This window comes from Thalassophryne amazonica, chromosome 1 (genome assembly GCF_902500255.1).
Source record: "Thalassophryne amazonica chromosome 1, fThaAma1.1, whole genome shotgun sequence".
NCBI classification, from domain to species: Eukaryota; Metazoa; Chordata; class Actinopteri; order Batrachoidiformes; family Batrachoididae; genus Thalassophryne; species Thalassophryne amazonica.
In genome coordinates this window covers 14893526-14965614 of record NC_047103.1, presented here as the reverse complement: position 1 = coordinate 14965614, position 72089 = coordinate 14893526, and the positions used below count along the sequence as shown (strand labels likewise).

The window sequence follows — 72089 nt, the reverse complement described above, 5'->3', positions numbered from 1 at the left end:
CAGAAGAGGCCGGCATGAGGACTTTATGCGGACATTCCACTGTTTAAGGACATTTTGTAATGAAAGACATGCGCGCAAATTCCGTGACGACTCGGCGAATCTGTGTGCGCCGCAACAGGAAAAACACCTCCGTGTTGAAAACCATTTGTAAAATTCAGGCGGCTTTTGATGGCTTTCAACAAGTGAGTAACTGAGAAATTGTTTAACAGCTTGGACATGTTCCAACTTGCCCGTTAAGGTTTCCAACACGGAGGTGTTTTTCCTGTCGCGACCCCCGCGGTCGGGTCCGGCCCGACATGCGACTCTGCCCGCACGTTCTTTCATTACAAAATGTCCGTTAACAATGGAATGTCCAAATAAACTCCTCATGCCAACTTCTTCTGAAAGTTCTCTGTTCTCTGACGACTTACTGGGTCAACAGAGCCTGAAATGTGGAAGTTTTCAACTTGAAACGGCGAGACGCTGCCGCCTCGAAGCGCAGATCGCCGTCAGGCACCGTGGGCCGTCCTTAAAGCAACACTACCAGACCAAAATCTCTCATCAGCTGTTAAAATTTTTACCGAAAACCAGCTGAATTTATCGAATGGTGTCCACTCAGTTGTGCCTTACAGTTTTGAAAAAATTTTGATCAAACAAAGCAGCAGTCTCTGAGCCATTCCTAAACAATGAAAAAATTGACGAGAGGGTGGGCCACTCCTCACTGAAAGACTGCCCACAGGCGAATGATGTAACTGACAGGCGTGAGAAAAAACTCTCGCATGCCCACGAGGGTTCAAGCATGTCTGATGTAATCACACGTGATTCAAATCCATATGGTTTTTGAAAGAAATAATAAGGTCGGATACTTTTCTAATAGACCTCGTATATGTCTGTGTGTTTGTATGTCTGTCTGTCTGTCTATCTATCTATCTTCATTGCATGTGAATTTGAATGAGTTGTCTATAATACTAAATACATTTCCCACTTTAGGACAATGCCGAATGGGTTGTCTGAGAAATGTTGGCACTCTTACTACAACCCCTGGCAAAAATTTTGGAATCACCGGCCTCAGAGGATGTTCATTCAGTTGTTTAATTTTATAGAAAAAAAGCAGATCACAGACATGACACTGTTGTGTGGGCTGCTGAAGAGGAGGTACTGCTGGCCCACCACCACCAGTCGGCGCCCTGCTTGGAGTGCGGGCTTCAAGCATGAGAGGGCGCCGAGACAGAGAGTGACAGCTGTCACTCATTTACACCAGCTGTCACCAATCACCAGCGTCCCTACAAAAGCCAGATTATTACTCCACCTCCTCGCCGAGAAATCAGCTACCGTCTAAGGTAAACTTCTCTGCTGAATTATCGTTGTATCTAACATTGTTCTGTGTGCAGCCGTGTTCCTGCGGGCTCTGTCAGAAGCTGGATTGGCGGATAGTGGGAGGGCGACGTTCTTCGCCTCTCACTCCATCCAGGGACGAGACTAACAGGAGCTGCACGGGTGAAATTGTTTCTGGAGGTGGAGGTTTTCCCTCCTTGAAGATCTGTAGGTGAAGGAGTACTGGGTGTGTGGATACACACTCACCATTGACTGTTTTTCATCTTCTGCCAGCAGTACCAGGGTCTGCAACAGAAGACGGTGACCACCTGGGGACTCAGGACTTGGCGGCTCCGGTGTTCTTCAGGCCGTTGGTGGTGGAAGCTGTGTGGGTCCCGGCTCTTTGATCGCCAGAGGTCTCCTATCTTCGAGCCTGCCCGCACGTCACCTTGTGTTTAATTGGCATTGTATCTTTGTCTGTATCCAGTTGTGCGTTTCACAACATTAAATTGTTACTCTTTGTCTTATCCATTGTCCGTTCATTTGCGCCCCGTTGTGGGTCCGTGTTACGACACCTTCCCAACAGACACAAAACTAAAGTCATTTCAAATGGCACCTTTCTGGCTTTAAGAAACACTATAAGAAATCAGGAAAAAAAAATTGTGGCAGTCAGTAACGGTTACTTTTTTAGACCAAGCAGAGGGAAAAAAATATGGAATCACTCAATTCTGAAGAAAAAATTATGGAATCATGAAAAACAAAAAAACGCTCCAGCACATCACTAGTATTTTGTTGCACCACCTCTGGCTTTTATAACAGCTTGCAGTCTCTGAGGCATGGACTTAATGAGTGACAAACAGTACTCTTCTTCAATCTGGCTCCAACTTTCTCTGATTGTTGTTGCCAGATCAGCTTTGCAGGTTGGAGCCTTGTCATGGACCATTTTCTTCAACTTCCACCAAAGATTTTCAATTGGATTAAGATCCGGACTATTTGCAGGCCATGACATTGACCCTATGTGTCTTTTTGCAAGGAATGTTTTCCCATTTTTTGCTCTATGGCAAGATGCATTATCATCTTGAAAAATGATTTCATCATCCCCAAACATCCTTTCAATTGATGGGATAAGAAAAGTGTCCAAAATATCAACGTAAACTTGTGCATTTAATGTAATGACAGCCATCTCCCCAGTGCCTTTACCTGACATGCAGCCCCATATCATCAATGACTGTGGAAATGTACATGTTCTCTTCAGGCAGTCATCTTTATAAATCTCATTGGAACGGCACCAAACAAAAGTACCAGCATCATCACCTTGCCCACTGCAGATTCGAGATTCATCACTGAATATGACTTTCATCCAGTCATCCACAGTCCACGATTGCTTTTCCTTAGCCCATTGTAACCTTGTTTTTTTCTGTTTAGGTGTTAATGATGGCTTTCGTTTAGCTTTTCTGTATGTAAATCCCATTTCCTTTAGGCGGTTTCTTACAGTTCAGTCACAGACGTTGACTCCAGTTTCCTCCCATTCGTTCCTCATTTGTTTTCTTGTGCATTTCCGATTTTTGAGACATATTGCTTTAAGTTTTCTGTCTTGACGCTTTGATGTCTTCCTTGGTCTACCAGTATGTTTGCCTTTAACAACCTTCCCATGTTGTTTGTATTTGGTCCAGAGTTTAGACACAGCTCACTGTGAACAACCAACATCTTTTGCAACATTGCGTGATGATTTACCCTCTTTTAAGAGTTTGATAATCCTCTCCTTTGTTTCAATTGACATCTCTCATGTTGGAACCATGATTCATGTCAGTCCACTTGGTGCAACAGCTCTCCAAGGTGTGATCACTCCTTTTTAGATGCAGACTTAACGAGCAGATCTGATTTGAAGCAGGTGTTAGTTTTGGGGATGAAAATTTACAGGGTGATTCCATAATTTATTCCTCAGAATTGAGTGAGTCCATATTTTTTTCCCTCTGCTTGGTCTAAAAAAGTAACTGTTACTGACTGCCACAATTTTTTTTTCCTGATTTCTTATAGTGTTTCTTAAAGCCAGAAAGTTGCCATTTGAAATGACTTTAGTTTTGTGTCATGTCTGTGATCTGCTTTTTTTCTACAAAATTAAACAACTGAATGAACATCCTCCGAGGACGGTGATTCCATAATTTTTGCCAGGGGTTGTATAAATGGTCTAAGTATTTCATTCTGGAGTGTGAGGTCTACATTTTCTTTTTTTATTTGAGTAGAAAACAAAGTAAGGATTACAAAAATGTTATTGAGTGTATATATAGTCAATTGAATTCATATCACAATTTACTTCAATATTCTGAAATTCAAAAAATTAAGTCAATGCACCCTATAGGTATATCAGAATATATTACTTTTAAGCCCACTATAAATATTAAAATTACATTCATTGAACCATGTACCCTGCCTCATGGCTACATGGATAACGTTTGAAACAAACAAACAAAAAAAAAATCGTGAAAATCCGTTTCTATACAGTGAGTTATGATTAATTAAACGCACTGACACTTCATTGTGCCTGTCAAATAGATGACACTGAGCGGAGCGGGTGCCCCTCCCAAGATGGCGGCCCTACGGCTCGCCAGCAGCAGTAGGAAGCAGCGGTCAATGCAGGGTCTACTCTTATATATGCTTATGGTTTCTGCCACTAGTCTTCCGTGTTTTGGCCCGATGCGTCATTCCTATTGGACAACGCAAAGGTACGTCACGGCTCAGAAAGTTGGATTGGCTTGAACTTTGTCTACGTCAGCCTGCCGACAAGCGGCAATGCCCGCTCCCGTCAGCATCTAAAAAGCAACGCGTCTCAAACCGTCTAAAACCGAGGCCTGTTTTCTTTTCATTTTTTCGGGTAATAATCACCATCGATACTTCCAGCATTCTTCTTGTTTGTGTGCGGCTTTTGCGCCGATTAGCTGGTAGCCCCGCCCCATCTCTCTATGAGCCAATTAAAACTCTTATCTAGCAGAGCGAGCAGGGGTGGGACATACAGTGCAGTGATGGACGCCTGATGGCTGTCTTTTTAAAGGGAGAAAATAAAATTACAGTCAATAAGCGCTTATTTTATTTACACCGTCACGTTCCCCGGGGCAATTTGAAGTGGGTAGACGGTCATTTTAGGTGAGTAGACAGCGTCTACCTGCGTTCCACGTAGACTACACCACTGTCGTGTGAGTCAACATGGATGTTCTGGTGGACTTTGTTATCCGATTAACAGTAGAAAACAGCCATTCGACAGTGCATGTTGTTATTGGCATTGTGATGAGGGCCCGCAGAAGACTATTTATTTGAAGAAAAATGTGGTCCCTCGTTTATGGTGGGAGTTACATTCTAAAAATAACCCGCGATAAGCGAAATGCGTGAAGTAGTCAGCGCTATTTTTTGCAATTATTATAGATGTTTTAAGGCTGTAAAACCCCTCACTACACACTTTATACACTTTTCTCAAACAGGCATTAACATTTTCTCACTTTTCTCTCTTGTGCAAACACTGCGCCATAACTACCCTCTGCTAACAGGTTATGGGCCCAGAATCAGAATCATGACAGTTTTGATGGAAAGCGGACAGGTGAATGTCGCGACGATTACTGCGTGCACCCAAGCTTGAGTAAGTAGGCCTGCTAACATGAGCAGAAGAGAGAAGGAAGCAGCGACAAGCAGCCGCTGGTCACGACTTCTTTTTGATTGAGACGAGAAAAATTATGACTTATGGGAGACAAAGTTTTTGGGCCACCTTTGTTTGCAAGGCTTGAAAAAGACTATTTTATCTGAGCCCTCCGACGATGAGGCGGATGAGGACGAGGCGAAAAATGCCGAGGCCTATGCGGAGCTCATACAGTTCCTGGACGATAAGAGTTTGTCGCTCATTATGCGGGAGGCAGCGGACGACGGACGAGCAGCGCTGAAGATCCTGCGTACATATTACGTCGGCAAAGGAAAGCCCAGAATAATCAGCCTGTATACTGAGCTGACTTCACTGCAAAAGTCATCAAGTGAGTCAGTCACTGAATATGTCATAAGAGCTGAAACTGCAATAACCGCTCTAAGAGGTGCAGGTGAGGTTCGGCGTGATGGACTATTGATAGCAATGGTTCTAAAAGGGCTACCAGAGACATTCAAACCATTTGCTATACATATTACTCAGAGCGATGATGCTGATAAACTGACTTTTGCAGAGTTCAAAACCAAACTTAGAAGTTATGAGGACATTGAAAATATGCACTCGAGTGTATCTGAGGACAATGTAATGAAAGTAAAAGCGCAATTCGGTACAAAATACGCACCTAGAAGTGCAAATGATTCTGGGGCGAGTACTGACATGGTGTGTTACAAGTGTGGGACGAGAGGTCACATAGCAAAAGCATGTCAGAGAAAGCAGTGGGGCAGTTACTGTAAGAGTACCACGCACAGCAGCTGGGCCTGCAGGCGGAGAAAGCAGCGGGACAACATACGGAAAGTGGCCGAGGAGACGGGTGATGACAAAGAATACGCTTTTCGAGTGAGCGACGCTGAGACGCGAGAGGACAACGTCAAACGGAAAGGCCTGATGGTGGACGCTGGTGCAATGTCGCACATCATCATCACAGACATCGGGACGTTCCGGAGGTTTGACGACAGTTTCCAGGCCGGGATGCATTGCATGGAATTGGCAGATGGTTCCAGGTGCACCGTGTCGCTAAACAGCGAGGGGATGCAGAGGTGTGTTTGGTCGACAGCAGAGGGCGACATCTTCAGGCAGTGCTGAAGAACGCATTGTTCATCCCCACATATCCGCAGGACATTTTCTCTGTGAAAGCAGCTACCTCAAGCGGAGCCACTGTGATCTTCAGAGAGGGGAAGAATGTTCTTCTACACAGAGATGGTACGAGATTCCCCATACACGTACATGATAAACTATATTACTTACACACAATAGACAATGAATGTGGTGACAGGTGTAAGAAAAGCTATGACTTGCAGAGTTGGCATGAGATCTTAGGCCATTGCAATTATGGAGATATACTGAAATTGGAAAATGTGGTTTGTGGCATGAAAATTAAGAGAAGAGATGAACCTATGCCACCATGTGAAGTCTGCATACAGGGAAAGTTTGTTCAAACTAGGAACAGAGGGCCAGATGCAAGAGCAAAAGCACCTCTGGTAATGGTCCATACAGACTTAGCAGGACCTATAGACCCAATGTCCAGAGATGGTCATAAATATGCATTATCTTTTACAGACGATTATTCTAGTGCTGTCTTTATGTATTTCTTGAGAAACAAAAGTGACAAAGCACAAGCTACCGAAAAGTTCATTGCTGACATGGCTCCATATGGGAAGATTAAATGTATCCGGTCAATGGTACAGAGTTTACAGGAAGAGAGTACCAAGCATTACTGAGTAAAAATTGCATCAGACATGAAAGCTCTGCTCCATACTCTCCACACCAGAATGGCACTGCCGAACAAAATTGGAGGACTCTATTTGACATGGCTAGGTGTATGTTAATAGAAAGTGGACTACCAAAGATGTTGTGAACCTACGCAGTCCAGACAGCCGCTGTAGTGCGAAATAGGTGTTTCAACAACCGCACTAAGCAGACACCCTACTTCATGTTAACGGGTAGACAGCCAAGCATGTCAAGAATGCAGAAGTTTGGAAGTGTGTGTTACACTTACAAACAGGATAAAGGAAAATTGGACTCAAGGTGTGAGAAAGGTATTTTCGTTGGATATGATAAGAACAGTCCAGCCTACATGGTATATTATCCTAGCAGCAAGAAAATACAGAAACACAGACTAGTGGAATTTGTATCTCAAATGAAAACTGAGACAAATGTGACTCTGGATGATGATGATGATGATTTTGTAGTTGGAACTAAGCCCAGAGCAAACAATGTGCCAGATGTGAATTCAGAAAGCACTCCTGGTAATTCTGACCATGAACTGCCCACAGGAAATGACCCAGTGGTGTGTATTAGCCGCACACAAAAAGATGAACCTGAACAGGGGCAATATCCTGTCAGAGAGAGAAAAAGACCAGCTTATCTAGATGGCTGTTTGTGGGATTGATGAGGACTTAACTAACATTGACTATTGTTATAGACTGATGAGTAATATGCCCCAAACTTATAAAGAAGCTGTAACATCAGCGAACGCAAAAGAATGGATTGCAGCAATGGATCCTCATCCATTGCTGCAATCCATTCTTTACCCTAACCAACCTACCCGCAGGCAAAGTTGTAGTGGGGGGGTAAATGGGTCTATGCAATGAAGAATAATGATGGATCAGACAAATATAAGGTGAGATATGTTGCCAAAGGTTACAGTCAAAAGAAAGGTGTGAACTATGATGAAACCTTTTCACCAACTGCTAACATGACAAGCATCAGAGTGTTACTGCAAAACGTGGCACAAGAAAATTTGATTGTTCACCAGATGGATGTAAAAAACGCATATTTACATGCGCCAATAGAGTGTGAACTCTATATGGAAGAACCAGAAGGTTATGAGGTGAAATCTCAGAAAGATGAAAGACTTGTGTATAGACTGGAAAAAATCTTTATAGGGACTTAAACAGTCTGGCAGAAACTGGAACAAAATGTTACATGAATATCTACGTGAAAACAAGTTTGTTCAAAACCCTGCAGATCATTGTGTATACACAAATGTTACTGACACTAAAAAGGTCTTTATAATCATATGGGTTGATGATCTGTTTATTGCTGCCAGTGATGAGAATACTCTCAAAGATGTGAAAGAGATGCTCACGTTAAAATTTAAGATGAAAGATTTAGGACAACTAACTAACATTTTCTTGGTATTGATTTTGAGCAAGACGTTGACCGTATTAAAATGTCACAATGCAAATATGTTGAAAAAACATTAGACAGGTTTGGTATGCAAAATTGTAAGCCAAGAGCTACTCCTTGTGAGCAAAACCTTAACTACACTGACAATGCTGAGGTTATGAGTGATGTTACAACGTACAGAGAGGCAGTAGGTAGTTTAATCTACTTGGCAACATGTACAAGGCCAGATTTAAGCTTTGTTGTGAGTAAGCTAGCACAGTGTTTTTCCACTCCAACTGTACAACAGTGGAATACAGTAAAGCATGTTTTCAGGTATTTGAAAGGAACACAAAACAAAACATTATGCTTTAAGAAATGTGCTAAAGAGAATATGATACATGCATATAGTGATGCAAATTGGGCTGCTGATTAGGGTTGCCAACTCTCTGAAAAATAAATAAGGGACACCTCACCGCCAGGGCCAACCGACCATTGCCTTCACCCTTCCCAGCGTCTGTGTGAAATGATTTTTAACCATTTGACTGTTGACTTGACCCTGAATTTAAGTAGATGCACACATGCATTTGTTCTGATATGAACACGTGGAAAACAAATGATTATTTAGCAATTTATTTTTAGTGCAAAATAAATTTTCACTCACAATTTCAATATGAGCATTTTGTCCTGCTTCAAAGCATAAAAAAAAAAAAAAAAATGTAAAATAAATCTCTCTGTAGTGCTATTGCTTAACTTAAAATTGTATAAATTAACAAAAAAACAACTGAAAATTTGCATCATCCAAAACAATGTAACAGTGCAAAACAATGTAACAGTGCACATTTACACATTTAGTGTAATAAAAAGTTCAAAAAATAAAGTCTGAAAAGTAAACAATACTTACAATACTTATAGCTGTTGTCGCGCACCTTTTCCACCCAGCCATTTTCCTTTTCTCATTCTCCCCTGTATTTTTGCATTCTTTTTTGTTTGTTTTTTTTTTAGGAGGAGGAGTAACGACGTTACAGACATTGCTGTCCGTAGGCATATCTGCAGTGCCAGTGTCTGCGTCTGCATCGATATCAGCCATGCTGCTTTGTTACTGTCGTCCAGCGACCGTCGTCGGCTCATGACGTCGGTATCTTCTTGCGAGCAGATGTCCCTCGACCAATGAAACAAGAGTGATTCTGTATCGTCAACTCGTGTCTGTCATCTCATTGGTGAAAAGCAGGAGAGAGGCCGGGATCAAATTTACCGTAAGTTTCCATATAAAGCGCCAGTCAATTCCATTGACATTTTACAGACTTTTTGATTCTCACAGAAATATGGGACAAACTGTGTCCCGTTTCAGGTCAATACGGAACGCACACTTTTATTTCCAAATAAGGGACGATTCCGTTTTTCAAGGGACGGTTGGCAACCCTACCGCTGATGTAACAAATCGGCGAAGTACTACAGGATACTGCATTAGCTTGAATGAAAATGGTCCTTTAGTTGCATGGAAGATGAAAAGACAGCCTACTGTAGCATTATCCACATGTGAAGCGGAATACATGGCTTTAGCTGCTGCTATACAGGAATGCTTGTATTTGGAACAGTTGTTATTTAACACTGATGGTGTCAAATATGTATCTAAGGTCTATGAAGACAATCAGAGTGCCATAGCCTTAGCCAAAAATCCTGTGTATAGACAAAGGTGTAAACATGTAGATATTAAATATCATTTTGTGAGATCTGTGGTAAATGAAGGCAGAATTAGCCTGGAATATTGTTTGACTAACAATATGGTTGCAGATATACTGACCAAACCAGCAACGAAGCTGAAGTTGAAAAAATATGAAATGTTTATGTTTGGTGTATGAACTGTTTATGTCAAATCCATGAAAAGAGACTCATTCAAATGTGAGCAAGTGGGGGTGTTGACGTTTGTATTTTGGTGCTCACATTTATCATTGTAATCCAGTTTTCTGTTGGCTTGTTGTGCAGCCAATCACACGGCTTGCTGTTCATGTGACGTGTCTAATTTGACACACGTGAATCTAATAAAGTGTGGACGTGCCACTTCTCATGGGCGCGACACGAAGAGAAGGTGAATGCTGTGTTTCATGTTTTTCCGTTGAACGCTGCGCCATAACTACCCTCTGCTAACACTAATGCAATACCATAATCATAGGAATACAATGAGGCAACAACAGGTGACTGTCGAGTGTCGACTCAGCCTTCTTTGGATGGGGCGGGCCTGGCTGACAAGTGGGCGGGCCCAGGCCCATCCAGGCCCGCCCCTGGCTACGCGTAAGATTGGCCCCAAGCAATATCAGTCCTATTTTCAATATGGCTGCCATAAGAAAACATGGCTGCCAGAATTTTTAATAATTTCAATATTATACCTTATGAATGCACAATTAATATATTTTAGTCAGTATTTAACATTTCAGATTATCATATTATTTCTATTTGTATTTAAATAATAGCATGGAATTTAATATTCCTATGGTTTATCATCATTTACATTTTTAAAATCCAATATGGCCACAGTGACCCTCTAATATTTGTAAAATAGCCATATAACAGCCACTCTGCACTGGCAGGAGTCTGGACTCCTTGCTTCATGGTGTGCGCATAAGAGCTGAAAGACACTCCCACATTCCACATGACTGGCAGTCTTTCCTTAGTCCACTTTTACATTCTGCAATAGAATAAATATACAGTAGAATGCCTTTATTGCCATTGCATGGAGACATACAATGAAATTTGCTTTTACTCTTTAAAAAACAGAGTAGCTATACACCCAACCATTGGTTCAATAAAGTAAATACGCGAGCATATACACCCAACCACAACCGACCAATGAGTGCGCTTGTAAGTTCACTTCCGGTTTCAACGCAGGGAAAATGGATGGATATTTTCTTGCTGGCTGTGGGAGGGTTCACAACCCGCGGCGGGGCTGTGATGTAAAGCAGTTCTGTTTGGCTCATCACACCCAGGGAACCGTGTCAAACTAACACCATCTTACAGGCAACAAGCAGCATTTTGTTCATAAAAACTGTTTCGTCGTCGTTAACAGCCGTTCAAAATGCTTATGACGTTTGTCTGCTTTCATCCATTGCAGTGTTTTTTTCGCAGTAATTAATGTGTTAAACATACACCGCAGTAAAGCCTTAAAAAAGTGGTGTAAAAAATGTAGTTTAGATGCACAAAATGTATCAAATACACGATCACAGTTGGGCGAATAAGGTAAGAGATTATATTTATCTGCCCAACGGTTGGGTAAATAGCCTTTGCCTTAAAAAAAAACAAACAAAAAAAAAAACTGCATGTTTATTCTGCTAATCTGTTCACTTCATAGACACACATTAAAAGAAATGTAAGATGAATCAATAACTGTGAAAGTATGATATAGAATACAACAAGAAATAGATTAAATGTGTATTACCCAATTACTGCATAATACAAGACCAAATGCACCGTAAGTGGGCCGGGTTCTGGGGTGGCACGGCCCACTCGGGGCCCCCCTGTACCTGCGCCCGTGTGTGGAGCCTCCTGCTGGGCGTTTCTTGAAGATTTCAGCTGCTGCTCCTCCACGCAGGCCACCATCATTTTCGTGTGCAGCTTCCGCCTCTGGACCGACATGTAGACCCGCAAAGCTCGTGCACAGCTCGAGCGCCGCATTTCCACGCATCCGCGCGGCTCGTGTTTTCGGCCATGACGCGGCGCAAAGCGCGTGCATGAGCGACGAAAGGTGAGTGTGTGTGTGTGTGATGTTTTTTTTCTCGCCCCAGCGCCATCCGAAGGCCTCACGTGTGTTTTGATGTGTCGGTTCGACAGAACACGCGGTGTTTACCGAACGGAACCGACGGGGTTTTGCATCATGTCCGTGCGCGCGACCCGGTGAAGGCGCAGTTATTTTGGTGTCGGGCTAAAAAAGGTCCGAGCCTCTTTCTTTTACGCAAGCGCCTTTTTAACCCTGAATGCGCCATACAGCAAACAGAAACCTGTTCTTCTGCAGGTGTGAACATGACACACAACCCGGTTTAATGTAAACGTGTGACGGGGAGCAGCAGAAATGCGAGTAACGCTGGTGTGGAGTCTTGTTTTCTTCCTGGTCCGTCTCAGGAATAAGTGCTGAGTCATTTTTTTTCACGCAGCTGTAGTGTTTGGGGGGGGGGGGGGGGGGGAGACTTGTGTCACTACGATTTTTCAAAATATATTGAATATATGTTAAAGGAGCACCGTAAAGTGGGGAATTACCAGTTGCACAGAAAGAAATTTTGTCCTTAAGTACAAGCGTTGCATTGTTGAAATAATACCCGATTATAAGTGAAAGTACTGGTGTTTAAAAAGTACTTAAGTGAAAGTACAATGTACTCTTCTCAAAAAGTACTGAGTATTCATTACTTTTTAGCTGTTGAAATGTAATTAATTTTTGACTCAGTGATAGTTGATTTGATACAGTGACAGAGTTGACACGGCGACAGTTGACTTGACAACGGTCATTGAGGCTGTGAAATAGCTTTTGAAGTTGTTTTTTTGTCTTCCTGTTAGAATCATGCTTTACTAAACGTTTGACAACTTGAAGTCTTTCTAGTGTTGTGACATTCTGTACATCATTGGAACAGCTCATGGTTTCTGTTATTTCAAGCCATTGATTATTGGATAACTTCAGTATTTTCATCTTTCGACCTTTTTATTCAGGGTGTTTCTTCTGTGTTGATCACCGCTAACAGGATGTGCACTCTGATCCCTCCTCTCAGTCAAACAAATGGGTTCAGGTCAGATCTGGGAGTGCACACTGGTGCCACACATTGCTGCATCCAGAAAACTATGGAGCTGTCCTGAACTACAACTACCCAGGCAGCAACCAGTCCATCCCCACCTCTTGAACGTTTAAACTTGTGTCTGCCGAGGACTGGTGAAATGTGCCTTTCTCCTTGGCCTTCTTAATCCACTGGGATCCCCAACACGGTGGCACCTGCGTACTGGATTTCCCTGAGTAAGGCACCACATGGCCTAAATGTCATAGCTGACATTCCATCACAGTGTAGGTGGTACTCCTCATCTTTGTCTCCCTAAGTAACCACTCATTTGTCACAAAGTCATTCCAGCGGTGCCCAGGAAACATCTGAAGAGACCAAGTACCAAAGACACTCAGTCTTTGACTTTGATCAAGTCTAACAAACATGCAGTAAGACAGGAAGCATCAGAACCCTTAAGACCTGAATCTTTGTTCTTCTGCAGAGATATCAACATCACCACACACCTCTGTCCTGTCATGAGCTCTTCCCATTTGTCTCTTGATCTCTAAGGTGGAGGACACGGAGAAATGAATGTTACTGCCAAGATAAGTGAACGTTCAGAACCAGCAGAACTGTAAAGACCTCTTATTTGAGGTTCCTGTTGCCTTTTTCTTGGCTGTAGGTCTTCAGGGAAGTGCGCTTGTTGAACTTAGGCATTTCATTTGCATGGGGGAACCCAACAAGGCTGCAGGGAAAGAGTTGGTCTGCAATGCTGGTGTGTTTGTTCTGTGGGGGATGTCAATAAATATATGGTAGGTGCTTAAAGATTTACCGGTGAAGCCTCTTTGCAAATATTGTTAAATCCGTTTATGTACAACGGAGTTCAGTGGCCTGTGCTTCTCGTGCACCTTTGTCCTGGGCATTACCAGCCTGGAAGCCAGTGAACACATAGAAGAAGTTAAAAATCCCGGCTTTGCTTTCCTGTTCATTTTATTTCAGAGAACAAGGTCACAGTCTGGAGGAATGTGTTTCGTCCCTTTGTGCTGTCCACACCAGAACAGACTGAATGCGGTTCAGAGCTGAAACAAATGACCGGCTAGTCTAGTCAGCAGGGATGTGAATTGTACAACAACTCACGTTTCAATTCGATTCCGATTCTTGGGGTGACGATTTGATTCAGAATCGATTTTCAATTCGAAGAGCTCTGAGAAATAGTTATATTACTTAAAAAATGTTTATGTTTAAGAAAATGCAGCTTTACAAGGTTAATCAAGTGATTCTAGATGTAAATTTACTTTTCTGCTTTGCTCATTCAGAGTTGGCTGGCAGTTTAGTGAAGCGCTGGTCAGTAGTCGGCAGAGACCGCTGCTCCGCTTCTTTTAGCTCCGGGTCATAGCGTATAATGTGGGCTTGCAGATTTGAAGTGTTTCCGAAGTACTTGACTTTCATTTTGCAGATTTTGCACAGTGCATAAGTCATGTCAAGCTCCTTCTTACGCAGCAAATAATAAAATCCAAAATGCGCCCAAACATTTGTCGTCAGCAAAGACGGTGGTGGCTGAATTAGCTCTTCGTCCGACATGCTAAGCTGCACCTCACGAATGTTTGAAGCACGCCGGACCCTCCCCTCGCGGGGACGCTGTAGTACGGAGGCCGTTGCCTGACAAAAAGTATACGCAACGAGTAAGCAAGAAAATGTTTAAAAAATGCTTTTTAAAAATCGATTCTTAGACATTTTGGATCGATTCAGAATCGTAATAAATAAGAATCGCGATTTGCACGTGAATCGATTTTTTTTGGGGGGGGGGGGGGAGAAAATTGCTTGGGTTGTCTTTTTTTTTTTTTTTTTTTTTTTTTTTTTTTTTTTTTTCTAAAGCTATTTTAAAAATTCCCTGCAACAGTAAGTCCCTTTGGCTGCTCCCTTGTTTCACTCAAAGTCGCCACAGTAGATCCAAGGTGGATCTGCATGTTGATTTACACTGGAGAATGGGCGTGGGTGGAGTTTGAAGCAGGAACTTTATGCACTGAAATCAAGCCCATTAACCACTTGGCCAATTTCCTGCAATAATGATGTTTAAAGTTTTATGTGTTTCAATCATTTCAGATGTCTGTTAAATGGTTGTAAATGAGATTTAACTTCACAGAATCAATCAATCAATCAACTTTTTTCTTATATAGCGCCAAATCACAACAAACAGTTGCCCCAAGGCGCTCCATATTGTAAGGCAAGGCCATACAATAATTATGAAAAACCCCAACGGTCAAAACGACCCCCTATGAGCAAGCACTTGGCCACAGTGGGAAGGAAAAACTCCCTTTTAACAGGAAGAAACCTCCAGCAGAACCAGGCTCAGGGAGGGGCAGTCTTCTGCTGAGACTGGTTGGGGCTGAGGGAAAGAACCAGAAAAAAGACATGCCGAGAAGGGGGGCAGAGATCGATCACTAATGATTAAATGCAGAGTGATGCATATGAAGCAAAAAGAGAAAGAAACAGTGCATCATGGGAACCCCCCCACAATCTACGTCTAAAGCAACATAACCAAGGGATGGTCCAGGGTCACCAGATCCAGCCCTAACTATAAGCCTTAGCGAAAAGGAAAGTTTTAAGCCTAATCTTAAAAGTAGAGAGGGTATCTGTCTCCCTGATCTGAATTGGGAGCTGGTTCCACAGGAGAGGAGCCTGAAAGCTGAAGGCTCTGCCTCCCATTCTACTCTTACAAACCCTAGGAACTACAAGTAAGCCCGCAGCCTGAGAGCGACGCGCTCTAATGGGGTAATATGGTACTACGAGGTCCCTAAGATAAGATGGGACCTGATTATTCAAAACCTTATAAGTAAGAAGAAGAATTTTAAATTCTATTCTAGAATTAACAGGAAGCCAATGAAGAGAGGCCAACACGGGTGAGATATGCTCTCTCCTGCTAGTCCCCGTCAGTACTCTAGCTGCAGCATTCTGAACCAACTGAAGGCTTTTTAGGGAACTTTTAGGACAACCTGATAATAATGAATTACAATAGTCCAGCCTAGAGGAAATAAATGCATGAATTAGTTTTTCAGCATCACTCTGAGACAAGACCTTTCTGATTTTAGAGATATTGCGTAAATGCAAAAAGGCAGTCCTACATATTTGTTTAATATGCGCTTTGAATGACATATCCTGATCAAAAATGACTCCAAGATTTCTCACAGTATTACTAGAGATCAGGGAAATGCCATCCAGAGTAACGATCTGGTTAGACACCATGCTTCTAAGATTTGTGGGGCCAAGTACAATAACTTCAGTTTTATCTGAGTTTAAAAGCAGGAAATTAGAGGTCATCCATGTCTTTATGTCTGTAAGACAATCCTGCAGTTTAGCTAATTGGTGTGTATCCTCTGGCTTCATGGATAAATAAAGCTGGGTATCATCTGCGTAACAATGAAAATTTAAGCAATACCGTCTAATAATACTGCCTAAGGGAAGCATGTATAAAGTGAATAAAATTGGTCCTAGCACAGAACCTTGTGGAACTCCATAATTAAATTTAGTCTGTGAAGAAGATTCCCCATTTACATGAACAAACTGTAATCTATTAGACAAATATGATTCAAACCACCGCAGCGCAGTGCCTTTAATACCTATGACATGCTCTAATCTAGTTACCTAGTTAGAATCATAGTTACCTGTGAACTTTTGTATTGGTTTTGATGGCTAATAACTGATGCTCGTCTGCTGGCTTCTGCCAGTTGTTCAGGATCACTATAACATGGATTTGGCACAAGTTTCCTGATGCATCTCCAGTTGTACTCAATAAAACATACATGCTGTCGTCTGACACTGATCTGTATATAACCCTGGATCACTCATTGGCCAGTATTTTTGAAGTAAATCGGCCGCCATGTTACCACTCGCATGTTCCGCTCCTGAACGCTCTTTTCTATCGATCTTTAATGAGGTGCACACAACTTTATTCTTTGTGATTTTGTAAAAAAAAAAAACTGTTTTTCACTAGTTTAAAGTCTGTGGACGAACATTTAGTCTGTGAGTATGATTGAAATGGAAAGTAATGAACAATAATTTGATGAGTTCTCTCCCTTATTCCAGCATATACACATAGATAATAAGTGGTGTTGCTTGTGTGTTGCCACATCTTGAGTTTTGTGTTGGACAAAATATTTTAAGACATTTATTAGGTGTACTTGCATGTAGTCTTGGCACTTTAGGTGTTGTTGCTATGAGCTTTATTACTAATATTAGGCTGAAGCTCACAGAGCTGTGTGTAATAAATACTGTCACTGCAGTGAAAACCAACTCTCCTGTAGCCAGTTAAGGGGTATTTTATACTTTCAGTGCGACTATTTAAAAAAAAAAAAATCCACTATAGCTACAGTTGTATGCAAAAGTTTGGGCACCCTGATAATTTTCATGATTTTCCTTTATAAATAATTGGTTGTCTGGATCAGAAATTTCAGTTAAATATATCATATAGCAGGCCAACACACTGATATTTGAGAATTGAAATGAAGTTTCTAGTATTTACAGAAAATGTGCAATAATTATTTAAACAAAATTAGGCAGGTGCATAAATTTGGGTACCCTTGTCATTTTATTGATTTGAATACATTTAGCACTAATTATTGGAACACAGAATTGGTTTGGTAAGCTCATTGACCCTTGACCTCTTTACACAGGTGAATCCAATCATGAGAGGGTATTGAAGGTGGCCATTTGCAAATGTTTCCCCTCTTTGCATCACTTCTAATGAGGGGCAACATGGAGCCTCTAAACAACTCTCAAATGACCTGAAAACAAAGATTGTTCAACATTATGGTTTAGGGGAAGGATACAAAAAGCTGTCTTGGAGATTTCAGCTGTCAGTTTCCACTGTGAGGAACATAGTGAGGAAATGGAAGACCGCAGGCACAGCACTAGTTAATGCCCGAAGTGGCAGGCCAAGAAAAATCTCAGATAAGCTGAAGCGACGGATGGTGACAAGTCATAGTCAACCCACAGACCTGCTCCAAAGGCCTACAACATGATCTCACTGCAGATAGTGTCTCTGTGCATCGTTCAACAATACAGCGCATGTTGCACAAGGAGATGCTGTATAGGAGAGTAATGCAGAGGAAGCCTTTACTGCATACACGGCACAAACAGGTATGCTAAAGCACATTTGGACAAGCCAGCTTCATTTTGTAATAAGGTGCTGTGGACTGATGAAAATAAAATTGAGTTATTTGGACATAACAAGGGGTGGTATGCATGGCTGAAAAAGAACACAGCATTCCAAGAAAAACACATGCTGCCTACAGTAGCAAGTAGCAGTTGCATCGGGGCTGGATCTTTCAACAAGACAATGACCCTAAACACTGCTCAAAATCTACTAAGGCATTCATGCAAAGGAACAAGTACAACGTTCTGGAATGGCCATCTCAGTCCCCAGACCTGAATATTATTGAAAATCTGTGGTGTGATTTTAAGCGGGCTGTCCATGCTCAGAAACCAACAAACCTGAGATGTTTTGTAAAGAAGAATAGTCCAAAATACCTTCAACCAGAATCCAGACTCTTATTGGAAGCAATAGAAAGTGTTTAGAGGCTGTTATTTCTGCAAAAGGAAGATCTACTAAATATTGATGTATTTTTTCTGATGGGGTGCCCAAATTTATGCACCTGCCTAATTTTGTTTAAATAATTATTGCCTACTTTCTGTAAATCTTATAAACTTCATTTCACTTCTCAAATATCACTGTGTTTGTCTGCTATATGGTATATTTAACTGAAGTTGCTGATCCAAACAACCAGTGATTTATAAAAGAAAATCATGGAAATCATTAGGGGTGCCCAAACTTTTACATACAACTGTATATTATCCATCATGACTTTTGTTATCCATCCACTTGTTCACGATATGGTAATTTTGTGTGTGTTTATGTATGTATGTGGTGTGTGTGTGTGTGTGTGTGTGTGTGTATATATATATATATATATATATATATATATATATCTCAAATGGCTAATCATGGCAGACATAGATTAGGAGGGATGAAGGTTACATTATCTGGAGAACAAAAAGAAGGAAATGAGAGAATCAGCTGCTGTTACTTGAAGTTGTTGACGTTCTAATAAGCCGTCTGTGCGGTCCGTATTACTTGAGTGGTAAGATGGCCGCCAGTTTGTACGGCGTGTGTGGGCCAATGAGTTATCCAGTGTTATATTCAGATCAGTGATGTCTGATAGTAAAGTCACTTAAATTGGCTTTAATTACGTTGCTGCCACTTGCCAGAACACTCTTGTAAAAGAGATTTTTTTTTTAAGCTCAACAAATTTTTATCCTGGTTAGATAAGTGTTTGATGAATCCAGAGAAATTCATGATAATGTGGTTCTGAGTTGATCAAAATGTTTTTTTGAACTTTGGAAACATAATCTGCTTTTTCTGTCAAATGGTCAATTGAAGTTATTTATATAGAAACAAAAATCAGCTTTTGTCTTGTTTTTTTTTTCTTGTCAGTGTGAGAATTTGATGAAATGCACTGGTTTTGATGGATTTTTAAAAAGTTTGCCCCAAGGCCAACAAAATGATTGAAACTAGTTTTATTTCACAACTGTGAGGAGAAATTCTGTCCTTTCTTAAAACTCAAGAACTGTAAAACTCAAAAAAAAAAAAAGTTTTTAATATGTTTCTCATATATAATGTAAAAGCTAATCTGGCTAAAGTAGAGATAATCTTTTATCTGTCTATTGACGTCATGTGCAGTTAAATCACTTTTCAACCACTTTTTTAACTGGTTGTAAAACCAGCTGCTAGTTTGACATTTGCTTATTATTTCAGACATTTTAATTTCTTTGATTTCCTTTGTTGTAATTTTTTTGGGGGGTCTCATCGGTTTTAGATTGGGTAAAATCTCTTTAATTCTCACACTTGTGTCCACGTGAGGTTTAGTCGATGATTGCTAGCTGGTTAACATTCTCCTGGACCCGAATTAATATTTGACTGCTTTTATAGGCAGCTCACACCTCCTACAATAGAGATGCCTGTTGAAGGTCACTGAAGTTTGCTAATTCTGATCTGAAATTGTGAAGTTTCCATGATTAAAAATCATATCAATCCTGCAAAATAAGTATTGTAATCTTTAATCCACTACAATATTCACACTGCCAGCTGTGGTCATCCACTCCTGATACTTTGACCTGGAAAAGGCCAAATAGGCCATGGGCTAGGTACGGTCAATGTGTACCCCCCCCCCCCCCCCACACGCACACACTTCTTAACAAGCGAAGGTTTTTTTAAGGTCTTAGGGGCCTCTAGAATATGAAATAGAACTGTAACTGTGTGAAAAACTGGGACACAGTCATAATAAATTGGCATTGTTTTCCTGTTCCACAGCAGCCTGTTCTCAGGGTTCTTGAAATGGAGCAATAGCTCCACTTGGTGGACATTTACTGTTAATGCAGGTAAAATAGAATTTTGCCAAGAACTCCAGTAGGTGTTGACATGGTAACAAGAGAACCTGGCCCGGGTTAAGAAGTCGTTCCAGGTTAGGGGTAGGGTTAACCCCAGGCCCAGTTCACATCTGAGCCCAAGTTCACACTGCGCTGAGTTCACTTGTATCCTCTTTCAGTACCCATACTATAATTTAGCTCAGTGTTTCAGTAGATAAATGTGTGGCATACAACACATTTTTGTGCTCTTGTGTCTTTGGTCTTTAAGATACGTTTAATATCGATGCCATAAAGCTGATATAAGTTTTATTGTGATGTATAACTCATTGGTGTAGTAGGTACAGTCTAATTACTTTTGCGTCCAAATGTTTTCAGTCTTACAATTCCAACACATGTTGTGGAGGACCCAAAGCTTCCAAAAAAATCCTTATTTTATTAAGATTTTGAGGAGTTGCACATGGATCGCAATTAGCACTAAAGAGATTCCCAGATATTGCCTAGCTGTGAGAAATAGATGGTTACCTTTGAGAGGTGGGGATGGACTGTGGAGGTGGGGATCGACTGTGGAGGTGAAGTGTCTAACTGGATGGTTACCATCCAGGATGATTGGTGGTTCATAGTGTGGTCAGTCCGGTAATGCGTACCACCAGCACATGCTCCCAGACTTGACCTGATCAATATAGCAATGCTTTTGTTAGAAAAAGTTCAGCATGTTCCTGACCTTCTTTCTCACTCTTCCTGTTCCTTCTCTTCCTTCCTCCCACAGTGTGGTTGGGTGGTCATGGACCCATTCAGCCAGCTCATCTTCACCATCTCGGTGACCAGCTTCCTCACCTTCCAGTGGCTTTACCACAAAGTCAGCCCATGGGTGTCAATACGCATCAGCCCCGGCTTCCTCAGCCTCAGTGACAAACAGAGGGTGGAGTGGAATTCAAGGTGATCCGACATGAACATTAGTGAAAAGAGGTTCTTACAAATATATATTTTCTTACACTCCATGTAGTTGTGATCTGACTAAAGTTGGAGAAACACGATAGAAGCTCATATAATAATGCACAGCATCACATGTTTGCATCTACCTTCATGTGTTAAATGCAAAACAACTCATTTGGAAGGAAAAATGAAGTTGTTGAGTTTAAAGCTCAGATTTCAGCGATTCCTATTGGCAGTGGCTGACACCACGTAGCTCCTGGCCAAGCCATGAATGGGTGAAGAAGTGGAACGTAAGCAAGACTAGTGTGGCGAATGAAGCCTGAACCCAAACCCTCATGTCATACATACTGAACAAGCTAAAGCTAAGTGGTTAATCTTGGTTCAGATGTTTGATTGACACATATTTTTGAAGACTGGGTGACTGTTTTCATAGCGGGTGGCTTGAATGTCAGTATAAAAAATGAAGGCTGCAGTATTGCCTTAAGAACAGTGGATCTAGTGTTACCAAGGTATGGCTGCTTACTAATTATTGCTAACTGTGCTAACATACAAGTTAAATAATACTAAAATTTCACCCAACAGAAATACTGGAGCACAGACTTCTTACATATGTCCATTAGACCATTTATCCTTATAGTAAGCTGTATTATCTCAGATACTTGTTATAAAGTACTCCAAATGGACAAACACAGTGAAGTTCACAGGAGCAAATGGCAACACACCCCTAATTATGAATAACTTTATGGCTTCAGATATCTTAACCGACGAGTTATATAAAATTAAACTTCCCGTACAGTTGCCACGAATGGAGACATTAGCTACACAGACCAGAACAGTTTTTTTTTTCTTTTTTTTTTTCTGTACCAGGCTGTAAACATCTGTCGTTGGACATGTTAACATGGACTTCTACGCAGACTGACTTACTTTTTGGAACAGCTTCAAGTGGCCATTCAAGAAATTGCAGGATTTGCACTTCCACATTGGCTTTTGTTGCTGTTGTCTTACTGACTGACTGATGACGGCGATTTGACTGCCTTGCTGCTTTCGTGGACTGTGTGCGTCCCCACTATGGTCTCCATCTGATCCTGTGGCAGTACTTGAGGTTGCCAGTCTGAATGTCTGTGCAGCTCAGTCAGTTAATTCACTGCACGCTAAACATAAAACAGCTCTTTTTTTTTTTTTCTTTTTTTTTGAAGACGTATCAACTTATCGTGCACTGAGAGCACAGATCAGTGAAGATCCTCATAGTTTTCCATTTGGCTTTTCAGAACGGTGTCGACATTTCATGCACTGTTGGTGGGAATCTTCTGCCTGTACATCCTGTTCTTTGACAGTGCCGTCAATGAAGACCCAGTATGGTAAGAACTGGGCTCAAGTCCTGTGCAATAGTTTAGGCACATTTTTACTTTCTAAACTCTGCAATATGATAAATTGCAAATGTCTAATGAATAAGTAAATGTGAATGAATAAGTAAAATGTGTGACCAGTTTTCATTCATAAAAATTAACTAAAGATTGCAACTCGGGATGTCCTGATCTGATGTCAAAGATCAGTGTTGGGTCCAATCAAAGCATATTTTTCGACTGATTGGAGTTAGATTTATTAAATACGGGTACAGCTCCAGTCAGTCTGGAGTCGGTTTCAGAAACGACGTGTCAACAGAGGTGGTATCCATCGGTCTTCGTCTACTGCCTTCTTCTTTTGTAGAATTTATCGGTGCATGGCAGCCTGTTGGTGCATTACTGCCATCAACTGGACAGGAGTGTAGACTGCTGCCTTCTCTTGTATCTTATGCACCTTTAACTAACCTTACTGACATCTAGTGGTCAGAATCAAAACAAAATAATCCTCACATCTTTATGTGATCCAATGCTGCACTAATTGAGCAGCGCAGCCTCATTTGAGGGAGGGCGCTAAAGGGATAAAATATGATGCGTATGACATTATTTCTTTACTTCTGGTGACAGAAACACAGCACTTTCTCTGAGTTTTTGGGCAAATTACACACAAACAAAGTGAAAATGCAAAGAAAAATGGACGATGCAGTGGAAAATGGACGTGTTGCGGTTCGTTTATGACCCGGAGCTCAAACGTGTCAACGCGGTTGTGTAGGCGAAAGAACGGAACTACTCTGGTTAGCCGTGTAGGCTAACACTTACCGACACAACGTCTTCCATTGGCCTCGTCTTCTTTTCTCCACTGGGAACTGAAAAACAAACTGCACTTTTCGCGACTGCTTCAGTGATTGTAGCCAAAAACAAAACAGTAAACCATTTTCCCGTGTGAAGTTATGCCGGTTTAGTATTGCGCAACAGGAACGGTTGTCCCCATAAGTGGTCAAATTCGACGATATCACGCAGGTTTCAAATGAGACTGTGCTGCTGTATTGTCAAGCATATACACTGGGTTTACGTTGGTGTACTTGCAGCGTGTTCTATGCAAATGTATCTCGGAAAGTGTCAACTTGAAAGTACTCGAAATGATATGACTCGGATCAGGACTGAGGGCAGAGAACTTGCTCAGGACATCCTTAATTGCATTTGCAACAGTTGCATTATAATTTGAAACATGTCAAACGGCTTGTGAAATCTGCAAAAACCTCAGTGTCATGACCCAAGTATTCCCAGTATGTTTTTAAATACATTTATTTCTCACTTTGACACCATCAGGGGTGATCCTACGCTGGTGAAGATCAATGTTGCCATCACAACAGGCTACCTCATATCAGGTGAGGAAAAATATGGCAAAGATCATCGCACATCTCAAAGTGGAATGTTCTCATTCTGAATTTATCTGATGAGAGACAGAAAAAGCCAACATCTAGTTTTCCCCAAATGCATGATTGGTCTTGACCTTCAGAAGCACCACCTCCAGATATTAACAAAGCCCTGCCTTTGAATGTTTCAGTTGCACAAAGTGTTTTTTTTTTTTTTTTAACATTCTATCCCTTTGTTCTGTGTCCTTCTGTGTTTCAGATTTGCTTCTAATATTTTACTTTTGGAAGGCGATAGGCGACAAGTTTTTTGTAGTTCACCATCTGGCAGCGTTGTATGCTTACTACTATGTACTGGTGAGTGCCCTATTGTCCAATAGCAGAACGTGCAGGCAAGATGGGAAGGAGACAAATAAGAGTGAACAACTTCGCCTTGTCGAGAGCTGGATCTGCAAATGACTTTAGAGAGGATATATATACACGCTGTTTCACGTCAAAGTGAAAATAAGTCTGTACAATTTGATATATATTAAATTATAAAGCACAAAGTGGCAGAGTGCATAAATACACACCCTCTTGAATATAAGGCTACAAAATAATCACTTTGACAGCCAGCTTGGGGGATTACAAGAAAATTTCCAAATCACTGAATGTTCTTAGGAGTTAAGTGAAGTTGGTGACTAAAGCATGAATTCAGTTTTACAGTCCCAGTTCTAATACAACATGGAAAACCTCTGAGTGCTCAACTCGCCTTTGAACGTCTTTATCAGACATGGGGCCAAATACAAAAGTATTTGTATTTGAAAATACTTAAATACATTTTTCGGAGTATTTGTATTTGTATTTTCTGATTTTGAATTCAAAGTATTTGTATTTCAAATACATCGTCGATCCCAAGTATTTCCAAATACTTTTACAAATACTTTTTCAAATACTTTTCAAACTTGGGAATCTCTGTGACACTGTGTTGAATATAGATTGTGATAGGTTATAGATTATTGCCTGTGATATTATAATAGTGAATTTGTGATAAAACATTAAAGTTGCTGTTTTCACAATAAATTGTCACCGGTTTATCAGTTTTTGTGTTGATTTGTTGTTTATAGTTCATAGAAAGTATTTGTATTTGAAAAAGTACAAAGTATTTGTATTTGGAATTCGAAAATCTAAAGTATTTGTATTTAAATACAATGAAAAGTATTTGACCCCATGTCTGGTCTTTATTTGAGAGAAAAAACAATTTTATTAAGATAATAAATATCTTATAGATAGTATTTTTGTGCATTACACTTGCAGACACAAAACATACAAAATGTGTTCTCTCTCCCAGTTACTTGCAACCGTCACAGCGGATCTGAGAGAGATCAGAGCTTATTTACTTAGTGGGAGTTTGTCGTCCAAAAGTTACCGTCACTCACACAATCTCAAATTAGTGCTTTTCATACATCATCGCTCTAACTGACATGAAACTCTGGGTCCTTCCAGTCTATTGGACACACCTCGCAGGAGCTGGTCTGGCAGCAGGTACTAGTACTTGGTGCTCAAGATATCATACTATAATTCACCCAGAATCCTCCAAAGTTGTTTGTTGTGAACCACATATCAAATATGTTATTTATCTGCCCAGTGTTTTAAGGCCAGGGCTGTTCACTCTTGTTTGCAAGCATCTGTAACCCTCTAGGTCAACGGGATCTGTCGCATAGTTCTGGAAATGAATGGTATTTTTTGCATGGAATGCTCAATGGTGGTACTGGCTGACTCCCCCCCCGCCGCCCACCTTGGCCTTATAATATTTGCGCGTCTTGTTTGTTTTTTCCTAACGCCTTACATGTTTTGTGTATCTGAAGTACGAGGTCTATTAGATAAGAAACCAACACTTTTTTTTTTTTTTAACTATATGGATTTGAATGATGTGTGATTACACCAATTATGCTTGAAACCTCGTGCGCATGCGTGAGTTTTTTCATGCGTGTCGGTGACGTCATTTCCCTGTGGGCAGGCCTTGAGTGAGATGTGGTCCAGCCCTCTCGGCTGAATTGTTTTGTTTCACACGCTGCTCGAGACGGCGCGCGTTGCTTTATCAAAATTTTTTCTGGACCTGTGAGGAATATCCGAGTGGACACTATTCGAGAAATTAAGCTGGTTTTCGGTGAAAAGTTTAACGGCTGATGAGAGATTATGGGGTGTTTCTGTCGGTGTAAGGACTTCCGACGGAGCGGGACGTTGCGCAGCGCTTCCAGGCGCCGTCGTCGGCCTGTTTCGACCTGAAAACATCCTAATTTAAGGCTTAATTCACCCAGGACGTCGTGAGAGAACAGAGAAGATTCAGAAGAGGCCGGCATGAGGACTTTATGCGGACATTCCACTGTTTAAGGACATTTTTTAATGAAAGACGTGCGCGCGGAAACGACTCGGCGAATCTGTGTGCGCCGCGACAGGAAAAACACCTCCGTGTTGAAAATCATTTGTAAAATTCAGGCGGCTTTTGATGGCTTTCAACAAGTGAGTAACTGAGAAATTGTTTAACAGCTTGGGCATGTTCTAACTTGCCCGTTAAGGTTTCCAACACGGAGGTGTTTTTCCTGTCGCGACCCCCCGCAGTCGGGTCCGGCCCGACATGCGACTCTGCCCGCACGTTCTTTCATTACAAAATGTCCGTTAACAATGGAATATCCGAATAAACTCCTCATGCCGACTTCTTTTGAAAGTTCTCTGTTCTCTGACGACTTACTGGGTCAACAGAGCCTGAAATGTGGAAGTTTTCAACTTGAAACGGCGAGACGCTGCCGCCTCGAAGCGCAGATCGCCGTCAGGCACCGTGGGCCGTCCTTAAAGCGACGCTACCAGACCAAAATCTCTCATCAGCCGTTAAAATTTTTTACCAAAACCAGCTGAATTTATCGAATGGTGTCCACTCAGTTGTGCCTTACAGTTTTGAAAAAATTTTGATCAAACAAAGCAGCAGTCTCTGAGCCATTCCTAAACGATGAAAAAATGACGAGAGGGTGGGCGACTCCTCCCTCAAAGACTGCCCTCAGGCGAATGACGTAACCGACAGGCGTGAAAAAACTCTCGCATGCCCACGAGGGTTCAAGCATGTCTGATGTAATCACACGTGATTCAAATCCATATGGTTTTTGAAAAAAAATAATGACGGATACTTTTCTAATAGACCTCGTATGCCAACTTTTTTAGATCTTATCCTTCAGCTCAACCATTGTGTGTGCATGCTGCCAGTTCTGCCGCATTCCACAGAGGCCAGGTTCATCCTGTTGCTTTGCATGCCTACAAAAAAAATATCACTTATTACCTAACCCGCCTGTTTAACCTCAGCCTGTCTGATCTGTGCTAAAGTCTAGTTTTGCCTGCTTTTGCCTTTTATGTGACTTCCCAGTGTGGAACAACAGAAACGGCAAGGGAGGGAAAAAAAACCCAAACAAACCATAATATCATCCAGGTAAACAATTGTATTCCATCACTGACAAATAAGAACAGAAGGGCTGTTGTTACTCCTCTTAAGGTCAGCCACTTTAACCCAAAGGCAAATCAGTTTGTTCCTGTGCAACAGATGAGCTGTGACGGAGAAATACACTGTCCCTGTATGAAACCAAAAACATGATTTGTGCTGTTGTACTGTAGATCCCCATCATGGAGGCAAAAAGTGACTCATGTCTGACACGTCTGCTTTGTAGCAATGCGCCGCTTCTCTCTCACTGTGTGCGGGAAAGCTAACTCCCTGTATTTCCAACCAATGTTCATGATGCTGATTTGTATTCTTGCATGCAGCAGTAATATATGGGTGTATTCCATAATCCATTTTGTCCCCCACAGCAATGGAAAAAGTTGAAGAATTTTAACATTCAATGGGGTGTACCATCACGGTGTGTGGCTGCTGCTCCCACAGCCATCGATGGTGGAATTTTATATCATCATCTCATTTAAAACTATGAAACATCTGGTTCACTCTCTGTTGCATGGCGCCAATATGTAAATGCAGCATCAAAAGTATGATTTTTTTTTTTTTTTTTTTTTTAAATCTGTCAAATTTTCATACAGTAATAGTTATTTGAATCCGCTGTCTTGACCAGTGATTGAGCCATAGCAGTCGTTGGTTATCCATTACAGATTTGCGCAAACGTTTAGCAATAGTTTCAGAATGATGATTTAAAAAATAGTTTTGAAATGTCAACATTTTTATTGACTTCCTGAACACCACTGCTGGGTTTTGTCCTCCAGCGAGGTTCTTCTGAGAACTGTAATTCCAGAAGTAATGGTGATGGAAAGTTGTTTTTCTTTTTCCTTAATCCAGTATTGCTGTAACATTATCTCATATAACGTTGAACAAGCTCTCCATCCATCATCATCCATTGTCCACACATACCATCGGGTGTCTATTAAAATGGCATGTGACGCTTTTTGTGCATCATGTGACCTGTAATAGCTGGAAAAGTGATTCCATTGCAGTTTTTTTAATATGGCCTGAAAACACCTGAAAAATGGCCTCACACAAGCATAAAAAGGATTTTGCAATATTTGAGCTTTTTTTTTTTTTTTTTTTGAATAGACATGTCTCCATTAAGAGTATGTTCAATTTGCTGCTTCAGTTGTGCAGTTTGGGAGGGTCATGGAAACATGCCTCATGACACTGAGCAGCACACAGGTGGAACCACAAGATGCCCCAAGCTGGCGTCATGTACCACCTATCAAGTCAACCGGTCCATTCCCCCATCTATAAAATAACCATCTATCTGCCTCACTCGGGTGAAACGTGGCCATCGCCTTGGTCTTCTCCAGCTACTTGGGTCCTCAACACTCAGGCATTTGCATTGTAGTTCATGTACAGAGAAATGCACCACATGGCCAAAATGTCGAAGCTGACTCTCTCACATGCAAGTGGTATTCTTCATCTTAAGCCCCTTTCACACCAGGCCAACATAGAGTTGCGTAATGTGGCGTACTGACTACGCTGAGCTTATGCAGACCTACGTGACGATGCTGAGAGATGCAAAGAGGCCTGCGAAATGGATGCATTTTTTACAGACATGCAACACTGCACTACTGTACACCATGCCTCTGCAATTTTATTGACTGGCGAAAAATCCTTTTTTTTTTTTCTTTTTTTTTATCAGTACATACCTGCATTGCTAGATTTTATTCATCCCGCTGGACTCTGCTGAACTTTGCTGGCAGTGAAGCTTCAAAAACCACAGAAGAAGAAGAGGCAGAAAGTTTGACCATATTACGCCCATTTTGGCATCTCTTCACTAGCTTCCTGTCGCTGCAAGATCGGATTTTAAAGTTCTGTTATTGGCTTTTAAAATTGTTCATGGACTTGCACCTCCCTATCTGGCTGACCTGGTCAAACCCTCTGTACCAGGTCGGGCCCTGCGCTCGCAGGGTGCAGGACTTTTGTGTGTTCCTAGAGTGAATTAAAAAGTCTGCCAGTCACAGAGCCTTTTCCTACCGTGCCCCAGCTCTGTGGAATCTCCCGGCACATATCCAGCAGTTGGATAATGTTTTCCTTGTTTTATCATTAGTTTTATTGTGATGCAGTAATGGTATAGGCCACACCCATTTGCACATGGGAAAAACTTACAATGAAATATGCAAACCACATTTACAGTGAGGAAAATAACTATTTGAACACCCTGCGAAGTTCTCCCACTTAGAAATCATGGAGGGGTCTGAAATTTTCATCTTAGGTGCATGTCCACTGTGAGAGACATAATCTAAAAAAAAAAAATCCGGAAATCACAATGCATGATTGTTTAATAATTTATTTGTATGTTTCTGCTGCAAATAAGTATTTGATCACCTGTGAAAATCAATGTTAATATTTGGTACAGTAGCCTTTGTTTGCAATTACAGAGGTCAAACGTTTCCTGTAGTTTTTCACCAGGTGTGCACACACTGCAGCAGGGATTTTGGTCCACTCTTCCATACAGATCTTCTCTAGATCGTTCAGGTTTGGAGTTTTAGCTCCCTCCAAAGATTTTCTATTGAGTTCAGGTCTGGAGACTGGCCAGGCCACTCCAGGACCTTGAAATGCTTCTTACAGAGCCCCTCCATAGTTGCCCTGGCTGTGTGTTTGGGGTCATTGTTATGCTGGAAGACCCAGCCATGACCCATCTTCAGTGCTCTTGCTGAGGGAAGGAGGTTATTTGCCAAAATCTCACAATACATGACCCCATCCATCCTACCTTCAATACGGTGCAGTCGACCTGTCCCCTTTTCAGAAGAGCACCCCAGAGTATGATGTTTCCATCCCCATGCTTCATGGTTGGGATGGTTTTCTTGAGTTTGTTCTCATCCTCTAAACATGGTAAGTGGAGTTGATTTCAAAAAGCTCTATTCTGGTCTCATCTGACCACATGACCTTCTCCCATGCCTCCTCTGGATCACCCAAATGGTCACCGGTGAACTTCAAACGGGCCTGGACATGTGCTGACTTGAGCAGGGGGACCTTGCTGCCCTGCAGGATTTTAAACCATGACAGCATCATGTGTTACTAATGTAATCTTTGTGACTGTGGTCCCAGCTCTCTTCAGGTCATTGACCAGGTCCTCCTGTGTAGTTCTGAGCTTTCTCAGAATCATCCTTACCCCACAAAGTGAGATCTTGCATGGAATCCCAGACCGAGGGAGATTGACAGTCATCTTGTGTTTCTTCCACTTTCTAATAAATAATCATAACAGTTGTTGTCTTCAACCAAGCTGCTTGCCTGTTGTCCTGTAGTCCATCCCAGCCTTGTGCAGGTCTACAGTTTTGTCCCTGGTGTCCTTAGACAGCTCTTTCGTCTTGGCTATGGTGGACAGGTTGGAGTGTGATTCATTGAGTGTGTGAACAGGTGTCTTTTACACAGGTAACAAGTTCAAACAGGTGCAATTAAAACAGGTAAAGAGTGCAGAATAAGAGGGCTTCTTAAAGAAAAATTAACAGGTCTGTGTGAGCCAGAATTCTTGCTGGTTGGTAGGTGTTCAAATACTTATTTGCAGCAGTAACATACAAATAAATTATTTAAAAAATCATACATTGTGACTTCCAGATGTTTTTTAGATTATGTCTCTCACAGTGGACATGCACCTAAGATGAAAATTTCAGATCCCTCCATGATTTCTAAGTGGGAGAACTTGCAAAATCGCAGGGTGTTCAAATACTTATTTTCCTCACTGTATACAAATTAATCTTTGGGGTTTTGATGGAGAGAGAAGAATTTGGTGTCAAAAAAAAAAAGTATTGGATTCCTGAATATAGAAACTTGAACCTTTTATTACTGTTTGAAAGTATTTATTCTTGTGTGCTTTTATGTTTTGTCTTTTTATTGTTTTTAATTTTTTTATTCAATTTTTTTTCCTCTGTTTTCAGTATTGTGTTGTGTAAAGCGCCTTGAGGTGATCTCATTGTGAGTTGGCACTATAGAAATGATTAAATTTGAATTTGAAGAGGCGGGCCAAGCTTCCCCCCTGCGTGCAACATATGCAGCCATTCCTGCTTACTAGATCTCGCCGGCCTGGTGTGAAAGGGGCTTTAGTCTCTCTTACTAACCACTTGTTGGATACAAAGTTATTCCACTGGTACCCAAGGATCCTAGTACCAAAGTCATGATGTTGTCGCCTTAGGTCATTAGTTGGCATCTAAGAATCACAACCATACAACAACACAGGCAGCACCAAGACTTGGACCTGCAAAGATATCAGCATTTCCAAACACCTATTGATAATTTTTTTTTCTTTATGCTCTTTTGGGACCCACCAGTGGGATCTCGGAGGAACCTAATTGTTTTGCCATACACGGGTTTAAAGATAAGTCAGGTCCTAACAGACGAGTTCAGAGGAAAATACTTATAATTAATGGAGGAGTCAGTCCTAACATTGGGATTAATAATACTTTTGGCGACAGAGTAATGCAGTGTTCAAACTAACAATTTGGAGGAAATTTCAATCCCGTTGAAAGTGATTTTGCCGAGATGTTGTGCAGATACACTTGAGTGAGCAGTGTGTTTGCTTGATTAGTGTTTGCTTCATTAAAAAAATCTCCTTTAACAGTGGAATATCCGTATAAAATGCTGAAACCGACTTCTTCTGAAACTTCTCTGTTCTCTCACGACGTCCTGGATCAATAGAGCCTGAAATGTGGAGGTTTTCAGCTTGAAACAGGCTGACGACGGCGCCTGGGAGCGCTGCATGACGTCCCACTGCGTGGGAAGTCCTTAAAGCGACAGTATCACCTCAAAATCTCTCATCAGCCGTTAAAATTTTCACCGAAAACCAGCTTCATTTTTCGAACCGTGTCCACTTCGATGTGCCTCACAGGTTTAGAAAAAATTTTGATCAAACAAAGTGCCAGTCTCTCAGCAACTTCTGAGACAAAGGAATTCCGACGAGGGGCTGGACGACTCCTCCCACAAGGAGTGCTCACAGGCGAATGACGTCACCGACAGGCGTGGAAAAACTCACGCATGCGCACAAGGGTTCAAGCATGTCTGACGTAAAAACATGAATGAAATCCATATAGTTTTTGAAAAAAATAAAAAGGACCTATACTCTATTGACAGCCCTCGTATATTAGCCATGGCTGGCATTACCAGAAGCCACCATACGCTACCAAAGATTTAGCTCTGGCAATTTTGCTCTTTTATTAGGTATGAGCACAGAATAGGGTTGCCAACCGTCCCTTGAAAAACGGAATCGTCCCTTATTTGGAAATAAAAGTGTGTGTTCCGTATTGACCTGAAACGGGACGCAGTTTGTCCCGGATTTCTGTGAGAATCAAAAAGTCTGTAAAATGTCAAGGGAATTGACTGGCGCTTTATATGGAAACCTACAGTAAATATGATCCCAGCCTCTCTCCTGCTCTTCACCAATGAGCTGACAGACACGAGTTGACGATACAGAATCACTCTTATCTCATTGGTTGAGGGACATCTGCTCGCAAGAAGATCCCGGACGAGAATCATGAACCGACGACGGTCGTTGGACGACCATAACAAAGTAGCATGGCTGATACCGACACAGACACCGACACTGGCACTGCAGACACGCCTACGAACAACAATGTCTGTAACGTCGTTACTCCTCCTCGAAAAAACAAAACAAAAAAGAAAGCAAAAATACATGGGCAAATGGGAAAAGGAAAATGGCTGGGTGGAAAAGTTGCACGACAGCAGCTATAAGTATTGCAAGTATTGTTTACTTTTTCAGGCTTTCACTGTTACATTGTTTTGGATGATATTTTTTTTTTTGTTAATTTATACACTTTTAAGTTAAGCAATAACACGACAGAGAAAGATTTATTTTTAAAGACATTTTTTTTATATTTTGAAGCAGGACAGGATGCTCATATTGAAATTGAGTGAAAATTTATTTTGCACTAAAAACAAATTGCTAAATAATAATTTGTTTTCCGCATGTTCATATCATAACAAATGCATGTGTGCATCTACTTAAATTCAGGGTCAAGTCAATAGTCAAATGGTTAAAAATCGTTTCACACACACGCTGGGAAGGGTGAAGGCAATGGTCAGTTGGCCGGTCCATGGAAATAGAGACTGGAATGGACGTCACGTGACTAGCGGCGTGCTGCACGGCGGCCATTACTGAGGGTGGAGAGAGACCATGATCCTGTTAAACAGAAGCGATATGAGGAGAGAAAAAAGGCAGCCAGTGCTTCACCATCAACGGTATGAACCACAAAAACAAATTCTCCAATACTAAAATGAACTGTACAAGAGCCTTAATGTAATTATGTAAAACAAGCGTCTATTTTAAAGTCGTTATGCCGCAATTTAATGTCAATATACTGAGACTATAACTCAATGCCATAAGTTCTTTTCATTAAGCTGCGTTCACATGCAGAAACAAAAATGTTTAAATATATTTATGTCTATACATATACTTGCAGCTGTTGTTTAATATGATATGTACATGGTGGTCACAGGAGGCATTTAAATTTTAACAGTGTGGTTGGAGGGTATGGAGGAGGTACTTTTTACCCTGACTGAGGGTCAAAAGTCATAAATTCTGAATGGCTTTATATCTACTTGTAATAAAATGTTAGTAAAAATCATATATATGTTGCTGTCATTAAAAGACTACCAATAATATTACAGTGGAAAAATCAGCAAGATAAATGAGCACAATGGCAAGGCGTACTTCAGATTTATATTTTAATACATAAGGATTTTTTATCCAGACATGTATGGGTTTGTTAGACCTTTTAATTAGCATGAATACAACTTACAAGCGTCATTTTAAAAATCCATCGAGAATTATGATGACAGGAAAAAAAAAATCACAGTAAATGAACAGAATGGAATATTTTCCACAAATTTCCACACTTTACATAAAACATTTTTTTCTACCTAGACATGTCAATCAATCAATTTTATTTATATAGCGCCAAATCACAACAAACAGTTGCCCCAGGGTGCTTTATATTGTAAGGCAAGGCCATACAGTAATTACGTAAAAACCCCAACGGTCAAAACGACCCCCTGTGAGCAAGCACTTGGCGACAGTGGGAAGGAAAAACTCCCATTTAACAGGAAGAAACCTCCAGCAGAACCAGGCTCAGGGAGGGGCAGTCCTCTGATGGGACTGGTTGGGGCTGAGGGAGAGAACCAGGAAAAAGACATGCTGTGGAGGGGAGCAGAGATCAATCACTAATGATTAAATGCAGAGTGGTGCATACAGAGCAAAAAGAGAAAGAAACACTCAGTGCATCATGGGAACCCCCCAGCAGTCTAAGTCTATAGCAGCATGCATGCAACATGTATGGGTTCATTAGAAATTAAAGGGCTTTAAAACAAGCCTACTTTTATTAAAATCTGTTAACAAATAGCGACAATAAAGTGAGAAAAGCAGCACAGTTTGTTGTAATTTCCCCAGATTTCTGCATTTTACATAAGTTTTTTTTTTTTTTTTTACCCACACATGCATAGGTGCATTGGAAAGAGCTTTCAAAGGGCTTTGAAACAAGCCTACATTTATTAAAATCCATTAAGAAATAGTGACGCTAGTGCAAAAAAAAGCAGTCAGTTTATTATTGATGAGCTGCGCATTTCCACCCTGAGTAATGGCGCCTTCCTGTCCTGAGTGACGCTAATAGATAGAGGCGCGCATGTCCATTCCAGTCTATATTTCCATGGGCTGGTCAGCCCTGCCAGTGAGGTGTCCCTTATTTATTTTTCAGAGAGTTGGCAACCCTAGCACAGAATGATTCCCAAAGTTTCTATAGCACTACTTGTTTGTTTTAATGAAAGAAAATAGAGGTGGTCCAGGGAGTGTGACCTTCAAAAAATGTTTTTAGTACAAATTTCAGTGCATCATACTGGTGTGAATAGTCATGTTAGCTGACAGAAACAGTGGAAGCAAACTTTCATTTTAATGCAGTGATATAGTTACTGGATGTTTTCATTGTGGCATGCTTCTGTGACTTCATGAAACATACATTACATTTTTTTATTATTATTATTTATTAAAACCAAGTACTTGGCCATCACACACAGGGTTATATGATACATTTTCAGTAAACCACAAAGACATTTTCAAACTGTTGTTGCAACTTGATTCAAACACAACACTTTTAGTAGTAAAAAGCTTATTGATCATTTGTATCCCACCTCAAACAAACAAATCCATAAACAAAAGAACAGTTAGAATTCCTTTTGTTTCCAAAAGCACTCAGTGATGAGCTAACATATTTCGTAGATCAATCAATCAATCAATCAATTTTTTTTTATATAGCGCCAAATCACAACAAACAGTTGCCCCAAGGCGCTTTATATTGTAAGGCAAGGCCATACAATAATTATGTAAAACCCCAACGGTCAAAACGACCCCCTGTGAGCAAGCACTTGGCTACAGTGGGAAGGAAAAACTCCCTTTTAACAGGAAGAAACCTCCAGCAGAACCAGGCTCAGGGAGGGGCAGTCTTCTGCTGGGACTGGTTGGGGCTGAGGGAGAGAACCAGGAAAAAGACATGCTGTGGAGGGGAGCAGAGATCGATCACTAATGATTAAATGCAGAGTGGTGCATACAGAGCAAAAAGAGAAAGAAACAGTGCATCATGGGAACCCTCCAGCAGTCTACGTCTATAGCAGCATAACTAAGGGATGGTTTTAAGCCTAATCTTAAAAGTAGAGAGGGTGTCTGTCTCCCTGATCTGAATTGGGAGCTGGTTCCACAGGAGAGGAGCCTGAAAGCTGAAGGCTCTGCCTCCCATTCTACTCTTACAAACCCTAGGAACTACAAGTAAGCCTGCAGTCTGAGAGCGAAGCGCTCTATTGGGGTGATATGGTACTACGAGGTCCCTAAGACAAGATGGGACCTGATTATTCAAAACCTTATAAGTAAGAAGAAGAATTTTAAATTCTATTCTAGAATTAACAGGAAGCCAATGAAGAGAGGCCAATATGGGTGAGATATCCTCTCTCCTTCTAGTCCCCGCCAGTACTCTAGCTGCAGCATTTTGAATGAACTGAAGGCTTTTTAGGGAACTTTTAGGACAACCTGATAATAATGAATTACAATAGTCCAGCCTAGAGGAAATAAATGCATGAATTAGTTTTTCAGCATCACTCTGAGACAAGACCTTTCTAATTTTAGAGATATTGCATAAATGCAAAAAAGCAGTCCTACATATTTGTTTAATATGCGCTTTGAATGACATATCCTGATCAAAAATGACACCAAGATTTCTCACAGTATTACCAGAGGTCAGGGTAATGCCATCCAGAGTAAGGATCTGGTTAGACACCATGTTTCTAAGATTTGTGGGGCCAAGTACAATAACTTCAGTTTTATCTGAGTTTAAAAGCAGGAAATTAGAGGTCATCCATGTCTTTATGTCTGTAAGACAATCCTGCAGTTTAGCTAATTGGTGTGTGTCCTCTGGCTTCATGGATAGATAAAGCTGGGTATCATCTGCGTAACAATGAAAATTTAAGCAATACCGTCTAATAATACTGCCTAAGGGAAGCATGTATAAAGTGAATAAAATTGGTCCTATCACAGAACCTTGTGGAACTCCATAATTAACTTTAGTCTGTGAAGAAGATTCCCCATTTACATGAACAAATTGTAATCTGTTAGACAAATATGATTCAAACCACTGCAGCGCAGTGCCTTTAATACCTATGGCATGCTCTAATCTCTGTAATAAAATTTTATGGTCAACAGTATCAAAAGCAGCACTGAGGTCTAACAGAACAAGCACAGAGATGAGTCCACTGTCCGAGGCCATAAGAAGATCATTTGTAACCTTCACTAATGCTGTTTCTGTACTATGATGAATTCTAAAACCTGACTGAAACTCTTCAAATAGACCATTCCTCTGCAGATGATCAGTTAGCTGTTTTACAACTACCCTTTCAAGAATTTTTGAGAGAAAAGGAAGGTTGGAGATTGGCCTATAATTAGCTAAGATAGCTGGGTCAAGTGATGGCTTTTTAAGTAATGGTTTAATTACTGCCACCTTAAAAGCCTGTGGTACATAGCCAACTAACAAAGATAGATTGATCATATTTAAGATCTAAGCATTAAATAATGGTAGGGCTTCCTTGAGCAGCCTGGTAGGAATGGGGTCTAATAAACATGTTGATGGTTTGGATGAAGTAACTAATGAAAATAACTCAGACAGAGCAATCGGAGAGAAAGAGTCTAACCAAATACCGGCATCACTGAAAGCAGCCAAAGATAACGATACGTCTTTGGGATGGTTATGAGTAATTTTTTTTCTAATAGTTAAAATTTTGTTAGCAAAGAAAGTCATGAAGTCATTACTAGTTAAAGTTAAAGGAATACTCAGCTCAATAGAGCTCTGACTCTTTGTCAGCCTGGCTACAGTGCTGAAAAGAAACCTGGGGTTGTTCTTATTTTCTTCAATTAGTGATGAGTAGAAAGATGTCCTAGCTTTACGGAGGGCTTTTTTTATAGAGCAACAGACTCTTTTTCCAGGCTAAGTGAAGATCTTCTAAATTAGTGAGACGCCATTTCCTCTCCAATTTACGGGTTATCTGCTTTAAGCTACGAGTTTGTGAGTTATACCACGGAGTCAGGCACTTCTGATTTAAAGCTCTCTTTTTCAGAGGAGCTACAGCATCCAAAGTTGTCTTCAATGAGGATGTAAAACTATTGAGATACTCTATCTCACTTACAGAGTTTAGGTAGCTACTTTGCACTGTGTTGGTATATGGCATTAGAGAACATAAAGAAGGAATCATATCCTTAAACCTAGTTACAGCGCTTTCTGAAAGACTTCTAGTGTAATGAAACTTATTCCCCACTGCTGGGTAGTCCATCAGAGTAAATGTAAATGTTATTAAGAAATGATCAGACAGAAGGGAGTTTTCAGGGAATACTGTTAAGTCTTCTATTTCCATACCATAAGTCAGAACAAGATCTAAGATATGATTAAAGTGGTGGGTGGACTCATTTACATTTTGAGCAAAGCCAATAGAGTCTAATAATAGATTAAATGCAGTGTTGAGGCTGTCATTCTCAGCATCTGTGTGGATGTTAAAATCGCCCACTATAATTATCTTATCTGAGCTAAGCACTAAGTCAGACAAAAGGTCTGAAAATTCACAGAGAAACTCACAGTAATGACCAGGTGGACGATAGATAATAACAAATAAAACTGTTTTTTGGGACTTCCAATTTGGATGGACAAGACTAAATAGATACAACCACCAGTTTATTTTGCATAATCAAATTGTTTAGCATTAATGCATCGATTTACAGAATTTTACCCTAAAATGAAATGAAATGGTTGAAAATACAAACAAAAATGTAACTTCACCACTTAAGCACAAAACAGAAATTTGGAATCTGTTAACACAAAAACTTGGTCGAAAGGCTAACACAAGGCACCCATTAAAACTGAGCTGTAAATTAAAGCTATAAGGCCTTTCAAATTTAACAAAACTGAGAAAATATAGTTTCTGTCAAAATCCCCTCAGGGGTTGAAATTCAGTTCCTCCCCCCGGCAGCATGAATTTTGATCACATTGGTAATATATTATGAATCGCTTATCTAAATACCAAATGTGGTGCCAAAGAGGGGAGGTGATGGTCTCGTGGTTAAGCATTGGGCTTGAGACCAGAGGATCCTCTGTTCAAATCCCAGCCTGACCAGAAAAATCACTAAGAGCCCTTGCAGGGGTCCTGGTGTGTAGTGAGCGCCTTGCATGGCAGCAGCCTGACATCAGGGTGAATTTGAGGCATCATTGTAAAGCGCTTTGAGCATCTGATGCAAATGGTAAAGCGCTATATAAATGCAGTCCATTTAAAGAAAATTATTTTTGTAACTTAAATCTTAAAAAAATAAAAAAAAAAACCCCAGTGGCCTTATACCTTTAAGGTGACCGTAGTTCTTTCTAATGGTATAGGCCACACCCATTTGCACATGGGAAAAACTTACAATGAAATATGCAAACCACATTTATACAATATAATCTTTGGGTTTTTGATGGAGAGAGAACAAAAAAAGTCTTGGATTCCTGAATTTAGAAACGTGGACCTTTTATCCCTGTTTGGAAGTATTGTGATTTTGCTTTTTGACAGATTATGACATCATGTTCTTACAAACTGGCATCAGATTTTTCAGCTTTATTTGGGAAATTGTTAAAGTTCCCAAAATTTTTTTGGAACTGCAGCTTTGAACATAATGTTAAAATTGATTTCTCATTATGTTATTATGATGACACAGATTTAGATTGTTGTTATTGTGTGACATGTACTGTGTTATACTCCGGTACAACTTATGTGCAAGAAAATAATGTGTATGATGATGATAATGACAACAACTATTTATACTGGGCTTTCCCAACAATCAAATCACTACACAACTTAGGTAATTTTTCAAATTTGCTCTTTTTAAGTTAAAACCTGTATTTGGGGGGGGGGAATTTATGCAGGTTTTTTTTTTTCTCTCTATAGATTTACATGCAACAAATATGTAAGTCTGCGTAACGACCTTTAAGCATCAACGGGCTTCAATTAGCAAGCCATTTGCTATTTTGTAGCAAAAGTGGCTGGTTCACATAACACAGAACTCATGTTTCCAAAATATTTTATCATTATTAACTGTCTTCATCGTGAGCGTTTGCTTCGGCTTTTGCCTCGCTGGAACTCGGGCTACCCTGCTGTTGTGATTTCCAGTGGTATTGCTCCTTTTCATCTTTATCTATAAGCTTCCTAAAAAGGTACACAGATATGTATGAAATAAATGCAGAGTGCGTTTCTGCATCCATACATGACTTTGAGACTAAATGGGCCTTTACACAGAAAGTCAAACCCACGACTACAAAGGATGCAACTTAGAGAAAATCAAAACGTTACCAAACCTGGAAAAATGTATTGATGCTTAACAATGCAATTTTCATCTGTTTGTTTATTATTATTTTTTTTTTTATTTTTTTTTGTGCCCAGTCAGACTTATCACATGTTGTCAAAGTGAACTTGTGGAGTGTTTATGTACATTTGTTCATGTCAAGTTACCAAATTCAGTCGTGATGTTGAAAACAGTCAGTCACCCGGCAGCCAGTTTAGTTAAAGTTAATATTAAAGCCTTAATTTTGAGTTGGAAAATTAGTATTTTACAACAATGCTAAAGTGATCAGTCCTTGTCATATTGTTTTTTTTTGTTTGTTTGTTTGTTTTTTCAAAACATAATCTGTGTATGATTTTTCAAGTCTATATATTAATCAAATGCATAGAAACATAAGACTTTTGTGTGAAAATTAATTGCATGCTTTTTTCCAGTGTTGTAAATGTTGCTTCTGATTTGCTTCCAGTTGTTGGTGGCATCCCCCCCTTTAATATATCCATCTGTTCGTCTTGTGTGTCTGCTGAACTGTCTTTAACATACGTCACCCCTGTTTAAACCCTACACGTAACCAAGTAACCAACATCTGGTTGGGTTGTGTCACCTTTGTTCATGCAAAAACTACCAAAAAGGTTGTGCATCAGGCAGAAGCAGGTCTTGATCTAGATGGGGACTTCTTTTATTCCTGTCTTGTCTGCTGTTATTGCTGTTATGTTGCCCGGTCACAGTATGGACTTACCAGTACCTAGAGGTACTAGCATGCTTATGCTAGTTGGAAAGTTTACACGGTACATGCAGTACAGCGAGAGCCGTGATGTACCGTGTGTGTGTGTGTGTGTGTGTATCACATGTCAATGATCAGCTTTTGTTTCAGCACTGACGGTAAGTTTCCTGTTTTTAATGCCCTCCAGTTAACTTTGAGTGACTTGACATCAATTTATAGGGTATGTACTAAATCTTTGTGTGTGCTTTAACAGAATTGAATGGAATATTTGGGTTCTCTATTACCAATTTGAACTATATGCCAGACGATAAAGAGTCAAACTGAATGCTATGATTTGTGACAACACAGTTTTACATTTTCTTTGAAATACGTTTAAATTAGCCCATTTCCTGACTTCATCTGTATTCCATTACAAAAAACAGCATGTTTCTACCCATTTATGTAACTCAAATGTTGATCAGTAATGAAGCTATTATGCTTGCATCATCAACTGGCATAAAATAAGACAGTAACTGTTTTAGTTTAAAAAAAAATAGCTATAGTTTTGATTGACCAGCTGGATATGTAAAAATGTTTAAATATTTACAAGCAGATATTACTGATATTTGTTTGTCGCACTGACAAACTATGTGTACTGCTTGAGTTGTTTCATTGAAATACCCAAATGTTTAACAACTCTAGCAAGTAAAATCTTCTGTGCAACTAAGAAATATCACTGTTTTAAAAAAATGAACAAGCAGTTACTTTTTTTTTTATTTTATGAAAATAAAAATTTGTAAAATATTTGCTATTAAAACTTTCAAATAGTCTTACATATTCAGCTGGTCCACCATAAGACTTTGTTAGCCATTTAGTGAAAAAATATTTCAGAAATTGAGCATAGGTGTTATTTATATTTATTTTATGTGCACTTCATCCACTTCCAGAGTTGTTTAATTGAAGTATCCAAATGTTTAAACAGCTCTGACTTTAAGGCAAGAACAAAACATTTTGTCAGACACAAATTTGCACAAATTTGATCAATTTCTGGAATCTGTAATATCAAGTTCAACTCTCAAAAAATTCCAGGTTTTATGAAAATACTTCATGAAAAACAAGTTGAGAGTGAAACTGCACTTGAAAGTGACCATTACAGTCTCATTTGATGTTGGCTATGCACATGGATCCATTTTTATTGACCTTGATGTTGATCTGAGTCAGTCTACAGGAAGAGTGTATTAATAGTGTTGAAGTTTAAACAAGTGTCTGCCAGGGTGATGAGAGTGAAGTTGGAAGTTGATGAATGTCATCAGTGCATATGCCCCACAGGTAGGTTATGAGATGACTGCAAAAGAAGATTTCTGGAGTGAGTTAAATGACATGGTAGAGAGTGTACCCAAGCATGGAAGAGTGGTGTATGGCGCAGATGTCAGTGGGCATGTTAGTGAAGGGAACAGAGGTGATGAGGAAGTAATAGATATATCAAGGAGAGGGATTTGTAAAGGCACATGGCAGTAGATTTTGCAAAAAGGATGGAAATGGGTTTCATGAATACTTATTTTAAGAAGTACTCGTAAAAGACCTATCATGTATTGCTTCTACCATTGCACCTGAATCAGGTGATTGCATTGATAAGTGCATCTACATAAAAGAGTTGAACTACTTGGAATCAGCTAGTTTTGTGGGTGAATGGAGCAGATATGTGGTTGGAGTTTTACTGAATCTGGCGTTTTCCCCACATCTGATGCCAAAAGGTTATCTGTTAGAGAGAAAGGGAAAGTTTACATGATGGTAGTGAGACCAGCTGTGTTGTACGGCCTAGAGGTAGAGGTGGGGCAAACAAAATGACAGGAGACAGATCTGAAGATGTTGTGATTTTCTTTGGTAGTGACGAGGATAGACAGGATTAGGAGTGAACACATCAGAGGGACAGCAAGCACAGGTAGCACGGTTTGGAGACAAAGTGAAAGAGGCAAGATTGAGATGGTTTGGACATGTGCATAGGAGGGACCCAGGATATAGAGAGAGAAGGATGCTGAGGATGGAGCCACCAGGCAGACAAAGACAAGGGAGGCCAATGAGAAGGTTTATGGATGTGCTAAGGGAGGACATGTAGTGTGTGACAGAGGACGATGCAGAGTACTGGGTGAGATGGAAACCGTTGATCTACTGTGGCGACCTCTAACGGGAGCAGCTAGAAGACAAAGATGTCAGTAATTTTGGTATTGTTTGAGAGCTTTTTGAATGTAAACACAATTTTTTGAAAAGCACAAAAACAAGAAAGATTTTCTTTTTCCAAAACTTAAAATGTAACATTGTATTTACATGAAAAACACTTTAATTTCAGAACACAAAACTACATAAATTGAAGGTAGATTGTGCTTAGAAGTCAAAGCACTCATGCTTCAGTTTCAGAACACATCATTCAAATTCTTTTGACTGTCCTTTTAAAAAACAAACTGTAATTTAGTATCAAAAGAAGATTCAAACAGTGTTGTAATCTAGGACCTCTCTCTTCCACTTGGCGCAAAGTGACATGCAGTTGTTGTTTTCACTCCGGGTGCCTTTTTTTTTTTTTTAAACAATACCAAATGTAATAATTATGCTCATCTGCGCACCCATGGACCCATTTGTCCAAAAATGAGATGTGGTCCAGTGCAGCAATGGTGCACTGATGTAGTCTGTCAGGCATTTGTGTTTTGGACTAACAAAACCCTGGTCTACAGTTCAGCGTTGTGTATCACACTCGGATGTGCCTTACATAAGCGGGTTCACCACACACGTAGACTCTGCATGCAGCAATTTGCAACGGCTGATACTGGGATTATAAAACTGATTTGAATGCATGAATTAACAATGAAATGAAAGGACTGAGTAATGGAAAGAAACAACTTTAAATAACGCTGGTCGCTAATTCTGCACAGGTCCGTTTCTTCAAAACACCTCTTCACAGATTTCACTCGTTTCCATTCTTTACAACAGCATCATGCACCTTGCATTCATTTTTATTTTTGCAGGGTAACTGCTCTAGTTGACATTATAACAGGACTACAACACACCCATGAATACTGAACAGCATAAACCAACCGCTTTGTTGTGTGCACCCACCTTTGCGCTTGGATAACATGCTGGCAAGATAGTGAGAAGGACTTGGACACACCCCAAATGGATTTGTTTTCTGTGTTTTAGACCATGCACCATAGATCCTCAGGATACGGTCCTAGGTGTTGTTTTTTTTGTTGGCTTTTGGACCCAGTCAAAAGTCAGTGGTAGTAATTCATACACTTTGCACAATGATATAGAGAAGTATACAGGCAGAAAAAGATTTTTGAGTTTGATGAAACACTTTTAAGTGGTTAAGTCACAGATACAATACAGACAAAAATGAAGATGATGTAATACTTAACAAAATGTGACCCTGATCCCAAGACCTTAGAAATGGTTAAAGTATTTGAAGGTTTGTTACACTGCTTTGTACTCTGCATGGCTTTTAACTGCTCCTTCACCCAGTATCTGCCTGAATACGTTTGTCCTTGTGTGCATATTAAAACCTGTGCTTTTTTTTTTCCATTAATACCCGTTACTGTTGTGTGATTTGATGTTTAGGCATGTTCATGTTAACGTGTGGTCTTTTTCTGTGGTCTTTCAATTAAAAAAAAAAAAAAACACAAGTGCCACTGATGTGGTTTTGTTCTCCCAGGATGCCTTTTGAAACAGTAACAATGAACTTTATTTGTGGAGCACTTTCTCATGCAAGTTATACATTTCAATGCAAGGTACACATAGAAATTACCATAAATAAAAACAGAAGAATGAAATCAACAGCAACCACTTACTATGTACCTAAAATACAGTAATAATAGCACACGGTGAAACCTAAAATAATAACAGTTGAAGAAAAAAGTTGACACAATTGGCATATACTGGCTCAGTTTCTTTCCAAAAAGTGCAAAACTGGCATTGCTATAATCCCGAGTGTAGTTAATGCAGTTAACCAAATCTAATTAACACCTTCAGTTATTTATTTCAGTGCTTCAGGGTGAATAATGTTGCAGGAAAAAGTGGAAGCTTGTTCATAATTTTGTTCATTCTTTGTATGATATGTATAATAAAGTTGCCAGTGTCTTACTTTATGACTGCTGTTTAAAACAACAACAAAAAAAAACAGTAAACCCACATTACTGTGGAATAAATGAATCAGTCTGCAGTCCATCTTGACATTCACAAAATGCAATTCAAGACTCAAACTACATATGTAAATTTACTCTACCTGATTTTTAAACCAGTTTGATGGAGGAGCTGATATGGAGCAACATCAGTGCCAAAACATTAGATACATGTTAACAGTCATCAGATCAGGCACGATAACTACATGGTTATAAATAGCCCCAACGCTATTAGGAGTCATTAGTGAGTAAATGAACTTATATAATTAAAAAATAATTCTATTGGCATTTGCTCGGATTTTTTTTTTCACTTTTATCACTAACTAGATTATTTACATAATTGTTTAATATTACCATGTGTCAGAATGTGTTGCTAAAACTAAATCAACAAGAATGTTGCAAAGCTGTTGATGTACGTCTGACAATACTCCGGTTATCAATAAATAAACATGTAGAAAGCTGCAAAAATATATTCCTAATAGATGACAATCAACAGGTTTAGTTTCCAGGAAAACCCACGGTAACGGTATCAAATGACAGGACTCTGACTGCTGTGCTCTCGATGAGTTTCATTCGTACTACGGTTTGATTTTTGTAGTTCACCAAACATCTACCGAGCTAGTAACAATGGACACCTCTCAGCAGAATGCAATATTGGCTGACAAACTGGCTAAGAAATGGGCCATTAGAAGCTGGGCTCGTCCAGTTCATTTCCTACCCGGCTCAGATAAGAATTGCTAAGAGGGAATAAATATTGTACAATCCAGTCTTATAACTGACTGCTACCTTTATCAATCTGTTGATGTAGTTTATATTGCAGTAAAAAAAGATGTTAAATCATAATACCACGATTTTGGACATTGGTTGCAACTATACCCTCAGACTTAGGCCTTCTTGACCATTAAATACTCACACAGATGATTTTAATTAACATCATCCTTGACAGAATTGATGTAAACCTAGAAATTGTAGAGTAAGTGCAAAATTATGTTGATTGAATGTGAGTGCGCATCCCCCCCCCAAGCTAAGCTAACAACATTAGTCAGTTTAGAGTCTGTCCTGGAAATGTGATGCTGTGTGTTCATAACCGCTCTTGGCATTAACAACAACGGTGACAAAAAAAAAATGTGGCGATTTAGCCGTGGAATGAAGCCGTAGCGTTCTGATAACAGATGGAAAACGTGGCTACAGTGCTAATTGCTAGCTGGCAAAAAGCGGAACACGGTGTCATAATACTGTGGGCGATAGAAACGGCAGCAAATCGCACAGAAAATTCACTTATTTGCACCACAGTATTTGCAGAATGGCAACAAAATTATAGTAAAAAATTAAAATGTATTAATATATAACTTGATATAGTTGAAAGTGACTTTGACGATCTGTTTAAATGACCACAAAACCCCCCGATATAGAATTATTGTTATGGGGAGCAGCTTCAAACCCGACTGATCCAAATGATTTTCTGTCATGTGTTGGTTCCTTTCATGTTTTTTGCCTCTTCTTACCTTGTTCTTCCAGGGCCAAGGAATGTTGCCTTATTTTGCTAACTTCCGTCTGCTTGCCGAGTTTTCTACTCCATGTGTGAACCAGCGGTACGTATATGAAGCTCTGAGGGGTTTTTGTTTGTTTGTTTTGTGTTTGGGGAGGGAGTGCTGTTAATGACATGCAAAACTTAATTTAAAGACATATATATATATATATATATATATATATATATATATATATATATATATATATATATATATATATATATATATATATATATATATATATATATATATATATAGAAAGTATCACCAAAAAAACTCTTTAACATGTGGGTCTCTAAATCCCTGACTGCATTCATTACAAAGCAGTGTTAATTAAATCATATTAATTATAATTACCTCCGCCAAGGAGGTTATGTTTTTGGTCGAGTTTGTTTGTTTGTCTGTCTGTCTGTCTGTCTGTCTGTCTGTCTGTCAGCAGGATAACTCAAAACATTTTGAACGGATTTTGATGAAATTTTGTGGAGTGGTTGGAAATGACAAGAGGAACAAGTGATTAAATTTTAGTGGTGATGTGGATCACGATCCGGATCCAGGAATTTTTTAAAGGATTCTTCACAATTGTGGGATAGGGGGAATTTTGACATTCTAGTTTCTAACTCCACAAAAACAAGGCAGAAAGGCTTGAAAAAAATTAGGGTGTAACATAGTCAAATGTTCTATCAAACAAAGTCTGGTGATGATCGGATCCGGATTCCGGATCTGGTGATCCAGAATATGCAAAAATATAGGGAAAATAGAAAATGTGTCAGTGTGAGGTGACAAATGAAGCTAGAGATGCACAACTAACAGCAAATTGTAGCTGAATCTGTACTGATTCAGTAAGGTGTCATCAGATTTGATGTAGCTTCAAATGTTATAGAGCTAGATCCAGAAGAAAACCACCATTACCGAAAAATTGTTTTTATACAATAACTTTTGAACTTATAAAGACATAAAAGTGATTCCAAGTTCTAGTGGTATGTTTTCATGGTCAAGGATGTCAAATATAAAGGAAAGAAAAGTGTATGTATCATAGTTTTGGTTGTAACACTGAATTGTTGAATAGATCACTGTACCAAGGAGGGAATCTCTTTAGGGTCAGTGACCCTATGGCCTTGTGTAGCACATGCAACACTTAAAAAATAGTTCTATTTCAGAATTTACTGTTATTTATTTAGAGAAGTGTTTCATAAATGTAAAAAAAAAAAATCATATTTGCAGTTTAGTTGAATAATAAATTGAATTTTGTCTCATTTGTTTTTGACTATAAGCACATGCAATATCAATATCAGTGCTCAGATGACAGTAGCTTCTGGGAAAGGTGCAAGTTGCAATAAACTGTAATGCCAAGCGCTAAGGATACATGCTATCCAGTCACAGCAGATGAAACCTTTTTTATTACTGAGCAAACATCATTGTTTTTTAGGTTCAATGATTGAGTATTGGAACACTTGGCATTTCACACATTTTGATTTGTTTATGCTGTTTCAAATACAAATAAATAAATAAAAAATTTGAAAATTATCTTAAATGCAAACTCAAAGCAAATCTCTACAACTTCATATAAATTAATACAAATATAAAACCCAAGAGGAGGATTTAGAGAAGGATTTTCTTAAAAAGAAGAAAGTTCAGCTACAATTTGCCAGAAGATACTTCTGAGATGCAAGCCTAGATTTGATGTTTTGGTGGAAGAAAATCCTCCTCTGTACCACTTCATCATGAAGCTGTATAACTGGGGATATAAAATGCAAAACATGCACAATTTCTCCAATCACAGCCACAGAAGCCTGTAACTTCTTCTGAGTTGTCTGGTTGTCTTGGTGGCTTTCCTCTCTTCTCCTTCTTGCACAGTCACTTAGTTTTTGAGAATTCTCTACTCCATGCAGATTTGCCATAGTTGATGTAAAGTCCAAGACATATTCAGTGACTTGGAAATGTTCATGTATCCATCCCATGACTTGTCTGAAGAAAACTGGCAATAAAAATGATAATTTACAGGTATTATACCAAAGCGTTCCATTACTTATACAACTCATCATCTTGGCTTTTATATTTTTAATTAATTTATATCAAGTTCTAGAGATTTGCTTTGAGTTTAAGAAAGGATCATTTTTTATATATGTATATATATATATATATATATATGTATATATATATATATATTTTTTTTTTAAATGGCATAAACAAATTCAAATGTCTGAAATACCAAGTGTTCCAGTACTTTTGGAGGGCACAGTACATCAATCCAACTCATGGGCGCAATTTGGTGGGGGATAGGGGGACATGTCCCCCCCCCCCCACTTTTTCAACCAGGGGGGACAGAATATGGTATGTCCCCCCCCCCCACCTTCTGACATATATGTGTGTACTTGAAACATGCTATCCCAGTCTTATGTGCAAAGCCATGTCAGAATAGTATCTTTGTTTCTGCAAGTTTGTATTTTTAGCAGCATTGACTTGTTTACAACACCTGTTTCTTGTTTGTCACATTCGGAATTTTCTGGGACTGCATTTGCCCAGATTTGAAACCAAAAATAGTTGCCTCTAGGGACTAGTGTCTACACATAAGTATCAATGGACCATATGCTAATTTACTAAATTCTGAAAGCTAGAAAAGGAAATCAGAAAAGCTATCTGGGACCTCAGAAAGCCCATTTGCAATTATTGCTTGATCTGCAAAATCAGTCTATGCAAGCGAAATTATGTTCAGTATGAGTGTTGTCATTAATGCCACTTCGAAAATTAAATTCATGATAAGTAATTTATCCTAAATTTATGATCTGTTGTTTTTTCAAACTTGTGCAAAAACAAATCTTGAGAAAAAAATACAGTATGCGATAGTTAATAATTATTAAGAGCCTGTTCTTTCATATTTCTGAATACATTTTACCACATTGCAGTTTTTTTAATGAAAACTCAACCTATCATTCTTTTTGAGTTCTACACATGTGGTGATACATTATTTACACCAGGATGTTAATAAAATCAATGCTGGCTATTCTCAGAATAAAGTACTTATATCCACAGTTTCAAATTGCATAAGTCAAATGGTGTCCACTTTATGGTCTTCTAAAAACATTAAAATTACTGTTCTGGATGCTCAGAATGCATCTGAGCTTATCTAGAAACCATTGGCTTCTGGGGGCCTAAAGTGGCCCCCAGTCCCCGACCTATGGGCTTCAGCCCTGCGGGCCTCGCACTTTGTCCCCCCAATTTCTAGTTCTAAATTGCGCCCTTGATCCAACTACAATAGCATTCACAACAGTTTAAATAGATTGAAAGAAACATTAAGTTCACTCACTGTTTAACCCCAGTTTACAGCCTACACCTACGTCCTCCAAGGCACACCAGCTCAGAACAGCTCCCCTCTACACAAGGTAAAACATGCAAAATGGACACAGCTTAGCAAACCAGTCAACATGCATCACAAAAAGAACCTGTTTAACCTCTTGACTTTATGGCTGTTTATGCCATTCTGCTATTCAAACTGCACAACAAGGACCAAACTCACCGCAATGCACTTATTCATCCACCTCTTGCTTCAGCTAGTTCTGGACCCACCCAAGTTCATGCGTTAAATATGCTCCCGCGATGTCATGAGGGCTGACGTCCCCAGATTTAACGGGAAACAGTCTACACCAACAGTTTCAAATCAAGCTGTTTCTTTAACTCCCTTTTTCACTGACTTCTACACAGAGGGAGAATGGGGGTATCCCCCCTAACAAGTCCTTCCTCTCTCCTCCCTGGAGCAGATACAGAGTTCATCTCTGGCTCTTCAACAGTTAAATTACTTGTAGGGTCAAATCCACCTTCAAGCTATCATCAGGTTTATCCTGCCCAAATTCATCCTCCACTGCTCGAATGAATCCCCCGCCACCTCCTCTGCATGGTTTCCGGCCTCATCAGGTGGCTGATCCACCCCGTCAGCCTCCAAGTTAAACATGGCTTCTGTAGCTGAATACCAGACTTCTTCCTACAACACAAACTCTGGACCCATCCCTGGGCTTGTAGTAAGCTCATTCCTAGGAGAGACTGTACGCTGTCCTTGCCCTGACAAAGATGCAGGACCTGCACATAGCTACCAGCTACCCAATTCAATTTCAATTTATTTAATTTATATTGCGCCAGATCACAACAAAGTTGCCTCAAGGTGCTTCACATAAGTAAGGTCTAACCTTACCAACCCCCAAGAGCAAGCACACAGGTGACAGTGGTAAGGAACCTATGAACCCCTATTACCACTATGAACTCTCATTATGGGCCCTCCCTCTAATGCCTCCACTGTATAAGTAGTACTCTGATCCTCATTGACCCTGTACACATCAGGTGTCCAGGGTGTCCTGAATTTTGTTTCTTCTTGGCTGCAGACAACAGGGGTATACCATCTGCCTCACTTCCACATGTGGGCAGTATGATTTCTCCCACTGCTCAGCACTCTCTCTTGCCCTCGCATGATCATCCTGAAGATGCTTTTGTTGTTCTACCAACCAGTCTGGCTCATCACCCTTCGCATGGTCCTGACCTCGCAGTACACTGGTGTAGGGGCATATTGTAGGGGTGAACTCTGAACACAAAGTACCGTGTGGTAGAGTGAGGTGTGACATTATATGCGTACACCACCTCAGACAAGTGCTCTGGCCAATGATGTTTCCGTTCGGGGGGAAGGGTACGCAAGAAGTCATGTAGGGTTCGAATGAGCCTCTCACACTGTGGGTTTCCTTGCGGGTGCTGTGGCGTTGTGCGGGTTTTCTTCACCCCACACAACTTGCAGAATTCAGATATCACTGAACTTTTAAAATTCCTGACCAGATCGAAATGTAAGTGCTCCAGTACCCCATACTTCATAAACCACTCTTTTAGGATGACTTTCACCGCAGTGTCTGCTCTCTAATTCCATGTTGCAAATGCCTGACCAGACTTAAACACGTCTGTCATCATCAGTACATTTTCGTGGCCATCGGTGAAACACTCCAGAGTGGTATAAGCCACAGCAACCGCCTGAAGCAGTCAAGAGGCCAAAAATGGAATTTGGGGAGCCTGAATCCTGGGCTGTGGCATCTTCCTGAACACACCTCTGACATTTTTTGCCCTTTGCTCAACATTGCCATGCATATCCCCCAAATCATCTCTGTCTCAATAGACCCAGTGTCCACTCTATGCCTTCATGCCCCATCTGATCATGCAAGCAAGCAGGCAATAGCAACTGGTAATACTCCACAAAATGAACATCCTTGACCAAATGACACAAGAGGCTGTCTTTTTCTTTAATTTGAGACCCCAGCGCACGGGTTTTGGGAACCCTATCCTCTAAGAAAGGTTGTCTTTCTCCCTTTATCATCAGAGGGAGTTTTTCCTTACCACTGTCACCTGTGTGCTTGCTCTAGGGCTTGGTAAGGTTAGACCTTAGTTATGTGAAGTGCCTTGAGGCAGCTTTGTTGTGATTTGGTACTAAATAAAATTAAATAATTTGAAATTGATCCCACCACTCCCTTCATCTCAGACCCATACATCCACCTGATCTTAGAGGTGTCAACCGCAGCTGCCACCAAGTCCATACCCAGAGCAGTGCCCGTCTTAAACCTGTGTATATTATATATAATACACAGACACACACACACACACAGTAGAACTTGCATAAAATTGATTCAGGTGGACCAGCACATTTTGTCTGTTATAATTGAAATCCATTATATGTATAAAATGGACAAAATCCATTGTATGTGTTTAACAGATTACAAGTAGTTACAGTTAGGAGGTGCTGAATGATCTAAGGAGAATCCCCAGCACAAATTATGCTTGTGTATTTCCTTGATTAAATGTCTGACCTGCCTCATTTAATGACTGGCCAAAACTTTATCTAAAAAAAATAAATGCCTGCCTTAAAGTGGATATGACACTTAAAGACAACATAGTCTTATTACATGTAACAAAGGTTATATAATTCGGTCAACCTAAACGTTTTAGGAAAGTGTACGCGGTTCTCCCGTTATATATAACATTTGACCGTCCCGCCACTGAAAAATGTGCACGCCCCGTGACCAGCTTCCCGCTGAGCACCAAGCCTAAAATATGTCACTACGTGTAGACTGTATCGGCTTGTGCGCCTGGCGGCCGTTGTTTCACTTTGTTTAGCGGCAGAAACTTTGATTAAACACAGCTCTCAGGGACTTGTTTGTCGATATGCCTGACCAGTGTGTCGCAGCATATTGCACAAACACAAGGGCAAAAGGTTTTAACCTTTTCAAGTCCAGGCAGATTGATCGAAAGCCGCGGAGTTGTGTGATGCACGAAATGTCCGGCTGCCGCTTGCTCCGCTCGCACACACGCATTTGCTCCCGACAGCAGACACTTTCCTCTACCGTCTCCATGTTCTCACCACTCACAGGAACACATAAAATGTCAACCCCAAATAATATGTTGACAATAATCTTGAAATGGTCAAGGAACTTACGTAGTAAACACAGCGCCGGCACGTTCACTGTTGTTTTCGGCGATCTTTTTCGAAACTTTCACCGTTTATTTCCTATTCTTTAGTGAAAATAGCATAACTAAACACGGATGAATGCAATGCCAGGCACTCAAACGGCAAAAACCCGAAGGTAATGAAGGTGGTCCGCAAGTAATAGCTACACTGTCGCGGCTCCGGAACAATAACAAAGGCGGTAAACAGACGCTCGAATCAAAAATGCTATACAGTAATTAGAGTATTATAAACAGCAGCAACAAAAATCAAAGCCTCCCTTACCATTCCATATTCTGCAGCCTTTCAAAATCCATCAGAATTGGCACGTCTCTTGCCTCTGCTTCGGCTCCGCCATAAACACTGTCTGCATTATTTTCGCTGCCAGAATGCTCCTGGTTTGAATGTTCGTCCGAAAAATACAGCTCCAATCTGCAGGGTCTAATCACTGCTGCGACAATCTCAGGATCCAAGTCAGAAATAATCCACACTTGAAGAGGAGTCAGAAAAGTTCTTGATCTCGTCACTGTCCATGCTGAGGTCCATCTGTTCCTATTGTCGATCGAACAGACAAAGACGGGACTCTCCATTCTGTGATGTCACGGGATCACGTGACCGCTGAAGGAGTGCTGCAAGCGCGGTTTCCAATAAACACACTTCTGAGAAGCTGTACAAACTTTTTTTTTTTCAGTGATAATGAATAAAAACAATTTCAACTTACTATACTGTATGTATATTTTGCTATTTGTGCCAGTTTTTCCCTAATTTTTGAAGTGTCATCTCAACTTTAAGTAAGAGCCAGGCATTGTGTGCATTTAAAAGATTACATTTGGTCACGTCACAGTTTTTTTTCTAAGTCCTCTGTGGAGTGGTACCTTAAATCCTAAAGCTTGATTTGTCCTTCTCCATCTCCGTAACTCCATGACTGCGCAATGACGCTGACGTGCGCATGACCCTTTTAAAGTTCTGTGTTTGTCTTAATGCAATTTACCACAGTAACAGCGGCTTTTTCTGGATTAATTTGTCCCTCAACAAGCTCCACTTCTTTATTCAATCATCAGCCTCCAAACCAACTTTACAGGAATGTGCAATTTCGTCTATGAACTGTGGGTCATTTGCGCGTCTTTTTCTGACTCCATGTTGTAAAGTTGGTCATATTTGTGGACTTTTCTGCCAAACGTATTTGATCAATGATCAAAATGCTATCCGCGTGCACACTGCAAAAAATATTAAAAGATGACGGGAGAGGAAGAAGTGAAACTGGAGTAGTGACAAATCACAGCGCTTTGCGGTCTCCGTCATATAGCACGTGCATGGGTTCGCAGCCACGCACAGGGCTCTGATCTAAAGTGGTTTGGTTCCCCACACCCATTGTTAGGTGTGAAACTTAACACCATATTACAATGCTTGCAGCAAACAGCATTTTGTTAATAATCACGGCCTTGAATTACGCCCTGCCTCGTTTAGGTGCCAGATCTGTCTACAGTTTGAAAAAAATCAATGGCCCATCTTTCAATCGAGGAAATATGGTAGCCACTTTCTTCAAATTGGCGAGTGTCAGTGCTGAACTTCATTTCATACCTCACTGGGCACATCCAGACTGTCCAGTACATGCGAGAAGTTTTAAATGAAAATGCATTGCGATCAGGTGGGATGCTTTGTCTGACGTGAGCAAAAATCCATTTTATACAGTGTTTAGTACATGGAAAACTGCACAAAAGCATTTGGACTTTTTGCTTCTGTCTGTGTGTGTGTGTGTGTGTATGTGTGTGTGTGTGTGTATATATATATATATATATATGTATATATATATGTATATATGTGTGTGTGTGTGTATGTGTGTGTGTGTGTGTATATATATATATATATATGTATATATATATGTATATATGTGTGTGTGTGTATATATATGTGTGTGTGTGTGTATACGAGGTCTGTTAGAAAAGTATCCGACCTTTTTATTTTTTTTTCAAAAACCATATGGAATTGAATCACGTGTGATTGCATCAGCCAAGCTTGAACCTTCGTGCGCATGCCTGAGTTTTTTCACGCCTGTCGGTTGTGTCATTCGCCTGTGAGCAGGCTTTGAGTGAGCACTGGTCCAACCCTCTCGTCTGATTTTTATTGCGAATAAAATGAACGATTTGGCGCTTTGCTGCATCAAATTTTTCCAGAAACTGTGAGAGACCTCCAGGTGGACACCATTCGGAAAATTCAGATGGCTTTCAGGGACGATTTTATGGGGATTACACAGATTAAGGAGTGCTCCAGCCGGTTTAAAGACCGCCCACAGCGTCTGAGAGCGCGGCGCACTCCGAGTGCCGATCGACAGGCTGAAACAACCAGATCATTTCCAACATGAAGGCTTTGTTGATCCGGGACGTCGTCTGACTTACACAACAATGGCAGAAAACGTGGATATCAGTACTTTTTCGGCACATTCCACTGTTACAGGAGTTTTTTCATGGAAAGAGGAGCGGAGGGATGCGCCACAAAACCACCTCCGTGTTGGTCTCACAGGACGGCTTTCAGACGGCTTTTCAGTCGTGTGACTATCCGAGAAATTATGCATGAGCTGGACATGCCCCAACATGTCCTGTGAGGCTTCATCACGGCATTGCTTTGCGCTATGCAGACCAACACGGAGGTGGTTTTGTGCCGCGCCATGAGCGGCACGGTGGCGCATTCCTCCGCTCCTCTTTCCATAACAAAAACTCCTGTAACAGTGGAATGTGCCGTTCATTTCCAAACTGGACGCTCTGTTGATCCGGGAAGTCATCTGAATAGCACAGGAATTGCAGAAGACATGGACATAAGCACTTTTGCGGCACATTGAGACAGACGTGCAGAGGAATTCCGCGCGTCGCGGTGGAGCCGCATGGCGCAAAGCAACACCGTGATGAAGTCTCACAGGACATGTTGGGGCAAGTCCAGCTCATGCACAATTTCTTGGATAGTCACACGACTGAAAAGCCGTCTGAAAGCCGTCCTGTGAGACCAACACGGAGGTGGTTTTGTGCCGCGCCATGAGCGGCACGGTGGCACATCCCTCCACTCCTCTTTCCATGAAAAAAAACTCCTGTAACAGTGGAATGTGCCGGAAAAGTACTGATGTCCACGTCTTCTGCCATTGTGTAAGTCAGACAACGTCCAGGATCAAGAAAGCCTTCACGTTGGAAATGATCTGGTTGCTTCAGCCTGTCGATCGGCGTTCGGAGCGCGCCATGCTCTCAGATGCTGTGGGCGGTCTTTAAACCAGCTGGAACACTCCATAATCTGTGTAATCCCCATAAAATCGTCCCTGAAAGCCATCTGAATTTTCCGAATGGTGTCCACCTGGAGGTCTCTCACAGTTTCAGGAAAGAATTTGATGCAGCAAAGCTCCAAATCCTTCAGACATTTTATTCGCAATAAAAATCCGATGAGAGGGGTGGACCAGTGCTCACACAAAGCCTGCTCACAGGTGAATGACGCAACCGACAGGTGTGAAAAAACTCACGCATGCGCACGAAGGTTCAAGCTTGGCTGATGCAATCACACATGATTCAAATCCATATGGTTTTTGAAAAAAAATAAAGGTTGGATACTTTTCTAACAGACCTCGTATATGTATGTATATATATGTATGTGTGTATATATATATATATATATATATATATATATATATATATATATATATATAATAGGAACTCTACCAAATAGAGATATTGCTCCATTTCAAGAACCTGTGTATAAGCTGCTGTGGGACACCCCCAACAACAACCAACCTGTTGATCGTGTGTGTGTGTCACTGCATCCACCACACCATGGAACTGTCCTGATTTGTGGATGGCAGCCACCCAAGCAAACAGTTTATGCATCCCCACTTCCTAAAAGTAGTCATTAGTGCTGGGCGGTATGACCAAATGTTTGTGTTACAATATCCTTTAAGACTTCTTGTGTTTTTCTTTTCCTTTCTTTTTATAGTAATACAAAAAAGAAAACCAGAATAAGTTGGTTTGTAACTTATTCTGTGATTGTCAGGGGCATGTAGACTATTAATTTAATCAAATAGTATTTCCGCCCTTACTTTCTACATTCTAGATTGTTGCTTGTTCTTTAATCTATTCTAACTAACTACCAAACATTTACGCTTTAAGTATATTTTAATGCTACTTTTACTTAAGTAATGTTTTCAATGCAGGACTTTTACTTAGATGTACTAGCAATTTATATATACATACAGTGGTATATAAAAGTTTGGGCACCCCTGATGATTTCCATGATTTTCCTTTATAAATCAGTGGTTGTTTGGATCAGCACTTTTAGTTAAATATATCATATAGCAGCCAAACACACTGATATTTGAGAAGTGAAATAAAGTTTATATGATTTAGAAACAGTGTGCAATAATTCTTTAAACAAAATTAGGCAGGTGCATAAATTTGGATAAATTTGCTGCCTATAGCTTCCAGTGGGAGTCTGGATTCTCCACTTTACAAAGCATCTCAGGTTTGTTGGTTTTCGAGCATGGACAGCCCGCTTAAAATCACACCACAAATTTTCAATAATATTCAGGTCTGGGGACTGAGATGGCCATTCCAGAACATTGTGCTTGTTCCGCTGCATGAATGCCTTAGTAGATTTTGGGGATTACATGAAATTAGACCCTGCAAGGCTTATGACAAATGTGGGTGTAGAATCCATTAGCTTAGCGGGGAATTTAGTGCAGAAAATCCACTATGGTGATGGTGCAGTTTATTTGCCAGGGAGGGAATTGCAACAAGTTGAGACTGTGGCCTGCTTCTGTAGTCGTGTCCATAAAAATCATAGAGGGATATGCTTTCCAAACTTAATACCCATTACTATATTGGATGATGTTGAAATTGAGGATGGCCCAGTGGTTGTTCCAGCAATAGCAAAGATTTCGTGTCTGCTACCTACAACGCGCGTGGAATGTCTTAAACCTAAACCTACTTGTAGGCATCTTATATATGCTACTCTGGAACCACCCCTAAACCCAAACAGTTCAACTGTCAACCCCACTGAGGTCCTTAGACTGGGTCTCATTAACATAAGATCACTGTCCTCAAAATCATTGTTGATCAATTATCTAATTATTGATCATCACTTAGATAGGATTGGGCTATGTGAAACCTGGCTTAAACCTACAGCTGTCCTCCCCTTAAATGAGGCCTGCCCACCAGCATATACATTTAGTCACGTCCCTCGTGGTGCGAAGCAAGGCGGGGGTGTTGCTCTTATTTATAAATCTAGGTTTAGCTTATTAGCTGTTGGGGGTTACAAATATCACTCGTTTGAGCATCTGATTCTCCGCTCTGCTCAGGATATTATATACATTGCCAAGGTCAGAAGAATACAAATCAGTCGTATTACTTTGTCACTGTATATAGGCCTCCTGGCCCATATTCTGAATTCTTAGATGAATTTGGTCCGTTCATCTCTAACTTGTCAACTAGTGTAGATAACATTCTGATCATTGGTGACATTAACATTGATATAAATAAGCCTTCTGATCCCCTCTGCAAATCATTTATGGAAATTGTGGATGCATTAGGATTTTCGGCAATGCACTCGGGATTTGACGCACATTAGTAGAAATACCCTGGATCTGGTTCTCCCACGTGGTATTGCTGTCACGAATATTGACATCATGCCTCTTACATCAGTGGTGTCTGATCACTCACAATTTATTAAGTTTACAGTTTCGCTGCCGTGTTTAGTGGAACAACAACCTTATATATCATTACGGCGATGCATCAACTCCTCAACTAAGACTGAACTCGAAGATAGACTGCCTGATGTCTTAGCTTCACATTTGACAAATACCCAGTCAGTAGACAGACTTGTGGATAGTTTAAACTCAGTGCTCAAAACTACACTCGACATGATTGCACCACCTGTGTTAAAACCACACTCCCCCAAATCGCAGTTACCTTGGTTCAGTGATTATCTGCGTGACCTCAAGCATAAAGCAAGAGGTCTAGAATGGAAATAGCGTCGTTCAAAATTAGAAGTATTTCACCTTGCGTGGCATGATGCTATCTTAGACTATAAGCATGCATTATTGGCTACAAAGCAGACTTACTTCTCTGATTTGATGAACAAAAACAAGCATAACTCAAAGTTCTTGTTTGACACGGTGGCAACACTTTTGCATGGACAGCCACCTGTAGTTCGCTCTCGTTTTACAGCACAAGATTTCCTGGATTACTTTGGGAAGAAAAATAGAAGACATCAGGTTAAACATATCCCAGCATGCCTTAATCCAGCCACTACACCCTGCTATTGATGTGGGTGCCACTACTGAGGTATTACCTAGATTTACAGAATTTGACAGTATCTCACTAGGCATGCTGACTAAACTCGTAATGTCAACAAAAAGCACAACCTGTTTATTTGATCCTATACCAACAAAACTGTTTAAGGACCTGTGGCCCACTCTTGGGCCGACCGTGCTGGAAATTATTAATCTTTCTTTAACTTCTGGATCTGTTCCTGTTGCAGATCTGCAGTGATTAAACCATTACTTAAGAAACCTAATCTTGACCCTAGTGTATTGACAAACTATCGACCGATATCAAATCTATAATTTTCTCTAAAATTCTGGAAAAAGTGGTGTCATGGCAGCTCTTAGACTATCTTACTGAGAATAATCTCTTTGAGCCACTGCAGTCTGCTTTTAGAAAATATCATTCCACAGAGACGGCTCTCACAAAAGTGGTGACTGATCTTCTGCTTACAATGTATTCGGACACCACTACGGTTCTGTTGCTGTTAGATCTCAGTGCTGCATTTGATACAGCGGATCATCATATTCTACTTGATAGGCTGGAAAATCACTTTGGGATTACTGGGAGTTCCCTTGCATTGCTGACGTCATACTTGACCAGTCATTCTCACTGTTTTGTACAGTAACACTACCTGTAACCTTAGTGATATGAAATTTGGGGTTCCACAGGGGTTTGTCTTAGGCCCCCTGCTTTTCTCCCTTTATATAACACCCCTTGGGCACATACTGCGGCATTTTGGGATTACCTTTTACTGCTATGCAGATGATACTCAGTTATACATGCCGATAACTACTGGTAATCTCGTTCACATAAAATCCTTAGAAGATTGCCTTGCAGCAGTGAGAAGTTGGATGTCTAGAAACTTCCTACTCTTAAACTCTGATAAGACTGAAATGATGGTTCTTGGTCCAGTGAGACATCGGCATCATTTTGACCAGTTAACGCTCAGCCTCGGCTCGTGTGTCATACATCACACTGACAAAGTGAGGAACCTTGGGGTAATTTTTGATCCTTCGTTATCCTTTGGCCTCCACATTAGAAATATTACTAGGACTGCTTTCTTCCACCTGCGAAATATAGCGAAGATTTGTCCCATCCTGTCTATGGCTGATGCTGAGACCCTGATCCATGCATTTGTCTCTTCTAGATTGGACTACTGCAATGTTCTATTTTCTGGTTTACCGCAGTCTAGCATTAGGGCTCTCCAATTGGTTCAGAATGCTGCAGCCAGACTTTTGACACGAAGCAGAAAGTTCGACCACATTACACCCATTTTAGCATCCCTTCACTGGCTTCCTGTCCCAGTGAGATCAGATTTTAAGGTTCTGCTACTAACCTATAAAATTATTCATGGACTGGCACCTCCCTACCTAGCAGACCTAATTAAACCTTATGTACCAGCCCGGGCTTTACCTTCTCAGGGTGCAGCACTACTTTGTGTCCCTAAGGTGAACAAGAAGTCTGCGGGTCACAGAGCTTTCTCTTATCATGCCCCTGTTCTGTGGAATGGTCTCCCTGCGTCAATAAAACAGTCAGATTCTGTGGAGACTTAAGTCCAGACTTAAGACGCACATATTTTCCCTTTCATATGGCTAGCATACTGGTGCAGTTTTGTTTTACGCTTTTTACTCTTTTAATTCATGTTATTAGTAATTGAAGTGGGCCGCGGCCTCAACTTTACCTAAATTCTGGGTCTTTTAGTGAAGTTTAGGGCTAGTGGCCGGCGATCACCTTAGTATTTCTCTATTTTTCTTGCTGTTTAATGCTGGCAAATTATACAGTATTTTTTTTGTCTTTCTGATGCCTGATTCTGTTTTTTTCTCTCTGTTTAAGGTTCAGCTCCATCCAGAGATGGGAGTTGTATTCGTGTTGGCGATCCTCCTGTCCTGTGCGCCAATAGCATTTCTTGTATATTTGTCCATGAATTGTTCTGTAATTTATGTTTGTAGCATGGCCCAAGCAGAGGGTCACCCCTTTGAGTCTGGTCTGCTTGAGGTTTCTTCCTCAGAGGGAGTTTTTCCTTACCACTGTTGCTCTGGGGGTTGGTAAGGTTAGACCTTACCTGTGTGAAGCACTTTGAGGCAACTCTGTTGTGATTTGGCGCTATATAAATGAAAATAAGTTTAAATTTTGAGCAGTGTTTAGGGTCATTGCCTTGTTGAAAGATCCAGCCCTGGCACAACTTCAACTTTGTCACTGATTCATGCACATTGTTCTCAAGAATCTGCTGATGTTGACTGGAATCCATGTGACCCTCAACTTTAACATGATTCCCAGTACCTGCACTGGCCACACAGCATGATGGAACCACCTCCAAATTTTACTGTAGGTAGCAAGTGTTTTTCTTGGAGTGCTGTGTTCATTTTCAGCCAGGCATATCGCCTCGTGTTATGTCCAAATAACTCAATTTTAGTTTCATCAGTCCACAGCACCTTATTCCAAAATGAAGCTGGCTTGTCCAAATCAATTTTGCATACCTCAAGCGACTCTGTTTCTGGCGTTTACGCAGAAAAGGTTTCCTCTGCATTACAGCATTGTACAGTATCTCCTTGTGCAAAGTGTACTGTATAGTTGAACGATGCACAGCGATACTATCTGCAGTAAGATCATGTTGTAGGTCTTTGGAGCAGGTCTGTGGGTTGACTATGACTGTTCTCACCATCCTTCGCTTCAGGTTATCTTAGATTTTTCTTGGCCTGCCACTTCGGGCCTTAACTCGTACTGTGCCTGCGATCTTCCATTTCCTCACTATGTTCCTCACAGTGGAAACTGACAGCTGAAATGTCTGAAATAGCTTTTTGTATCCTTCCCCTAAACCAGGTTGTTGAACAATCTTTGTTTCCAGGCCATTTGAGAGTTGTTTAGAGGCTCCCATGTTGCCACTCATTGGAACAGATGCAAAGAGGGGAAACATTTGCAAATGGCTACCTTAAATACCCTTTCTCATGATTGGATTCACATGTGTAAGGAGGTCAAGGGTCAGTGAGCTTACCAAACCAATTTTGTGCTCCAGTAATTAGTGCTAAATGTATTCAAATTAATAAAATGACAAGGGCTCCCAAATTTATGCACCTGCCTAATTTTGTTAAAACAATTATTGCATACCTTCTGTAAATACTAGAAATTTCATTTCACTTCTCAAATATCAGTGTGTTTGTCTGCTATATGATATATTTCATTAAAATATCTGATCCAGACAACCAATGAAAAATTATGAAAATTATCAGGGGTGCCCAAACTTTTGCATAGAAGTGTGTGTGTGTGTGTGTGTGTGTGTGTGTGTGTGTGTGTGTGTGTGTGTGTGTGTGTGTGTGTGTGTGTGTGTGTGTGTGTGTGTGTGTGTGTGTGTGTGTGTGTGTGTGTGTGTGTGTGTTGTGGGAGACATAATCTAAAAAAAAAAAAAAATCCGGAAATCACAATGTTTGATTTTTTTTTTTAATAATTTATTTGTATGTTACTGTTGCAAATAAGGATTTTAACCCCTACCAAACAGCAAGAATTCTGGCTCACACAGATCTGTTGATTTTTCTTTAAGAAGCCCTCTTATTCTGCACTCTTTACCTGTATTGATTGCACCTGTTTGAACTTGTTACCTGTATAAAAGACACCTGTTCACACACTCAGTCAATCACACTACAACCTGTCCACCATAGCCAAGACCAAAGAGCTGTCTAAGGACACCAGGGACAAAACTGTAGACCTGCACAAGGCTGGGATGGACTACAGGACAATAGGCAAACAGCTTGGTTGAAGACAACAACTGTTATGATTATTTATTAGAAAGTGGAAGAAACACAAGATGACTGTCAATCTCCCTCGGTCTGGGATTCCATGCAAGATCTCACTTTGTGGGATAAGGATGATTCTGAGAAAGCTCAGAACTACACAGGAGGACCTGGTCAATGGCCTGAAGAGAGCTGGGACCACAGTCACAAAGATTACATTAGTAACACATGATGCTGTCATGGTTTAAAATCCATGTCCAGGCCCATTTGAAGTTCACCAGTGACCATCTGGATGATCCAGAGGAGGCATGGGAGAAGGTCATGTGGTCAGATGAGACCAGAATAGAGCTTTTTGGAATCAACTCCTCTTACCATGTTTAGAGGATGAGAACAACCCCAAGAAAACCATCCCAACTGGGAAGCATGGGGGGTGGAAACATCGTACTCTGGGGGTGCTCTTCTGCAAAGGGGACAGGACGACTGCACCGCATTAAAGGGAGGATGGATGGGGTCGTGTATTGCGAGATTTTGGCAAACAACCTCCTTCCCTCAGTAAGAGCAATGAAGATGGGTCATGGCTGGATCTTCCAGCATGACAATGACCCCAAACACACAGCCAGGGCAACTATGGAGGGGCTCCGTAAGAAGCATTTCAAGGTCCTGGAGTGGCCTGGCCAGTCTCCAGACCTGAACGCAATAGAGAATCTTTGGAGGGAGCTGAAACTGCAAGCCTGAAAGATTTGGAGAAGATCTGTATGGAGGAATGGACCAAAATCCCTGCTGCAGTATGTGCAAACCTGGTGAAAAACTACAGGAAACGTTTGACCTCTGTAATTGCAAACAAAGGCTATTGTACCAAATATTAACATTGGTTTTCACAGGTGTTCAAATACTTATTTGCAGCAGTAACATAAAAATATATTATTAAAAAAATCATACGTTATGATTTCCGGATTTTTTTTTTTTTGATTGTCCTCACTGTATATGTGTGTGTATATATATATATATATATATATATATATATATATATAATATAATATAATATAATATATCAAGCAGTATTAATGCTGTGTGCTGCTTTGTCAGTTTGCTGGAAAACTTTCCTGTCCAGTTGGTGGCAGTATTGCACAAACACATTTGCCAGCCACCATTGAACTCGCAAGAAGACTGCACTAAAGGCATGCCAGCTTAGCTAACGTCAGATTAACATTACTTGTCAACAATAACTTTATTTAATTGCAAAATAGTTTGAGCGAATGGATATTTGCAGAGGATACTGTAATATTTGGTACTTCAGATGATGTTTGCTGATGATGTTTCTCAGAAACATGTCTAAGAATTTTCAGTTTGTTATGAACCTATGGTGGATTCATTGTTCATGCAAAAACCTGGTGAATTACTTTTTGGTAAATAAAGCTGTACGAGGTCTGTTAGAAAAGTATCCGACCTTTTTATTTTTTTTAAAAACCTGATGGATTTGAATCACGTGTGCTTGCATGAGCAAACCTTGAACCTTCATGCGCATGCGTGATTTTTTTTTTTTTTCACGCCTGTCGGTTGCATCATTTGCTTGTAAGCAGCCTTTGTGTGAGGATGGGTGGAGTCTCTTGTCGTTTTTTCTTCGCAAGGAAATGGCGGAACAACTGGAGCAGCGCGACTGCATCAAATTTTGCCACAAACTGGGCGACAGCCAGGTGGAAACCATTCGGGTTATTCAGATGGCTTTCGGTGACGATCCTCTGGGCATCACACAGATTAAGGAGCGGTACAACTGGTTTAAAGATGGCTGCACAACGATGGAGAGCGAGCCACGCTCCGATCGGCATCAACACACTGAAACGACCGGATCATTTCCAAAGTGAACGTTGTGGTGATGTGGGACTGTTGTGTGATTATCCGAGAAATTGCGGAAGAGGTGGACATCAGCACTTTTTCGGCACATTCCACTGTGAAAGAAGATTTTGCCATGAAAAGAGTGGCGGCGAAATTCATCGGCACGAAGCTGATGGTGCAGCAACAGCGCCATGCCCTGACATGTTTGCTTGTCCACAATTTCTCGGATAGTCACACGACTGAAAAGCCACCAAAAGCCGTCTGAATCTTCCGAATGGTTGACGAGCTGGGCATGTTACAACATGTGAAGTGAAGACGGCAGTTTGAGACGGGCAGTCCCCCCCCCCCCCCCCCAAGGCGGAGGGGTGTCTCGATTCATAGGGCTAGAGGAATACCCTTTGTTTTAAAGGGGTAAGGCGAAGGGGTAGGGCCAAGGGAAAGGGGTACAAAAGAGAATTGAGATTGGGGGTTAGTCTTCTTAAGTACCCCTTTGTTTGACACAAAGTAATTCCAGCAGTACCTAAAGATCCTCTGAAGAGATCTTTAGGACAAAGCGAACAGTAGGGTTTTGGGTCCTGTGTGTCGTGACTGGGAGTCTTTGTCTTGGTCAGAGTTGGTTTGGCCGGTGTGTGAGGTGGTTATTCACTTCTTGGTTGTGTGTCAGTTCCTATGGCCACTTCTTACCTCCTAGGGATGTGGAGTACTGGTCCTCTCACTGCACGTATGTCCCACTGGGTGGGGGTACTACCTGCCTGTGGTGGTTATGAGCTCCATAATGGAATCTGTTTTATACTAGGTCTGGTGACATGAAAGTAGGTGCTCCAGAGTGGTGACCTCAAATAAACAGAACAAGCTCCAAGAAAATATCTATATTATGAGTAACAAATTATATTTGTTAGTTGTTGATCTTTGCAGTAACTCTTGTATATTTGCTTTCTCTTTCTTTTTGTACCATGTTATCTTGTTGCAAAATATTCAATAATCAATACTTGTGTGTAAGATAAGCTGAACTCCACACTCAAAAAGGGTATGATGTACCCCCCAAACTCCTTTGTCATACTGGCTGAGGAGCTTTAGTTACTGTACACTTTGTTTACTAAAATACTGGCTTATTTTCATTGCTCACCATTTTCTCAACTGTGTTGTGTTTCAGCTGGTTCTTTGAGGTATTAGGTTACCCCAAGTCCTCCCGGCCTAACATGGCAAATGGCGTTGCCATGGCAGTTGTCTTTTTCCTGGTACGCATTGCTGTCATGCCAGTCTACTACAGTCGTATGTATATGGTGTATGGCACCGAAGCCTTCTACCTGGTGCCCTGGGGTGGCCGTGTAGCCTGGATCTGCTCCAGTATCTGCTTGGACATCATGAACATTATGTGGATGCACAAGATTGCCCGTGGCTGCTACAAAGTTCTACGCTCGGCACGCCGGAGGAAAGCCGATGCACCTCAGGAGAATGGCAAGATGGATTAAGGAAGCCAAGTCTGCACAAAAGAAACAAAAGGAAATGGACCACACCACTCAGTGCACTGGTGAGCCAAAATTTAGACCCGAGAGACAAGTAGCAGTTAACACAGGAAGAACGGCATTACTGGAACCAGGTAAAAAGTGGGCACAGTTGCTGAGATGTAAGCCGATGGACCACTTTATTGGCCATCACTATGCCATCAAATGAACTAGCAATACTCCAAGTGCATGGCCGATTATTTTTCTCAAACAATTTGCTACTTCAACCAATAGCTCCTTCTGGGACATAAGACTATCCTAAAGACAAAATGTCAAAAAATGTTTACGTTCATCATACTTGCAGCTCCTCAAAAGACATTCTTTTTTATGATTGCTTGGAACCAACTTCTGATTCTTATAATCCCTCATGTCATTAATTTGTGACATAGGAATGATTTAAAGGAACATCAAAGTAGTAAGGTTCAATACATATAAGTTTTGTTTGAGCCTAATATAGGAGTGGGTACCAGCACCTCATTTCCCCCCAAGTAAATCTAAACACTGGTTTGCCAGGGATGAGAGCAGTTTCCAACAATTTTAATTAAAGAGGATCTGAATAAACCGGTTCTTCACTCGGGCGCCATCATCCAGTCAAGACATTTCTTTCAGAGTTTTGAAGAAGTTTAAAGGGATTTCATAGGATGTATTACTTTAAATAATGTAGAGCTGAAGCGACACTGGTACGATGGGTTATATTTTTGAGTTTTTAGAATAGAGAGAAGTTGTTGCAAATCATTTCTAATTAAAAGGAGAATGATGTATAAAGTACCTTTGAGTGTAAAAGGGAACCTGAATGTCAGTGCTGTTTGTACGCTGTCATTAAGCAATGCAAATATTTCATTTTCTGTAAAATATATATAATACGTATATATATTTTTAAGCAACAGTTGACATATTTATAAATCCACATGATTTAATGTTGATAAAATGTTATTTCACTGAGTGCCCAAATGCATCATAAAATATGACCACAGAGATGAAAATATGTTAGAGATATCAATGTTTTACTTATTTCACATTGTGCAGTGCATGTTTAGAATTGAAATCAGGGTTCCAATGAATTCTTCTTCATGTTGTGGAGAAACAACTAATCAAAAAAGAAAGAAAAGGCAACAGATTGCTTTTCTTGTTTTGTTCATGATGTGGCACCACAGTCAGAGCTGCCAACTTTCCACCCTGCCTCCAGCATCCATCATCGGGTATTGGTTAGAGACAACATGATCCTTTCGTATCGGTAACGTCGTTATTTTTGCCAATATAAAAGCTTTTATTTTACCAAATAACACAGAAAAACACTTTGGCTGTTTGAAATGGTGTGAAATGTTGTCCAACAGAAAGAGCAGTGTGACAGCATTGTTTACAAAGCTGTCAAGCATGGCTGGGACCCCCATCACCATCGGTCACATTAGCTACCATAGATGGGGGCAAAGCGACCAATTGCTGTTCATTTTCAATCAGAGTGGGTGTTTTATAACGATGACAGACAAGTGGTTGCTGTGGTAGGTGGGGCTCAAATAGACAAGAACTCTATTGTATGCAAATGCTGACTGATGCGACATGGCAGCTGCCAATCCAAATGACGGCGGGGTGATGTACTTTGGTCGGTTGTTGGTTATATTTATCGTTATTCATAATTCACGTTCATGTTTAAGCTGTAAACCATCAAGCCTCAGTTGCATTTCTTTGTTACAAGGGCGTGATAACAAAATATTAGGAATCGTTACCATTGTTGATGTATAAATTGGTAGATATTTCGGTATCATCCTCATATCCCCCCCTCCCCCCCCCCCCCCCCCAAAAAAAAAAAATCCATAACGGCCAGGCTCTAGTATTGATCAAAGTTTATATGTACAAAGTCATGTATTTGTTGGCAACAAGAAGAAGCTATGTGGTTTGGTTTGCATCAACCATGATGGATTGGATTTTTCACAAGCAGGTAAAATTCATCATGTGGATTATTGTGGCAAAAAACATTCTTCATTATTTTATATATTGTTAAAAATCGGCAATTGAATCTGAATGTCTGCATCATTCATGTGCTTGCAGCACATTTTCAGTGTTATTTTTCTTTTTGGACATGAACAGGCAGGAAAGTTGCCAATTCAAATGGATGCGTTTCTTACGCATCAAGCAGTTTTTAGGATGACAAAATGGCAAGAAAAGGAACAGCTCACTTCAAGCGTTTGTGAGGTGGCATGTGAAATCTTTGAATTCAAAGTCGTGATCTCTTTATTATTGTTATGCATTCAGAATTTTAATTGTAAATGTATCTTTGTACAAGCTGTACATCAAACGCTTCTCTCTGTTTTCAGAAGCAGGTTGGTAGCTTTTAAAAGTACGCCCTGTTATTGACTTTTGTTAAACTTTTTTTTTTATTTTGGGTTTCACAGTTGGCGTTTCACAGTTGGTATTTAGTTGGCGTGAACATCTCAAGTTTAAAAAAAAAAGTCTTGGTGGGGGGGTTATTATATGTATTTTCCATGTCTGTCTGTTGAATGTGATGTTCGGTCTTTAACAGACGGGTTTGAAATTATAATGGGACAAGCATTCATTTGGGTTAATTCCTCTGCCAAAACCCAAAATGCTCTTGATGAAATAATTATTTTAAAATTTCCTGGCATGCCTCCAAAATGTTTTATATATATATTTTAACAATTTAATTATGATCTTACCATCTGCATGTCTTAAACAGCCAGGTTAAAATGAGGAAACATGAATTTGAGTTTGGAACATCCTTACTTTCAAGCCAGAATGTTTTAATCCCTGCAACACGAATGGAAAAGGCCCTTAAGGCAAGTGACCATGTTAGTCTTAAAATATGGCAAGGTCACATACAGTGCTGGTGAATTGCCAACATGAGGCAGCAGAAAGCGGATGCACTATAGGAGAATTCAGGGATTCTGAAAGTGACTTCATTTTTGCGCACGCACATGACACTGGCTGTCAACACAACAGCCAAGCGTGCCATTGTGGGTAGTATTTGAATCTTAACTTGATTCTATAGACAGACAAAATTATGTTAAATGTTTCAATGCGTAAGGTGCCAAAGTTCAGCAAAAATACCTCACCAAGCTTTGGTAAGGGACTAAAACCTGTTCCTGATCCATACAAAATTCTAACAGAAAAATGACAAACCGATCAAGCTTGGTATTCGGACAGTTATAAGCTGTTTTGAGTGTGAAAACACCTTTATTCAGCTCAATGCCGACATGGAATTACAAAACCTTGGAGGTCTAAAGGTATGCAGTGATTGTTTGCATTCCTTCCCCATTGTCTGTTGAGCGCTGAAACATGCGACGATGTGCAAACACTGTTGATTATAGCGGTCTTAACTTTGCTGTGTCGTAGGCAGGCTACCTTTTAGAGCATGAAGGATGTTGCATTGAATTCTCCTGTAGACCAACAAAAATGAGGTTACACACAAAACTGAAATGAAAACAACCATTTAATGAAATAAAAGTAATCCGTAATGTAAAAAATACAAAATTTTGACCTCACTGCTTCACCTCAGGGAGCTTTGGTGGCTGATTTTCATTTGTTTAATTTGATGTGTTTGCATATGTCCCTTAACTGTCCAGGAAAACCTCTCACAGAAGCTCCAGCTCTTAAAGGGAAGGATGGATGATGTTCTGGTTGGTGTAATTCATTTTACAACCATGATAGACTAATTAATTGACTAAATGCAACCTCTTTGCTTCCTCATATATGCACTCTGTGAATACCAAAGTGGAGTAGGAAATGCCCTAAATGCAGTCACGTTATGTGCTTCAGACCATGCCCCATAGATTGTGAAGATGGGGTCCTCGGTCACAAAATTCACTCGTTGGTGAGGAATCCTGCTGATAAAACCTGATGCGTCCTTGGTGGAGGTATTGCCAAAAACCAGTGTGTTTGTGTTGCTTTTTGCCTATTTTAAAATGTCAAATATATTTGTGCCTGTGCTTAAGATAATTTGACTGTGGTGATGTCTTCATGATTGTTTTGAGGCAAATGATGCCAGCCTAACCATCCTGCTGACATTTTCCGTAATACAGCTTAACTCTCCCAATTTGATTTCTTTTAATTCTGCTTGGTGCCAGGGACAAAAGTAAATTTGTAAGGATGGACTTTGATATGACTCTCTCAGGATCCAGAGAATCAAATAGAAACCGTGCAAGAACACGAGTCCTTGTGGAGTCATGTCTTCATTCTGCCCATGTCTATAACTGCATGTGTTACTGCATGGTGATCACGCTGTAAACAGTATACATTTACGGGAGGATTTTTTTTGTTGTTTTTGTTCTCTGTACATGTACGTAATGTTTCTTATTGTACTGTGCCACATAATGTACTCCACAGGTGACGATGGTGATGGTATAATATCCAGCACAGAAATATCTAGGAAGGGAATACTTGAAGACCAATCAGGACAGTTTCTAATCAACATTAATCATCTGTGCATTTTTCACAATATACATACCATTGTCTTTATTTTATTAATCCAAGAAAATTAGACTTAAAACCAAGTTGGTGCCATGCTTCCAGGTCACATGGCACATTTATCTGGTCAAACTGCTCGTAATTTGGCATAATTTCTGTTCTGAATGTTATATTGAAGACGGGTCAGAGTGTTTAGTAACATTCTATGAATGTATTGTTGAAGACTAAATATGTTCTTTACGTTTTCATGTATTCTTTACAATAAATGCCAAATTAACTGAAAATATCTGTATTATGATTTGGGAAATGGGATATATATACGCACACTGCTGAACAAAAACAGACAACACTTGTTTTTTTGCACCCATTTTTCATGAGCTGAACTCAAATATCTAAAACATTTTCTATATACAGACAAGACCTATTTCTCTCAAATCTTGTTCACAAATGTGTCTAAATCTGTGCACTTCTCCTTTGCTGAGATAATCCAGTCCCCCTCACAACTGTGGCATATCAAGATGCTGATTAGACATTGCGTCAGGAAGGGCATCCGGCGTAAAACCGGTGCCAATTCAACATGCAGATCCACCTTGGATTTGCTGTGGTGACCCCGAGTGCAAACAAGGGAGCAGCTGAAGGGACTTACTATTATAGCTGTTTTGGACAGTAGGCAGGCCTCTACAGCTGGACTTCTTACTCCACTCTTTCATTGATGGACAGGGTTTCTGTTGCAGCTTATGGTCTTTAGCTGCACACAGCTTCTCATCACAGCTGTCATCTGTTGCTTAAAGGGTGGAGTCTGAAATTAAATAGAGACAAAAACACTGGTTTATTTGAATAGCCCAATATGTTTTAAATCCAAAATCGTATTCATGAACTGCTCTTACATCATCTACTTCCTCCTCCGCCCCTTCTTCATTATCACACTGTGTATCTTGCTGTGATAGTTTGAGAAGAAATTTACCATGTAAGTAACATGCTTGACTTGTGGAAAGGTATCACAACAACGTACTACACGCCAAAGGGTTGTCAGTCAAATACTTGTTATGGGTCTGTGGAATTTTCTGCTCCTGCAGCAGTCAACTGGTCCCAGTTGGTTTCCTGATGGACCTTTAATTTGAACCTGGGCTCCATTGCTGTGGCTTCCTCAAGGGGAGAGAGAATAGAACTAGGGTGCACCGATACCAGTATCAGCCTGATCCCGTATTCATTTACTTGTAATTATAAAACGTCTCCGATACTACGAC

General features: G+C 40.4%; 1 protein-coding gene across 1 annotated transcript; it reads left to right on the top strand.

Annotated features, from left to right (window-relative positions):
- The first annotated feature begins 11656 nt into the window (after positions 1-11656).
- LOC117506366 (TLC domain-containing protein 4-B-like) lies at positions 11657-71123 on the top strand. The gene is made up of 7 exons (XM_034165873.1): positions 11657-11819; positions 21002-21171; positions 22437-22526; positions 23838-23896; positions 24144-24238; positions 46594-46667; positions 66072-71123. The coding sequence occupies exons 2-7, from the start codon at positions 21017-21019 to the stop codon at positions 66388-66390; spliced, it is 792 nt and encodes a 263-aa protein (XP_034021764.1). The 5' UTR covers positions 11657-11819; positions 21002-21016; the 3' UTR covers positions 66391-71123.
- The last annotated feature ends 966 nt before the right edge of the window (positions 71124-72089 follow it).

Coding starts and splice junctions, on each gene's coding strand:
- LOC117506366 (XM_034165873.1), top strand. CDS start 21,017: ATGGACCCATTCAGCCAGCTCATCTTCACCATCTCGGTGACCAGCTTC. Junction 22,527..23,837: donor GTCAATGAAGACCCAGTATG/GTAAGAACTGGG, acceptor TGACACCATCAG/GGGTGATCCTACGCTGGTGA. Junction 46,668..66,071: donor ACTCCATGTGTGAACCAGCG/GTACGTATATGA, acceptor GTTGTGTTTCAG/CTGGTTCTTTGAGGTATTAG.